This window comes from Eschscholzia californica, unplaced genomic scaffold, assembly GCF_041429995.1.
Source record: "Eschscholzia californica isolate CP2 unplaced genomic scaffold, dmEscCali1.0.p SCAF_1, whole genome shotgun sequence".
Classification (NCBI taxonomy): domain Eukaryota; kingdom Viridiplantae; phylum Streptophyta; class Magnoliopsida; order Ranunculales; family Papaveraceae; genus Eschscholzia; species Eschscholzia californica.
The window spans coordinates 41,492,913-41,565,001 of record NW_028238198.1 but is presented as its reverse complement, the minus strand read 5'-3'; the positions used below and the strand labels follow the sequence as shown (position 1 = coordinate 41,565,001).

General features: G+C 36.6%; 1 protein-coding gene and 3 long non-coding RNA genes across 4 annotated transcripts; all 4 read left to right on the top strand.

The window, feature by feature from the left end:
• Positions 1-23,216: 23,216 nt before the first annotated feature.
• On the top strand, positions 23,217-30,169 carry LOC147566903 (nonsense-mediated mRNA decay factor SMG7-like). Its single transcript, XM_086653475.1, has 8 exons — positions 23,217-23,632; positions 24,242-24,342; positions 25,508-26,113; positions 26,245-26,367; positions 26,831-27,063; positions 27,145-28,991; positions 29,231-29,365; positions 29,601-30,169. Exons 2-6 carry the CDS (start codon positions 24,271-24,273, stop codon positions 28,964-28,966), a joined length of 2,856 nt encoding a protein of 951 aa, XP_086509601.1. The 5' UTR covers positions 23,217-23,632; positions 24,242-24,270; the 3' UTR covers positions 28,967-28,991; positions 29,231-29,365; positions 29,601-30,169.
• Positions 30,170-35,189: 5,020 nt separating this feature from the next.
• On the top strand, positions 35,190-36,459 carry LOC147566902 (uncharacterized). The gene is made up of 2 exons (XR_015237513.1): positions 35,190-35,532; positions 36,154-36,459. It is a non-coding gene; the product is annotated as an uncharacterized LOC147566902 (long non-coding RNA).
• Positions 36,460-41,978: 5,519 nt separating this feature from the next.
• Positions 41,979-43,159, top strand: LOC147566901 (uncharacterized). The gene is made up of 2 exons (XR_015230588.1): positions 41,979-42,392; positions 43,013-43,159. It is a non-coding gene; the product is annotated as an uncharacterized LOC147566901 (long non-coding RNA).
• A 26,108-nt stretch (positions 43,160-69,267) lies between these two features.
• LOC147566900 (uncharacterized) lies at positions 69,268-71,139 on the top strand. Its single transcript, XR_015230587.1, has 2 exons — positions 69,268-69,436; positions 70,139-71,139. It is a non-coding gene; the product is annotated as an uncharacterized LOC147566900 (long non-coding RNA).
• The last annotated feature ends 950 nt before the right edge of the window (positions 71,140-72,089 follow it).

Here is a 72,089-nt window from a genome sequence, read left to right as displayed (position 1 = left end):
TGACAGAAGACTTTCCTTTTTGAATTCCGTTAAACTCGTGGATTGCTATAACTGAAGAGAGTTTGAGTCCCAATGGGACAAGCTGTCTGACTTGCCAATCGGAAAGCTGTCTGACTTGCCAATCGGAAGACCTTCTCTTTGCTGACGACTGTATTATTTTTGGCCAAAACTCTCTGGAGAACATTCACAATCTCAAGATGATTCTAAAAGAATTCAGTGAGGCTTCGGGCCAAATGATAAACTATTCGAAATCAAACATCTTCTTTTCCAAGAACTCTCATCTGAAATTCAAACGGATGATTATCCGTGAACTTAAGGTTCACCAATCCTCGAATGGTGATAAATATCTGGGCACCAATCTCTTCATCGGGAAAAACAAAAAATCTATCTTCCTTCCCCTCCTCAACCAAATCAAAAACAAACTTGCCAAATGGCAATCTAATCTGCTCTCGCAAGCTGGTCGCTCGGTTGTTATTTCAACAATCGCAGCGGCCGTTCCCCGATATCAGATGCAGTGCTTTGCGATCCCGAAAGGAATTAGCAACAGCATTGAGTCCATTCAAAGGACGTTCTGGTGGGGAAAATCCAAAACTTTCCATACTTGCAACTGGTCGACTATTTGTAAGCCAAAGAAGCTGGGCGGGCTTGGGTTACGTCTACCTCACCTTGATAATCAGGCCTTCCTTAATAAAATTATTTGGCGTATTATTCATAACCCAAATGCGGTGTGGGTGCGTGTGCTCAAAAATAAATACTTCCCGGACACCCATAGACCCACACCCTCGAAGACCACTCATTCTTGGCCCTGGAAATCTTTAACCAAACACTATAACACCATGGCAGGTCTTATCTTCTGGGAAGTTAATACCGGTACAACAGTAAACATTTGGAGTGATTATTGGATACCCAACCATCCACCTCCCATAACCAACCACACCGGGGCTAATATACAATGGGTGGCCCAACTTATTACTAACAATACTTGGAATCTTCAGATGTTGCAGCAAAATTTTAATGATGATATATGCAATGCGATCCTGAGCATCAACCTGCAAAGAAATCATGATGACATACCAAGATGGTCATTAACCAAATTAGGTAACTTCTCGATTAAATCGATGTATTACTATTTAAGAACGGAAAACATGAATCTTATGCAGGAACAAATTGAGTGGGGATTTATCTGGAATTTAAACACTATCCCAAGGGTAAAATTATTCCTATGGAAATGCTGTACTAATAGCCTACCGGTTAAAGAGAAAATTGGCAAATTCATTGGTGGTCAATTCCAATGTACTACCTGTGATGAATATGAAACATTAGACCATGTCATGCTTCACTGTACTTTCGCTAAAGCAATTTGGTTCAACTATGGTGTGAGAACTAACCACATTAGCTCGACTAATCAATGGATAAAACAATGGAAAAGCCTCGATGAGGATACTACTAATCAATACGCCAAGATACTATGGTTCATCTGGAAAGCAAGATGCGAAAATTGTTTTAACATAAACAAACAGAATCCGCAACAAATTATAGAACGAATCAATAACGTGTCTATTACTCCACTTAAGATTAAGATGGAAAATACTAACAAATGCAGGAAATCGACTGAGAAACAAAAATGGAGCCCTCCATCGACACCATATTTAAAGCTTAATGTTGACGCCTCGTTTAACAAGGCTACAGACCCAGCAGGAGTGGGATGTATAATCAGAGATGAGAAGTCAAAATTCATTATAGCGGCAGCATCGTCAGTGCGCTGCCAGAATGCGGAAGAATGTGAAGGACTGGCCATACTAACAGGGTTACAATGGGCTATACAACTCCATATTACCCATGCGCATATTGAAAGTGATAATCAGGCTTTGATAAATCACATCAATGGACACAGTAATTTTCTTCAATGGCAATCCTTAAAGATAATACGGCAGATCAAATCACTCATGAACAACTTTGACGAAATCACATTCACCTATATCTCCAGGGAAGGCAACGCTCCGGCCGATGCATTAGCGAAATGGGGAAGGAAGTATATAGTTAGGAAAGAATGGATTAATGTACCGTCTTTTATTTCGCATTTACTTTAGTTTGTTTTGGTTGTAAGACTCTTGTTGGTTTAATGCTATGCTACTTCATAAAAAAAAAAAAAGCTGTCTGACTTAACCCTATCTAAAAGAAGACTTTGACTACTTTGGACTTCTGGAGAGTTTCTGATATGTTCTCACAACCGAGTTTTACTCCAAAGGGACGTCTATAAATTCCTAAAGACCTTCTTGGGTTATTTCCTAAGTACTTGACTGAAACCCTGTTTGCTCTTCCAAATAAAAAAAAAAAAACACTACTTGCTCTTCCTTCCTTCCTTCCCTCCCTGTCTCTCCTTCTCTCAAGTTTTAAGAAGAAAAAGATGGAAAAGAAAGTGATGAAAGCATGTTTAAATAATGTTGGTTGTGTAGACATTATTAGTGGTGGTGGTGATGATGGAATATTATGTGAGATACTAAGCAGAGTTTCGCTAAAGTCACTTATGCGATTCAAGTCCGTATGTAAATTATGGCATTTTTTAATCCAAGAAGACCAGTACCTCACTAAATTGCATAGAATGAGAACACGTAGCCTCATGATCGTTCGAGGCAAATATAAAACAAGTAGCTCGATGTTCCTTAGAGACAAAGATAAATATAAACCTTCTAGTTATTCAGTCTTGACAGGTGATTTACTTTCACCTTCATTAATGAATTTTGACACTATAACCGAGAGACAGTGGGAGTCTCCTCCAATTTCCCCACCCGTAAACGGATTGCTATGTTTCTCTAGACAATTTGCAAGCGTCCAAGTTCGTATATATAATTTAGTTAGTGGAAAAGAAGAGATACCATGGACTAAAATTGGGGATACTCTTTGGTTATGGCCGCACTATAAATTTGTATTTGATTCTGCTACTAATGAACACAAATTGATTTGTCTATGGAGTGAGGAGAAGAGACTTGATGACGACAGAAACTATTACTATGATAATTTTTGTGGGGTTTTAACACTAGGCAAAGGCAAAATCCTGTCATGGAAGATGATCCAAGATCATCCACCGTACCTAGGATATGTATCCCTTTCTCTTTTCTTGAATGGTTCTTTATATTATATTGATATAGATTTTTGGAGACAACGTTGTTGGGAGGAAATTCCCAAATGCATAGTTGTGTTTGATATGTAAAGTGAGAAGTTCAAAGCGATCCCAATCCCAGATTTCATCATTGAGGACCTTATCGGATATGCCATGGACAGTTACGATACTTATCACCTCCGTGATGATAAATTACAAGAATCTGTCAAAATAAAAGTGGATTTATTACGGATGGACGGCCGTGTAGCTTTGGTATCTAGAGTCGGTATTAACATTGTCAAATTGTGGATATTTGACAACTGCTATTTCGATACCAAGAAGTCTCCTTCTACCACTACTGCTTCCAGTACTAACAGCATTGACAGTAGTAACTCCCAAAATTGGGTTGAAGAGACTCTCACATTACCTTTGTGTTGGGGGAAAAGTTTCAAAGTCTACTTTCATTCTATGGTTGGAAAAGATGACAGTATAATTTTACGTCTCTCTACGAAGAATCCGACAAGTGATACAAGGCGAGTCTCTTTTTATTGCTGCAATTTGAAGAAGAATAGCTTCACTGAGCTTGAAATCAATGGAATACCGCCTTCAACTTTGGATCTTTCTAATGCTAATAAGTTGGAATTTGCAACATTTTTCGAAGGCCTTCTGTCTATCCAAAAGTAGACTCTCTATATACGATATGCTTCAACAACAACAACAACAACAATAAAAAAGACGGCTAAGTAGTACATAGGTTTAAGTATACTTGGTATTTCTTAACTTGGTGATTTGTACATTACAATTAATTATTGATTAATTTGAATGTTTCTAATTGAACTAAAAGACTTATTATTTATTATTGTTTTAAATTTACCTTAGTTAATTCAAACAGGAAATTGGACTGAAGACCTAATTTTAAACTTTTTCTAGTTAAAAAGACATTATAATTTTTATGTTAAAAATCTAAATTTTGTACTTTTTTTTGTTAAAAACTCAATGTTTTTTATAAAGGTGTTGCAAGAGGTTGCAACGCATTGCAAGGTGTTGCAACGCGCTCCTAAATTGTTGCGAAGTTTTTTTTATAAATGACTTCTCACAACCGAATTTTACTCCAAAACGTCTATAAATTCCTAAAGACCTTGGGTCATTTCCCTAGTACTTGACTGAAACCCTGTTTGCTCTTCCAAATAAAAAAACACTACTTGCTCTTCCTTCCTTCCTTCCTTCCTTCCTTCCCTCCCTGTCTCTCCTTCTCTCAAGTTTTAGGAGGAAAAAGATGGAAAAGAAAGTGATGAAAGCATGTTTAAAATAATGCTGGTTCTGTACACATTATTAGTGGTTGTGATGATGGAATATTATGTCAGATACTAAGCAGAGTTTTACTAAAGTCACTTAGGGGATTCAAGTCCGTATGTAAATTATGGCATTTTTTTAATCCAAGAAGACCAGTACCTCACTAAATTGCATGGAATGAGAACACGTAGCCTCATGATCTTTTGAGGCGAATATAATACAAGTAGCTCGATGATCCTTTGAGACAAGATAAATATAAACCTTCTAGTTATTTAGTCTTGACAGGTAATTTACTTTCTAAAAGTTTTCACAAATCTCAGAGAGTTTTTATTCATTCACTAAGATCGCAATTTTTTATTACACTTCTCTTTAATCTCTACTCAATATATATAGAGTTGATTAACCAATTCTAGAGAGAGAGAGAGAAAATCTGTTAGTTGTTCTTAACAAACTTAACTAATCAACTAACCAGAATTAACAAACTAATTACAATACATGTGTGAGTCGCACGAGTGCTTGAGAGTGCCTATAAAGTATGACTCACACGAATGCCTGAGAGTGCCTATAAACTCCTCTAACTTTGAAAGGTAGGTAAATTGGTTAACTTCTTCTTCCTTGAATTGAGTCGAGTATATCTTACATCCCCCCTCAAACGAAGCAGCCGAAGGAAAATGCATGAGTTTGGAGTTGATGCTTTTAAATTGAGACACCATTAACCCCTTGGTGAAAATGTCAGCTAAGTTCTCGTCTGAAGCAACAAATTTGATGGTTACTGTTTCATTTTTCACCAAATCTCGAATAAAATGGAAATCTATTTCAATGTGTTTCGTTCTGGCATTAAACACTGGATTGTATGCCAAAAATTTAGCTCCCATATTATCACACAATAGATCCACTGGAAACGTAATAGGCTGATGTAACTCATCAATAAATAGGTTATCCACAACATTTCTGAGGTAGCTAGAGACAAAGCCCGATACTCAGCCTCAGTGGAAGACCTGCTGACTGTAGTTTGCTTTTTAGAAAACCAAGATACAAGTGTGGAACCAAGGAAAATGCAATACCTGTGGACGGTAGAAAATCACACAATTAGTAGATCGTCGATTGGAGGGCCACCGACAACTTGGGCTTTAGACCTCGAGATGGACGAAGTTCCGGTTGGACCTGTAGGCAGACAAAAACAAGTAAAACCGTGAAGTCTTGGGGACACCGGGATGGTGTCTTGCCAAGGGCACTCCGACGGTCAAGTCAGCAAACTATAAAAATAAGTATTTAAACGATTGAATGCCGAGGGTGTCACCGTGTTGTATCGTCGGAGGGTGGCTAGACTCGTAGAGTGGCCGGAGCTTCGACTCTACGGGATAGTTGGTCGGATTGATCTCCTGGAGCAGGTCGAGAGGTCGTCTCGATCGGAGATTCTGGATAAGGAAGAAGTGGGATGTAACAGGGACTTGAGAAGGACTTCGAGAGTGATGGAGCTTGAAGATGTAATATCGCCGTCTAGAGTGATCCCCTAGAAGATTATCCTTCAAGTCTTCTGGAATTCGAAGGTCGATTATCGTCGTCTAGAGCACTGAAGATACTAAAGATGAGAGAGAGAAGAGTGTTCAGTCGTTTTCTAGCTGGTATTCGATGCCTTTGGAGTCTGAGTCTCCTTCTATTTATAGGTGACTGATGGACTCGCGGAGTCTGTTAGATCCGAGATAATTGGGGTCGAGGGTGACCCCAAACCCTAAGGGAGACTCGTTCTCGGCCGTCGATCTGTCACCTGGAGTAACTCGATCGTACGATTACGCCGCCTCGACCTTAGGCTCTTCGTAGTCTGAGATCGCCTAACGGTACTTAAGGCGACGTGGGGCTTTAGAGCGACTTTGTCAGATGAGTACGTGGCGAGGTCTCCGGAGTTGAGGTTGACTCGGTGTCCGGCAGGCTCGGTTGAGGGCGACCAAGGGGTGCTTGGAGCATTATAACTTTTAATGGGTTATTGTTCGTCTAGATGGACGTTCACAAGGGCTTAGAGCCATTTGGACCTTTAGTTGGTCGAATTCCACGTTGGAGAGTGTCCAACTAGTAGGCAAGTGGGTCGGGCCCAAATGATATTTGTTCGAAGTAGGCTCGGTCTAGGCGACCTTTAGACGAAGTGGGCCCAACACGATTTTTGACCACTACAGTTTGTCCCCCACTCTCTAAGTTAGTGATTTGCTCACTTAGAGAGTAAGTTGGTAGCGTCGAGGGATCGTCCAAATCCAGTGTCGTACTGGAGTCATAGTTCAGTTAATTTCAACCGTTATTGTGTCGGCCTAAAGATCTTGGTAATTCGTCGGATAATTTGAGACCATTATTTGTATATACGAAATGTCAAAATATTGTCTGTGGGCCTAAAATTAATATACGAATTGAAGGATTTTATACGAATGTCGGACAGACCAAGACACCGCGGTTAAAGAAAAACTAGAGAATTGGGCGATGTCAGAGCGAAGGCCTCCAACCTGCCTATGGGCATTTTGGAGCAATCCCTCCAAAATGCCTATGGGCAGTTTGGAGGGAAAATTCTCCAAACCGCCCATGGGCAGTTTTGGAGGCAATTCCTCCAAACTGCCTGTGGGCGGTTTGGAGGAATTATCCCTCCAAACTGCCTTTGGGCGGTTTGGAGGACTTATTCCTCCAGACCGCCCAGAGGCGGTTTGGAGGACTTATTCCTCCAGACCGCCCAGAGGCTGGTTGGAGGAATTTTTTCCTCCAAACTGCCTTTGGGCGGGTTGGAGGAATTTTTTCCTCCAGACCGCCTATAGGCAGTTTGGAGGACTTTCTTCCAAACTGCCTCTTGGCGGCCTGGGAATTTTTTTTTTTTTTTTTTTTTTTTTTTTTATGCATGTGAGTGTATAGTATAGTATATATACATATACATAAAGATGCATGTATATATACAAATATAAATATGTGTGTACAAATACTTATATATATGTGGGTATATGTATGCGTATGTATAATATATAATATATAATATATATGTACATCTATCATGTGTAGTATACATATATGTGTGTAAATAAATGTGTTCAAGTGACATATAATTAAATAGACAACACATTTGAGACATACCTCGTACAGAACGGGATGTAGAAGGAGAGTTGACACTCTAAAGAGTGTGGCAAAGGGCCCATGGGGTTTTTACGTTGTTTCATTTTCTAGACATGTATTGAACGCTTTCGAGGATGGTAATCTCTTCGATGAAATTCATGCTTTAAGTTGCATAGCTTGAACATGTTGAGTAAGTAAATATTACAAGCAAGTAGTTTAGAGTTGAGGTTTGTCGTCTCAAGACCAGCCGTCTGAATTTTGAAGGTGCACTTTTTTGGGTTGACCTTTGAAGCTCCTCTGTCATCAACTAAGTTGGCCCTAGAGATAACATTCTTGAATACGACTATCAGGGATAGTAGACTTTTAAGGCATAATAGTGGAATTTCAGAGTCGAAGGCCTTATAGCATCATTTTTTCAGGTGAAGCTTGAGGTTGCATTCTTTCTAGAAGAGAGTGCGGTCTCAAAGTCGTTGTGTTGTTTTGATGACTTCGAGGTCTCGAGCTTTCCTTCTCTTTCGGTAACACCCGAGGTATTTATATTCCCCAGGATGTGTCTATCTCGAACCTTCCTTAGGCCGGGTGGAGTCTCGGAGACGTCTCGACCCGCTACAATGTGTAGAAAGATTATTAGAGGAAGGGAGATTAATGGCGCCTTGTGTGGATCATGTGGGGGGTACAAAAAGGTATGTAGTATTGTAGTGCTCCCTTTAAAGCCGGTTGAAGTTCGAGCGTAAACCTCGTTGCTTCGTTTGAAGCGACAGTAAGCTTCTTAGAATTTTTGTTTTTTCGTCGAAGTCTTATGTTCTTCATCTGAAGTATGAGGTCGATAGCTCTAGTCTTCTGTGTGGCTATGTTGGAAGTTTAAGCTTGCATTTCATGGTATTATTTGTCCCCTGTTAGGCCAGTTGGAGCTCGAGCGTGAACCTTGCTGCTTCGTCGAAGCGACAGTAAGCTTCTAGAAATTTTTTGTTTTTCGTTGAAGTCTTATGTTCTCCGTCTGAAGTTTTAAGGTTGATAGCTCTAGTCTCCATTTAGCTTTGAGGGAATTCGAGCTCGCATTTTAGGCACCATTTGCCCCCCCAGCCTAAGTGTAGAACATTATTTTTCTGGACTTAGGTTGATTATTTGCTGGCTAGCTTCGGTGGATGGGTGAAGGTAGTGCTTCTCCTGTTTGTCCACGAGCTTTGACCGAGCTGCACACACAAAAGCGAAGGTCGACAACAACACCATCAGCCCTCTGACGCACAAATCAATAATTTTCTATCAACAAAGAATGATAGAAATAATGGGTGAAGACATTCAATACTTCCTGTTATCAGTATGGGAGTCGAGATGAACATCGATTAACCTTGTGTGGAGTCCAGGATAGTGCAAGATTTAGGTCTGGTTCCAGCTAGGTCGTGCTCCCAAGGGGTTATTTGATGTTTTTTTTTTGCCCCAGATTGTAGGTGTAGAATGTTTCGTGCCCTTTAGCCTAGAAGTTGAATCAACTTTTCCAGACTCTCTAGAGTCGACTAAAGTTGGTGGATGATGGAGGTGTTGTTTTCCAGCCATGCTTGTCCCCCTGTCGTTTGTAGTCGCTCTGCGATTGGGTAAGAGGGGAGGTTGATGGTGGAACCATCGACCCTCCAGTATAAAAGTTACTCAGTAGAGTTTTTAAGACAGTGTAAACTTTTGAGGTAGAATTTTAGAAGGTTAGAAATACACCTCTGGCGAGACGTCTGTTTGTCTCAGTAAGATGCTCTAACCTGCAAAAAATCAAGCTAGAGGGTTAGTCGGTGGCGTAGCCACCGACTCTCCGATGCTTAAGTCAGTAAGTTTATTCAAGATGAAATGTAATTAAAAAAGTTCAGAGTTTAGAAATGGTACAACTTTAGATGTGCTGCATTCCAACTCTTATTAATATTGAGTTCATCTTCGACTTGTAGTTTGTCCACCTTGCCCTACTACTCAGATGGTTCGATGTTCATGTTGTAGTCTGGAACTCTGATGCGAACTGGTTCGTTCGGCAGTTAGACCTGTTGGATCAAGTGGTTTTCTATCGTCTCGGGTTTGAGGTCGCCTTGAGGTAGTGTAGGGCTCTAAGTGTCTGCCATCTAACCTATGATCTGTTCGTCTCAAACGACGTTCTCGAGACCGCTCGTCGCTAGGGTAGTGTCTATTTTGATGGTACTTGTCTTCTTCCCAACGGATTGCTATCCAAACTCGAGCTAGGACATCCTCCATGGTGGTGCAGTTGAACTTGGTGAGTTCTTTGTAGAGTTCACTGTCTGGAAGTAACCCTTTTCGAAATGCATCCACTGCCGTCTCTTGGTTGCAATAGGGGATCGAGACTTTCTCTCTGTTGAACCTCCCTACATAATCTCTAAGTGGTTCACCTCGCCTCTGGCTAAGTCGGTAAAGGTCTCCAGAGAGCTTCTCTAACTTCTTACTACTCGCGAACTGTTCAACGAACGTGTCTGTCAGCTGGGCAAATGAGGCGATGGAGTTGTTCGGCAGGTTGGTGTACCACTGGAGAGCTGGACCAATGAGGCTCGACCCGAAGCTTTTGCACATGCAAGCCTCTCTAAGGTCCCTGGGTATGGCTGCAGTGAACATCCTCTGCTTGTAGGATGCAATATGGTCGTCTGGATCTGAGGTGCCATCATACATTCTCATACTTGGGAATGAAAATTTCTTCGGCATCTCCACTAAGGCGATGGCGTCGACGAAAGGGGAGTCTGCATAACTCTGTGGTAGACTCTTTCTAAGGGGGGTTGGGACTCCTGGAATGCGAGTGATCAGAGCCTCCATCTCCGCCAATTTTTTAGCCATCGCCTGCTCCAAGGGGGTTCCTGCAAAGCCAGAGTTCAGACCGTTAGTCAACAGACTAAAGGGTACACTAGTAGGTAGTAAAGTAGGAAGAGTAAGGGAGGATGAGAAAAGAGGGGCGGTCATCGACTGCGATTGTTGATTGATTCGAGCTGAGCTTTGGAAAGATGGTAATAATGTCGTTGTCGGAGTCGTAGTATTAGTCACTGGATTCGAAATCGAGACGCCGATGGTGCCAGACTGGACAGTTGGTTGGCTAGAGGAGTTTCCTGCTTCAGGGGTCACCAAGGATTGCATCGGGTTGACTGGAGTTCGAAACCTAGGTCCTGTTGGATACACCATGGTGAGTTCAGTAACTTTTTCTTGAAGTAGTTGATTTTCCGCTCGAACCAGGGCATTCTCCTCCTCCAAGGCCTTAAATTTTTGGGCATTTTCTTTCATCTGAGCAGTGAGTTCGGCGATCTGGGTCGAGACATCATTTGGTGAGGCTACCATTCCTTCTTCCATTGATGAGGTCGTCTGAGATGTTAGTTGAAGGGGCCCCACGGTGGGCGCCAAACTGTGGACGGTAGAAAATCACACAATTAGTAGATCGTCGATTGGTGGGCCACCGACAACTTGGGCTTTAGACCTCGAGATGGACGAAGTTCCGGTTGGACCTGTAGGCAGACAAAAACAAGTAAAACCGTGAAGTCTTGGGGACACCGGGATGGTGTCTTGCGAAGGGCACTCCGACGGTCAAGTCAGCAAACTATAAAAATAAGTATTTAAACGATTGAATGCCGAGGGTGTCACCGTATTGTATCGTCGGAGGGTGGCTAGACTCGTAGAGTGGCCGGAGCTTCGACTCTACGGGATAGTTGGTCGGATTGATCTCCTGGAGCAGGTCGAGAGGTCGTCTCGATCGGAGATTCTGGATAAGGAAGAAGTGGGATGTAACAGGGACTTGAGAAGGACTTCGAGAGTGATGGAGCTTGAAGATGTAATATCGCCGTCTAGAGTGATCCCCTAGAAGATTATCCTTCAAGTCTTCTGGAATTCGAAGGTCGATTATCGTCGTCTAGAGCACTGAAGATACTAAAGATGAGAGAGAGAAGAGTGTTCAGTCGTTTTCTAGCTGGTATTCGATGCCTTTGGAGTCTGAGTCTCCTTCTATTTATAGGTGACTGATGGACTCGTGGAGTCTGTTAGATCCGAGATAATTGGGGTCGAGGGTGACCCCAAACCCTAAGGGAAACTCGTTCTCGGCCGTCGATCTGTCACCTGGAGTAACTCGATCGTACGATTACGCCGCCTCGACCTTAGGCTCTTCGTAGTCTGAGATCGCCTAACGGTACTTAAGGCGACGTGGGGCTTTAGAGCGACTTTGTCAGATGAGTACGTGGCGAGGTCTCCGGAGTTGAGGTTGACTCGGTGTCCGGCAGGCTCGGTTGAGGGCGACCAAGGGGTGCTTGGAGCATTATAACTTTTAATGGGTTATTGTTCGTCTAGATGGACGTTCACAAGGGCTTAGAGCCATTTGGACCTTTAGTTGGTCGAATTCCACGTTGGAGAGTGTCCAACTAGTAGGCAAGTGGGTCGGGCCCAAATGATATTTGTTCGAAGTAGGCTCGGTCTAGGCGACCTTTAGACGAAGTGGGCCCAACACGATTTTTGACCACTACAATACCCACTTGTGAATCTCCTAGTATATATCTGGACAACCTCCCCAATCAGAATCTGAAAATCCAGACAAACTAGAGAGATCACCTGCCTGAATGCCTGAATAAGAATGCCAACTCCAATAGTACCTTTAAGATATCTCAAAACCTTTTTGAATAAAGTTAAGTGACCGGTCCTTGGTTCTTGCATAAACTGAGACAAGTAATTGACATTTAATGTCAAGTCTGGTCGAGTCATGGTGGCATATTGCAATCCACCCACCATGCTTCTATAAAAGAGGGGATTATCTATCAGGTCGCCATCCAATTTGGACACCCTCTTACCACAAGATACTGGAATCAGACTTGGTTTACAATCCAGTAGATCTGATTTATGTAGAAGTTCAACTAGATATTTTGTCTGAGATAGGTGAAGATGAGAAGGAAACTTCTGAACTTCAATACCCAGAAAATAGTGAAGATTACCCAACTTTTTCATTGAAAATGCCTTGGTGAGATCAGCAACCAATTGATCCATCAAAGTTAGAGAAGTACCAGTGAGAATAATATCATCCACATAAAGAAGAAAGACCAACATCTGCTGACAAAAGGTGAATACAAACATGGAATGATTTGAATCACTCTTAACAAATCCCCAAGAAGAAATATAGATAGCTATCTTATTAAACCAAGCTCTAGGAGCCTGTTTCAGTCCATAGAGTGCTTTATGAAGATGACACACAAAGTCAGATTTCTAGTCATCTCCAAACCACCAGGTGGTTGTTTCATATACACATTTTCTGATTAATCACCATGAAGGAAAGCATTAGATACATCCAGCTGATGTATTGGCCATCTTTTGGAAGTTGCCAAAGTCAGTACTATCCTTACTGTCTACATTTAAAGCACTGGACTAAAAGTCTCCAAATAGTTTATTCCTTCTTGCTGGTTGTAGCCTTGAGCTACTAACCTAGCCTTGTATATCTCCAGACTTCCATCAGATTCATATTTGATTTTGTATATCCATCTACAGCAACTACATTTATATCTGATAGTCTTAGAGTAAGAGACCAAGTGTTATTTTTCATAAGAGCTTGGTATTCATCATTCATAGCTAATTGCCAATGTTCATGTTTACTACCCTCCTTATAGCTTTTAGGCTCTATTTCAGATTGTAATGACACAACATAAGCAGTGGACATGGCATGAGGAATAGTAAAATGGGCTACATGATCAGGGATAGCTTTGGGTTTACTTATACCACTCTTTAGTTGAGTTTGCATGGGATGAACATTTGAAACTGAAAGTGTATCTAGGGAGGTATTATATTCAGTTTGAGACTGTGGAGAAGTAGTCTGAGAGAATTCTAGCTGAGGTTCAGTTTGAAAAATACTTGATTCTGATGTAGACATAGCAGGAGCTGAGAAAATTTGGTCTGATAAGGAGTATGTGGTATGATAATTTGGTACTGAGGTTGCAGTGGTACTAAGAGGAAGTTGTGGTAATGGAAAAACTTCATAGGTGCTAGAAGTTGAACTTACCAATGAAGGAGAGTCGGTTGATGCAAAAGGAAACACTAATTCATCAAAAATCACATGTCTTGACACATACTCTTTATCTGAGACTAAGTCTAGACACTAATATCCCTTATGTTCAGAGCGGTATCCAATAAAGACACACCTTGCTGACTTTGGACTCCATTTGTCAGCCTTTGTGTTTCCTAAATATGGATAGCACAGTGATCCAAAGACTTTAATCATGTCATAATTTGGGCATTTTTGAAACAAAACCTCATATGGATTTAAAAGAGAAAGAACCTTACTAGGAGTCCTATTGATGATGTATGTTGCTTTTGCATAAGCATGAAACCAGAAATGTTTAGGCATAGATGCCTGAATCAATAGTGTATTATCCACAGAAGCAATCTGCCTATTCTTTCTCTCTGCTCTTCCATTTTGTTCTGGTGTGTATGGACAAGAGCACCTAAATAAATACCACGTTGATTTAGAAATTCTCTAAAGTCACCTTTACTTAATTCTGGTGCTCCATGAAGGAGATATATTCTGAGTCTGAAGGTATGATCTTGCCGATAGAAATATATCCTAAAGGTCTGAAGGTATAACCTTCCGAAAGAGTGTCCTGCGACAAAGATGGCAATGCGTACGATTTGGCTTATAGGATAATGATCACCTTATTTGGAAGATCAATCAATCCAGTTCAATAAGGAGTCATAATGCTTAACTAGAAGCCGCTTACGATTGTTGGATCACTTCGGTTATCCGCGGCTAACATAGACCGGATCCTACAACGGGTTACACATAAGAATTGGTAACTCGAACAGTGAGAAATAGACTGATAGGAAGTAGTATATAGATGGATATAATCCAGTCTAAGAGATAGAAAGAATCGGGCTCGAAAGAGAAAACCGAAAAGGGCAAAAACCCACTTTTTGGGCCAACAAGGGGCTTCTTTAAAGGGAGAGCCCTAGCCGGCCATAAGTGGGGTGTGGGCCGTCCAAAAGAAGACTTAAGGGGCGTTGTGGCCGACCAACTAAGGGAAAACCCTAATTAGGGTTTAGTCCTAATTAGGGAATCCTAGTTAGATTTAAACTCTGACTTGTGTTTATCTTTTCTGATGGGACTTTTGGGATTCCTTATTTGAGTAGAACTCTACTAAGGTAATGCCTATATTAGGCCCAGTTATGAGTTCAGAAAAAGTTCCCATTCTATCTATCAAATCTAGAAGAAGCAGTTCTTCATCTCAACATTCAAGAAGATCCTAGATGACTGAAAGAAGGCAGTTCGAGTTATACAATTCGGTTTCTCAAGTAGAGGAGCTACACTTGAAGCTCTTTATCTTCCGAATACTGGTCGGAATTTAGTTCGTGAGAAAGCGATTAAAGGTATTCTTCTTCCTTCTAGTTCACAGATAGTTCATGTATAGATCCTGGACAACTTAGTGTTAAACATTAGATGTTTGAGATTCCGCTACCAACACTAGTAACATGATTAGGGATGTATTAGATACATACAATCCCCAACAGTGGCATCACGAGCCGTTTGCATGAAACTATCTTTGGCTAAAACGAATTAGATTCGAACTTAAGATTGATAGATATAATTGTTCGAATAGAAATTTGGACAAAACCTTGATTAGTTTGAAAAGTTTTTAAACACAATCAAACATGTATTTGAAAGGGTTTTAATGCATAGACACGTTAAAATTATATGTTTTCGAAAAGGGTTTTCGAAACTTTTCGAAAACGGATCTAATGGATCAAATTTTTTGAAAAACGGGTTTAAAAATCATGGATTTTGGGTGGTGAATAGTGCAAAAACAATAGCTTAACACCATTAAAACTAGTAGGAAGAAGATGGTTGGACAATAGGTTTTTGGAAAATTCCAAAAACCTATGGCCGGTCCTGCCAGGACGCGTCCTAGACGCGTCCGGACGGTCCAGCAGGTCTCAGGACGCGTCTGGGATTCCCAGTTGGTCTCGATCTAGGACCAAGACCTAGGGTGCGACTGGAACGTCCAGACGCGTCTAGGACGCGTCTGGCACGTCCAGACACGTCTCGGACTTGGACTCCGAGACAACTTTCTGTCTAACTCGTTCCAACCGCGCATAGGGCCATTAGTCTGAATTTTGTGAAGATAGACTTAGAAAACCCATTAGACATAGATTTGTCACGATATCCCACAATTAGCTATACGGAACATAGCAAAACCTAGAAATGAATCTAGGTCACATACTTTATTTATGACTATCATATAATTTGTATGTATATGTGAAGGGTGCTTCTAAAGGCACCGGGGCAAAAGGCTGTTAGCATCCATCTCTATTAGCACCAAGCCCAACCACTCTTTTCTTTATTAACACCAACCAACTATGTAGGCACCGGTCTTTTCTCTGTTAACCTTAACCATATCCATTACCTTCTTCTGAAGTCAGAACAAACCCAATGTTATCATTAAGATAAAACAGAAACGAGATAAAAGCTAAGATCCCTACTCCATGGTATTGCACAAGATCTGAAAAGGGATTTCAAACTAAACTTACATATGTACTATGTAGTGTTTAACTCCTAAATACACATCTAGTGGCCCTATTTAGTTTTTGAAATTACGAATCTCAAATAACTCCATATTTGTTTCTCTTTTGCCTTTTGGATGTTCATCAGTGTTTTGCTTTTCTTACAAAAAGAACTCCCCAATCAGGGTTTAGAAAATTTTGACGCCATAGGTATTGCAAGATTTCACCATTAGTACGTGTTAATTGGATACATAGCTAAAAAACTAATCAAGGAGACAAGGACTAAGGGATTTTGTTCACAACCATTAAAGTATTAGATGAGTCAGGTTAAAATTTAGCTAAGAACTACAATTTAGTAAAAGAAAAGCCTCAAAATCAAATAGCAGATAATAAGAAAATCTATGATAAAACATGTTATAACTCAAATAACACAAATGCAAAAAAATACAGTTTGCATCAGAAGATTATAAGCTTATGGCATGAATTGAAGGAAATTAAAAGAATACCCAAAGTAGAACATACCTTTTGTTTTGGAAGAAAAATGGATTGAGATTCCTTTTATTTTGGTAGAAAAAGATGGGAGAAGTAAATGAAGGTGAACCTCACTCACATTAAAAACAGGTGCTTCTAGAGAACTCGGGTCAATGGCCATTGACCCAAGTCAATAAAATTTTCGGATGCTAACAGCCTTCTGGCCCGGTGCCTTTAGAAGCACCCATATGTGAATGTGTAGTATAGTATTGCTTTAGTTAAGTAAACGATTCTTGTTTCCAAGCACAAACGAGTATGTGCCCGAATAATACTTAGAGTATAGGGTCTAGAAAAGCCATTGATGAATCAGATGATGATATCATGATTCGAGTGGGAGTAATCAATGGTGGTTCTAGGATGAAATCCAAAAGAACCATTAGGCGAACAAGAATAAACTAAAAGATAAAGATCTTTTAGGAGGCCCTACTAATGTTTTAGATAAAACCTTACAAGAATTCACATAAAAACTTACGTATAAAAGTCACGAATGGTTACGATGGAGTTCACAGTAACGCAAACCTGATAAAATACGTATAATCCCTAAAAGAATTTTAAGTATAAACCTACCGAGAAATAAGACATCTGTTGATCCCTTGTTCAACGATGGTGGGTCTGCCTCCGCAGCGTGCCAACTTTTACCTCGGGACAATATGGGTAGATCTGTGAAGTGGTCTACGCGTCTAATCTGGTTTTACTCAACGAGACAGCAAAAGGGTTTCGGATTTCGAGGCAAAGGATTAAGTTTGACACTCTAGTGAACAAAAAGAATAAACTACTTTACGATTGAATCGACCATAGGCCTTGAGAGAAATACTGTGAATAATTTAAACTTGTATTAGTGATTCACATATTAATCAAATGAAAATAAAAGGTATATATGTGACATGCATATGAGAAAACACTAAACTAAATCAATGTAGGGAAGTTCTTGAGTCTGAGCTTCAGAAAGTAATATGGGTGGGCTTATGCTATGCAAGCCGAATTTATGGAATTTCTTCTTTGTAATAAAACTTCCTCAGCAATTTGATCCTCATCAAACAACTTAGATGCATCTAACTGTCTCTCGATTTCCCTTTTCTTATGACTCTCAATCTTCTTCAACTTAAAGAGTGTTTAAATCCACCAAATGCAAGAAAAATCAAGTTGTTTATCCCCAGAACCAACATTAGCCTAATGATGAGTACAAATTAACTCCCATAACTTTCATGTTAGGCTAATTTATTCAATTTATGATTCACACAAGCTGTGTAGAAAGAGATTTAGCACCAACAAATTTACTACTTCGAGTAGTAGATCGTCACTTACGTGTTGTTTGTATTATATCTTTTTAAGATCTGAAATTTGAATTGGATCCCAATTTCTACTAGGACTTGACGTTTCATTTTTCGGTCAACAATTTCTTTCACTCTCTAAGTCTCTTTCTAAATCCCTCTCTCTAGGAAATCAGATGAGATCAGTTAGGAGGGAAAATTTTTTAAGGAAGGAAAGAAGTTAGGGACAAAGATGAGTTTTTCATAATATATCCCATGCATTGTTTTGTTGAAACCAATTTTTTTCAAGATCTGACGAAAATGAACAATTAAAGCATCACTTTTCTTCTAAAGAACTGTGTGACCTCGAGTAGATCCAACCAAATGACCTTTGATTATTCCTATTGTTGTAACAGTTGGAACTACATTAAAGTGTTGAACTGCCATTATCAGATCTGACCAAAGATGAACGGAATAAGTTATCTAACCTAGAAGTCTGATTCTAGCGAGATCTAGAATTAGATTATAAAATAATAAAAATATTACAATCGAAAGTTAAAGAGAGAGAAAAAGAAAGAGTTACTTACAAATTTGATGGACGGATACTAGTTGAATCAGAAGAAGAATTTGTCAATCAAGAAAAAAATGAAGGAAGAAACCCTAAGGTTGTGTTTGATATCAGGGAAATAATTCCATGGAAATAAAAATTTCCAAGGAAAGTCTTCCACGGAATTTATTCCGTGGAATTAAAAGTTCTTTCGTTTGGTATTCATTTATTATTCCGTGGAATTACAAACTATGTTATTTGGTTGACAACTAACTTCTACAAATATAACATTCAATTAAGAGTTTTTATTTACTTTTAATGTAGTCAAAATGATATGTTTACCTTTATGTTGGCAAAATTACATTTTTATCCTTATGTTGTCCAAATTACAGTTTTACCTTTATGTTGTCAAATTTATATTTTTACCCCTATGATGTAAAGTTATTTAACCTTATGTCACGTTGCTAACTTAAGAATAAGAATGTCAAGTTGTTAATAAAACAAGATAAAAATGTAAATTTAACTACGTACGTATAAATTTTTTTTACTAATAAAAGGGTGAAATTATCATTTAATATAAAAGTGTAGACATACCATTTTTATAAGAAAAAGGTAAGAATGTCATTCGAACCACATAAGGGTAAAAATGTCATTTTGGTATTATACGAGGGTAAAAGTGTCATTTTGACAACATAAGGGTAACTGTCAATTTGATATTATAAAAGGGTAAAAATAAAATTTTAGTTATATAAAGACAAAATTCAATGTTGACAACTCGGTAAACATGTCATTTGGTAAAAAGGACAAAACTGTCATTTGCCCAATGTAGAAGTACAAGTTTAATTTGCTAATTTTACGGGTAAAAATGTCATTTTTGACATATATGGAGATACATATTAGGTTTCAAGTACCCGAATATATTTAAAATATTTTTGTTTGATTTTTGTCTTTCCACAGAAACTAATTCCTAGGGTGGAGCAAGGAATTAAAAGTGGACTATTTCATGGAAATAGATTCTCTAGGGAATTAAAACCATGGAATTATACTTCGTATCAAACGGTGAAAATACTTATTTTCATGGATATTCTTTTATTTCCATTAAACTAGGAGATATCAAACACACCCTATATTTTTTTAGAATTTGTAGAGAAAAGGTAAGTTTTAACGTTCAAGGCTCAAGGGGATTTTGGGAACCAAAACATTAGAAAACAACCTGATTGTTAATTACCAATATTATTTTAAAATTTACTTATCATTACCTATAATTTTTGACAACTTTACGTTAAAAGAAGAAGTTACTTTTTTGATGAGGAAACATTGCATTAATGAAAAACGAGCGTACAATATACAAACAAGACAACTAAAGTAGAACAAAAACAAAAGAAGGTACAGAATTCCACACTTTTCGATCCTCATTTCTTCTTCCCCATTTTGCAAGCGCATCTGCTGGAGCATTACAGTCTCTAGGTACAAAGGTGAACATGATGCCCTCGAATTTATCTATCATGGACCTAACTTGTTGCATAATCTTTAAGGATTTCCAATGTGGTCCTACACTTTGACCATTGATGAATTTGACAAGAGCTTGATTATCGCTTTCTATGTGAGCGTGAGTGATGTTCAATTGTAACGCCCATTGTATACATGAAAGGATGGCTAGTCCTTCAGGACCGAGTCTGCTGCTGCTATAATGAAATTCGACTCTTCATCTCTAATGATACATCCTATTCTGGCCGGATCTGTAGCGTTGGTAAAAGAGGCGTCGACGTTCAACTTTAAGTATGGTGTCGATGGAGGTCTCCATGTTTGTTGCTTAGTGTTTTTCCTGCATTTGTTAGTGAGAACAGTCTCAATCTTGAGAGGAGTGATAGACGCATTATTAATTCTGTCGATTATTTGTCGCGGGTTTTGTTTGTTCGTGTTAAAACAATTTTCACATCGGGCTTTCCATATGAACCAAAGGATCTTGGCATATTGATTGGTGATATCCTCATTTAGTTCTCTCCATTGTTTAATCCATTGATTAGTAGAGCTAATTTGATCCGTTCTCACCTGAAAAATGAAACCATATTGTTTTTGCAAACGTGCAATGAAGCATCACATGATCTAAAGTTTCGTTTTCATCACAGTTAATACAAGAGAATTGGTCTCCAATGAACTTGCCGATTTTAGCTTTTACAGGTAAGCTATTAGTGCAGCACTTCCAAAGAAATAGTTTCACTCGCGGGATAGTATTCATGTTCCAGATAAAGAGCCAGTCGTTTTGATCCTGCATGTTGTCCGTGCTTACTGTTCCTAAATAGTTATACATAGATTTTATGGAAAAAGTACCTGATTTAGTTAACATCCACATCGGTTTATCCTCTTGATTATTTTGGATGTTGATGCTCAGGATAGATCTGCATATCTCATTATTAAAGCACTGCTGTAAAATCTGCAAATTCCAACTGTTATTAGTAATAAGTTGTGATACCCATTTAAGGTTAGACCCTGTTTGGTTAGTTATGGGCGGGGGGTGGTTCGGGATCCAAAAATCCTGCCAAATGTTTATGTTAACTCCTGTATTGATGTCCCAGAAAATAAGACCTTCCATCTGAGGATATTGCTTAGATTTCCAGGGCCAAGAATGAGTAGCTTTGGGGGGAGTGGGCATATGGGACTTGGGAAAATACTTACTTTTGAGCACGCGAACCCATATGGCCTTAGGATTATTGATAATGCGCTAGATTATCTTGTTGAGAAAGGCCTGATTATCAAGAAGAGGGAGGCGTAACCCAAGACCACCCAGTTTCTTGGGTTTGCAAATAGTCGACCAATTGATAGTGTGGAAAGTTTCGGATTTTCCCCACCAGAAAGTCCTTTGGATGGACTCAATGCTGGTACATATTCCTTTAGGGATGGCAAAGCACTGCATTTGGTATCGGGGAACAACCGCTGCGATAGTTGAAATGACTACCGAGCGACCAGCTTGGGAAAGAAGGTTGGATTGCCATTTGGCTAGTTTGTTTTTAATTTGGGTGAGAAGGGGTTGAAAGATATATTTTTTTGTTTTTGCCAATGAACAAATTAGTTCCGAGATACTTATCGCCAGCCGAGAATTGATGAACTTTAAGTTCTCGAATAATCATACGCTTGAATTTTGGGTGCGAGTTTTTAGAGAAAAAGATGTTGGATTTTGAGTAGTTTATCATCTGACCCGACGCATCACTGAATTCTTTAAGAATATTCTTGAGATTGTGGATGTTTTCAAGAGAAATTTGACCAAAGATAATGCAGTCATCAGCAAAGAGCAGATGTTTGATCATAAGATCCGAATTAGAGATCGGGAAGCCGAGGAAGGGGGTGTGGCTGTTCTGCTTATCAAGGAGACGGCTAAGACCTTCCATGGCAATAGCGAAGAGGAAAGGCGAAAGCGGGTCACCCTGACGAATCCCCCTGCTAACATCAAAGGTGCGCCCGGGGCGCCCATTGATCAGGACAGCCATAGAGCTGGAGTTGAGACAAGTATTGACAAGCTTAATCCAACTAGGAGAGAATCCCATCAGGAGCATAATTTGCTCCAGATAATGCCATTCAATGCGATCAAAAGCTTTGAACATATCGAGTTTAAGACCGAAATAGCTTTTCGCTCCTTTGATTTTCTTGAAGCAGTGAATTAATTCTTGGCTAATGATGATATTATCCGTGATTTGCCTGCCCAGAACGTAAGCTGCTTGGAAAGGGGATATTATATCAGCCAGAGTTGGCTTGAGCCTATTGGCAAGAATTTTTGTGATGATTTTATAGGTTGTGTTAAGGAGGCTAATTGGTCTATAGTCAGCCGGGGTTTGGGGAGTTTTAGTTTTGGGGATTAGGCAGATGTGGGTATGGTTAGACATCGTAGGGAGAGTGGTCTCTCGAAAGAAGAGAGAAACCATATGGAGGAGATCATCCTTGACTGTGTTCTAGTTGGCTTGATAGAAGAGAGGAGGATACCCATCCGGCCCAGGAGCAGCACCAGGTTTCAGAGAGAAAGTGGCCTTACGGATTTCATTTAATTCTGGAATGGCAGTAAGAGCATCATTCTAGAATTGAGATATCTACGGGTTAAAACACTCAATGAGATTGCTAGAAAGAGTGGAGCCAACTGAAGACGAAATATTCTGAAGGTGAGTAACAAAGACATTGGATATCTCAGCTTCATCATTGGTCCACGACTTGTCGGCCAACTTTATGGAATGGATTTGATTTTTACGATTTCTCGTGGTGGCTTTCGCATGAAAGTATTGAGTGTTGCGATCACCTAAGTTGATGTTGGCTATTCTCGATTTTTCCTTCCAAAGGCTTTCTTGTTGAAGGAGAAGAGTTTCAATCTGTGTGAAGGTATCTTTGAACCTGTCAGCATGTTTAATGGATTGAAGCTGTTGGGTGAGGCTTTTAATGCTATTGTCAATGTGGCCAAAGACATCTTTATTCCACTTAGAGAGTTTAATATTTTGACCCAAACAAACATTTTCTCTTATAAGAACTAACAGGTTCAACAAGTGACTAAAGATCTGTTCCTGGGTTTGTATGTGTGCTCCAATATGTCTAAAAAAAACTAAATAAAATTAGGTTTAAAGTTCACATCTGAATTTCATAATGGACTAATTTTTATCTTTTACTCTAGTTATAAATTTTCCTGTAGCGTGTATCAAATAGAGGGAGAGATTTATGGGAGGAAAAAACTACTCCCTCCGTCTCATACTCTCATATTAAGGGTCCACTTTGGAAGTCCAATTTTTTTTCATATATTTTGTTCTTCCGTTTGTACCCCTATTTATTATAGAAAAAAAGTCTTAAATTTAAGAGGGTCTCATTTCCCACCTCACTAAACATTAAAGTGCCTTTATTGCAAATACTAATTCCAACAAATAAAAAGGAAATGAGACTCTTAATATGAGACATCTCTAAATTGAGACTCTTAACATGAGACTGAGGGAGTAGTACTCTTGCAGAGTGTTGAGCAAACTTATAAAACGACACGTAGACAACCATAATTGAGAGAGAAACTTTACTTGTTTCTCACTCTACATAGGTCATCCAGACATCCATGCTCGACTGTCGGCCGAGAAAACCCAGGAGCCCAAAACCAATCACGTTAAAACCTAGCCCGTATGACAATCACAAGGCCGAGAGCGGAGGTGGGTTTGACTCTGAGTAAGCGGTTACACGGCAGCCAGCCCAGGCCCTTGAACAAACCGAACAACAAAATCCCAATTCTGCTCGTTATTTAGAGGGAGAAACAAACAAAATCAAAATCAAAAGGAGGGTTTCGTTCTAAGACTGAGAAAGAGAAACATACGATCTACAAAGACCTAATGCAAGGCTAGTTTCTCTTTATTCTTTGCTTAACTATTTCTTTGTTTATCTGTTCAATCTTTTTCTTTTTTCGTTTTCTTCATAATTTGTGTAGGTTTTATTTGTTTCCCCTGAAGTCCTTAATGCGATTAAGATAAAAAAAATACGCGAATTTATTGAAGTTTCAATTTAGACTTTAGGGTTTTGATTGAATTTGATTCGATTATCTCAAGTGAGATTTTTTTTTTGCCATCCTGCTTGATTATGGATTCTTCTTGAGTTATTTTTGTTGTCTCCTATTATTAATTGGAATTAATATTAGATCCAAGATTAAACTCTTAGATTAGGCTAGAACTTGGGTATATGTTGGCTTTATTTAAGGGTGAAATATCAAATTGATATGTTTATTTGTTAAATTCTTATCAGCATGTCTTTATATATTTTGTTCCTCATAATCTCTTGAGCAAGCTGTGAGAAGCATGATACATTTTTCAAGAATCTCAATTTGTGGTTATATATCATTATTCAAGCATTATCTGTTTTTATGTCATTTTCATCCTTTTGTTTCTTTCCCTCAAGTTTCATATCATTTGATCCTCTGCTTATGCCTTGAGACTGTTTTCCTTGCACTTGCAGTTATAGTGATTGTTACACATATTTGATGGATGATGACGATTCTAACTGATAATCTGTCGGAGCCTTTATCAAAGGAGCTAGTTCAAAAACTTTTCAACAAGGTATATCTTCCTTTGTTTTCTTGCTTTATCAATTGGCTCATTAAGAAGTGTAGACTCATATTATCCTCTTCATGATCCTTCCTTTTTGTTGTCTCGTGCTCTATTGCTAGAAAAACTTTTTAGTCATAAAACACAACTTTAGTAGGTTTTTTTGAAATTTAAGAAACGACTTCTTTGTTAGGTAGCTTCTGTATGTGGTATTACACCTCTTGCTTGTTTTTGGTTAAAAGATGAGAGATTCTAAAAGCTAGCTGGTTATATTCACCTGTTTTCGCGATAATAGCTAGTGTCACAGCAGGATGTCTTAATGTTCTGTTTGTGTCTAATATTCCATAGTTAATTTCATAATAAATTCATAAAATTCACAGCTGGTTATATGCACATTGTTTGTGTCGAAATGACCGAAATATTTCCACTTTCGTGCTACCGGAATTTCCATCGAGACCGAAACTTAATTAAGTTTCTCTTAGCAATGCCTTGTCAAGGAAATAAATTTCGAAACGACCGAAATATTTTCATTACCATGTGTACCAAAATTTCCACCGAAACCAAAATTTCATTCCTTGGTTATATTGTTGAAATTGTTCCGTTTTAACTCCAAATCAGTGCACTAGTAAGATTACATCTGCCCAAAAAATGGCATAAGTTACACTGTTAAATGGGCTTTCTTTCGGTAGTGTCATATCGTAAGATACACGTTGCACCTTGCCTTTCTCCTCAGGGAAGTGTCTAAGCTACCGGTTCTGACTGGACCAGCATATTATAATTATATTTTATTTTCTTCAGGAGTATTTCAACTTCTACTTTTGTTCTTAGCCATAGTAAGTACTATGTACTGTTGCCATTGACATGATGGGTTGGAAGATGGTCAAGCAGGAGTCTTACCATGCACATATCTATATGTCACGTCTTCGTATTAGGTCCTTCATTTTATTTTCTTACTTGATGTTGCTACTTTGTAGACAAAAGACAAACCTATAGTTACATTTCGTTAGACAATCGTAGACACAACATGAAGATAACTCACGTGAGTATGTAAAATACCCATTGAAGTGCCCGTGACCTGACAGCTCTTGTAATTAGTAATAAATTGAGAAGTTTCAGAATCCATCTGTTTTAATTGTATCTCTCATATCTTAGCTATACAATGATTCTTCTTAAACAGAACATTGAGTTGGAGAATAAGCGGCGTAACTCGGCCCAAGTAAGATTCCCTTCTGATCCTAATACATGGCAGCAGATGCGCGAGAACTATGAAACTATAGTACTTGAGGATCATGCATTTTCTGAACAACGTGAAGTAGAGTATCTCCTATGGCAGTTGCACTATAAAAGGATTGAGGAGTTGAGGGCGCATTTAAATGCTGCTATAGCATCTACGGGATCAACACCGTCCGAAGAAGATAAAAGTCCTGCTCACATAGACCGAATTAAAAAAATACGTTCTCATTTAAAAACGTTTCTTTCAGAAGCAACTGGATTTTATCATGATTTAATTTTGAAAATCCGAGGAAAATATGGGCTACCTCTGGGACATTTCTCTGAGGACTCAGAGGATCCTATTGTTGTGGGAAAGGAGGAGAAGCAATCTACGGAGATGAAAAAGGGAATGCTTTCTTGCCATCGTTGTCTGATTTACTTGGGTGACCTTGCACGTTACAAGGGACTTTATGGAGTGGGTGACTCCAAGACCCGTGATTATGCAGCTGCTTCAAGTTACTACTTGCAAGCTGCTTCGCTTTGGCCTTTAAGTGGCAAGCCACACCATCAGGTTTCACTTATATTTCTGTTGTACCTATTTTCATTTACTTTTTGTTCTCACTTCTAAACTTTTCTTTACCCTATAGTAAGATTCTTTTGCTTTAATCGTATCCTGGTTTTGATTTTTTTCTCCTCCAACAGCTTGCAATATTGGCTTCATATGTCGGAAATGATTTGTTGGCAGTTTATTGGTATTTCAGGAGTTTGGCAGTAAACAACCCATTTTCTACTGCCAGGGATAACCTAATTATTGCATTTGAGAAGGTACCTTTGATACATATTCTGCTACTTGAGATATTTCAGTCAAGAATTAAACATGTTAACATGCTGAGCCTCTGATGTGCACCTTTTAAATGATTCTATCTTATTTTGCAAGAAGTAGGATTCAGGGAAACATTTATAGCAGTAGCATTCATTTTCTTAGATGTGTGCTATTACTAAAATATTTTGCAGGGCATTGAGCGCCAACAATTTCAATTTGTTTTGTACTTTCTTAAAAGGAAATTAATTTAAATGAGGCATCAAAAATTTCCAATATGGCTTCTGTAGAAATAATTGTGCTAGGTGTTATGCCTGTTGTATTTCGTGGTTCAATTCTTTCGGGTGAAGAACAATATTATTTCCATTACATATCATTATATATGTGAGCCCAACTTTGTATAATGTACCCAATTTTTTTTGGTGCTTTATCTTGATAATTGTTTCTCTTGTTTCGTCATTTTTGCAGAATCGTCAGACTTACATGCAGCTACCTGGGTATACTAAAGTTTCTTCACTGAAGGCAACACCTTTAAAGAAGACCAGAAAAGGAAGAGGGAGAGGGGAAATACTGAAGCAGCTGGGCGATGGTAAAGTTGGAATCGCTCCCACTAAGGAAAAAGCGTGTAGTATCACCGAGACATTGAAAACCTTTTGTGTTAGATTTGTCCGCCTAAATGGCATTCTTTTCACACGCACAAGGTATTTCATTATCTAGTCTGTTGTGGTTCTACTTCTACCTAGGTTTTTATGTATTAATAACTTTTTATTGTTGCTGTCCAGCTTGGAGACATTCGATGGTGTGTTCTCTATGGTAGGCAATGATCTCCGTAGTCTTCTTTCATCAGGGCCAGAGGAGGAACTAAATTTTGGTTCTGATGCTGCTAACAATTGCCTTTTCATTGTTAGACTCGTCACAGTAATCATGTTCACAGTTCATAATGTGAAGGAAAGTGAGGGACAGACACACTCCGAGATTTTGCAGCGATCAGTTCTCCTCCATAATGCGTTTACTGCTGCCTTTGAAATAGTGGCCCGCATAGTTGGGCGATGTGAACAGTTGAGTGATCCTTCATCAAGCTTTCTCTTACCTGGTATTCTGGTTTTTGTTGAATGGTTAGCTTGTCATCTGGAAATTGCTGTTGGCCGTGATGAGGAGGATAGAGAAGCTGCGGCTAGATCATTGTTTTGGAAGCAGTGTATAACCTTAATCAATAAACTAATGTCCAGTGAGCTTGTGTCCACGGCTGTTGATGAGGATGAAAACTGTTTCTTCAATATGCGCAAGTATGATGAAGGAGAAACTGAGGACTGTCTTGCCCTATGGGAGGATTTTGAGTTGAGAGGATTCATACCTCTTGTCCCAGCTCAACTCATTCTGGAGTTTTCAAGGAAGCAATCTACTGTTTGTGGTGGTAGGAAGGAAAAGAGAGCTCGGGTCCAGAGAATTCTTGCTGCAGGAAGGGCTCTTCTGAATGTAGTCCAGGTTGATAAGCAAGGAGTGTATTTTGATCAGAAATCGAAGAAATTTGTTATTGGAGGTGATCCTCAAATGTCTCAAGATTTTGTGCTGAAAAGTTCTGACATGACCATGATATATGTTACTACACAAGAAAAGCAGGTGGAGAAGATCAGGAATGTAGGAGTAGAGCAAAAAATTGAACAAATACATCCAGAAGTAGAAGAGGAAGATGAAGAGATAGTTTTCAAGCCTACCATGGTTAAAAAACTCGTTGATGTGATCCCTCCAAAGTTAACCACCTATAATGTCTTTGAACCCAGTGAGAATGCCCCTAAGGCTGAAGAACCAGTTTGTTCCGGATCTCTTTTTGCCCCTGTCACTAGTGTTTGCCTGCAGGATTCCTTGGATGCTCCTCAACCACTCCCGCAGAGCAGTTCAGGTGCTCTGAATTGGCACGTAGATGATTATGCTTATCTTGCTCGAATGAAAAATTTGAGTGTTGCTGACAATGGGCAAGGATTTGTTCCTTTTTATCCACCAGTATCATATACCTGTGCCCAATCTACTAATAATATAGCTGGAAGCCTTTTGAATGGTTATTCTGGAGGCCCGGCGGCTATAGTTCCCTCGGACTTAGATTTGAATGTGCCTTCAGGAGCCATTGCTGATGATATGGTTACATCAAGTTCTCCAGCCAGTTCGAAAAGGAATCCTGTAAGCCGACCTATTAGACACGTTGGCCCACCACCAGGGTTCAGTCCTGTACGAACTAAACCAATTGAGACTGTATCTGAGTTGAAGAATGAGATCCTACCACTTGATGATTACAGCTGGCTTGATGGGTATCAATTGTCTTCATCCACCAAAGGGACAATCCCTAGTTCAACCAATACCATATCTCATGCCTACCCTCATGTTACTACTAATAGTAATGGTTTTACTGATGCAAAGAGCTTTCCTTTTCCTGGGAAATTAGATCGAGTAATGCAGGTCTCAACTGAAAATTGGAAAAGTGGGAAGCTTTTCGGACAACTTAAAAGATACCAAGAACAACAGCAGCAGCTCCAGCAAGCGAATCAAGAGTATACCCTACAGCAAGGGAATCGGGAAGAGTTAATGTGGTCAGGCAGTTTCTTCGTGTGAGATTCATCAGATGAGATAATAGATGGTAAGTTTTATTCCTTTAGTTTCCTTGCATTTGTATCTATCTTTATCGGACGTGTAAGGATTTCTAGAAAAATGCATAGTTTCATTTCTTTAGAACATTGATCTGCAAATCAATCTATCACAGGTTGTTCTAAGTAGTAGTTTGACCTAGTTACACAGTACCATCGTTTTATGCTTCTCTTCTTTGAGTTGGTATATTCTTAATGAGTGATGCTGATTAGATTTTCTCTTCCATTGAAGAAATGAAGAACCTTTTTGGAGTCCATCCTGGTACCTACGAAGTTCACCCTCTGTTATTGCAGAATTTTTAGTGCGTTTAAATTTCTGATCAAGAATGGGTGATCATGAATTGGTGATGCACCTTCCCGGGAAGAGGTAACACTTCCTTTCCTTTTTCCATGATGTTAACTGTCAGTGCATTACTGAATATTGATGTTTGATTCTCCTGTAACTTGATATTAATCGAGGAATATAGTCTAGGAAGAAATATACAGAATTTAGTTTTCACTCTAGCCCAAATTTTCTTTTGTCAAAAGGCACCCACAACTTCTTAAGGCTTTAGCTCCCATTTTCATGTATAGCTCATGTGATTATTGTTCGTTTATTTCAGAACTATTCAGATTGGTGGAGTTGGAACTTGGAAGTAATGCACATGAGTGGGAAGTTCTATATAAGTCATACCGTGTGTCTAGTTAATATGATTGTTGGAGGTCTAAGAGTGACTATGGTGTTAAAGTTGTGGTTGTAGCTCCTAATCTCCAAGATCCTTGAGTTTAACAACAATACTACTATACCCTTCTATTACTTGTTAAAGTTCTTTAGTCGTCGTCATCTCTCAGTCTCTAATCAGTGAGCAGAAAGATATGCGTGAAGTTCTCGGACGTAGTTGAGATGGTAGAAAATGGCTGGACCACCAATTGAGCTTCCACTTTCAGATGGTAAGACACTTATATAAGATATTATGCTTTAGCTTTTTGTTTTGGTGATTGAGAAACCTAACCATCGGTATGATGGATGTGCCGTTTAGATCTGTTTTGTTTGAAGTTTTTAACCTGGTGATTGAACATCCTATTATCAGATGAACCATGAGATATTAGTACATGATATTGGTATTATTAATGACATTGTCAACAATTTGTACCTACTACCATTTGATTAACTAATGATTTTATCTTGATGTCTTTCTTGTGGTTTGAATTGATACAATCCTGTATACTGTTATAGTTGTGCAATTGTAGTGGATATGTTGATGCCATAGGGGAAGTGTATGCTCTTTCTCTGACTGTCATCGGATCGTTCCACCTATGTTGGGAACTTCCATCTGAGAAGAGAAAGTTCATAGTTCATACCTCAACCACTCAAACAGGCTTACCGTATTACAGTGAATTCTTGATTGTGATGCATAAAAACGTTGCACCTTGAGTCGTGGCTAGTGTTTCTTCTCTTGGATATGGATCCTTTTGGTCTAAAGGATAACAAAAGTTAAGAAGAAAAGTTTCTAATAGGTCGCTGTTTCGGGAAATAAAAAAAAATCCGGAGAAAAAGGCGCGAACTAAAAACAAGTCACCAAACGGACCTTAACTCCCTCTTCATTGTCTCTCACTTCTCCGACCGGATCTCTATCTCCGGCGGCGATTGGTAAGGGGAGCGGAAGATTGTTGTTGGGGAGCTGTAGTACAAAATCAATTTTTTGTACTACAACTCTCTGTACCAATTCGGTATTAGGAACTATTTTTTTGGATCTGAAACTAAATAATAAAATATAGATGGATTAGAAAAAACAATTATATAATTTAAAATTTAAAAAAAACAATTATATAATTTAAAATTTTAAAACTTTTGATAGTAATTTTTCTTTACTATTCTCCCTTAAGCCTTAAATATTTCAATAATAATATCTCTCTTTCTTCTCCACAATCAAGTTACACAAGAACCATTACTAATAAGCAACTAATTTATTGATTCTCACTATCTTCTATTGGATACTAACGTTTATTATGTCCCACGATATTTATGATGTTGCTTCTTTAATGGAGGAAGAACATATTTTTCAATTGAACCAACAGCCACCAACTCAATCAAACACTGTTATTATAGATGAAGATTTATCTCAAGATGTAAGAAATTTCCCAGACAAATATTTTCGGTTAAATTTTATTTTTCTTTTAGCTTTAAAAATTCGCCCAAAAAGAGGCAGAACCGTTCGGTTCATATTTCCCTGGGGAAATTTTTGAAACATTTCCCCCCAGCTAAGGAAAATTGGGCACACAAAGCTGAAAACAGTAAGTTTTCCCTAGGGAATCACATATTCAATGATATTTTCTTTAACAAATTTCCCCCCAGTTGAGGGCAATTAGACATAAAAAAAAAGGTGAAAACAGCCTAGGCAACCACATATTTATTATTTCGTCATTGTAATAACAGAACCTCAAAAAATGAAAAAACTAGTACATTGCTAAAGTTTCTTCCCATTTCTGAAATTTGGTGAATAGTATGATTACATTAGAGATATAACATATCAATTCTCTTGCAAAATAGTCACAAAAAGATTCATCAAATTATAACTATTGCCAATTTTACTCATACTCTTCAACCCCATCGCTTGAATCGCCGCCATCGATTGAATCGCCCTCATCTTCTTTGTCTGAGACTTGATTTCCCTTTTCAGCAGAATCTTGACATATGCTTTTGAGGGTGTCTTGCATTTTCTTCCTCGATTTTGGACTTATCGGTTTGTTTGTGTCTCCAGCACCACAAGCTTTCATGTTATCTAAAAGTTTACCAAGTCACTTGTTCTGCAAAAACAAACATAAAATTTCTAAGTGCATAACATGTTGCAGTACTCTACATTTGTTTACAGTAGTTGATAAACGATTTAGCTTATCAAACGCCTAAGTACCAGAGCCAAACCAAAGAACATATTGCAATAACAAGTGATAAAGGTGAAGATAATCAAAGAACCTAAAAATTATACAAAAATTGCATGGTAGAAGTTGTGATAAATTCCCACCAAAATCCTAGATATAGTTTTGAAGCTAACACAACAATCTTAAGTATAACGAAGGGGGGGAAAACAAATAAACAACTAATATCATCTTATGACAAATTCTGAGCAAAACGCTAGATTTAAAACTCACTAAAACCCTATATATAGAACTTAGAAAACCCCTAGAAATCATAAAGGGAAGAAAACTCACAAGATTTTGGTTGATGTCTTCTTCATTAGAGAAAATACTTGGGTAGATTAGCTGGAATTTTGTAGTTGATGACCGGAAAAGATTGAAGAGAAGTCGGACAGAGATTAGGAGAGACTATTTGAAGAGAGATCGAGTGAATAAAGAAAGCATAGTTTTTTTCTTTTCTTTAATTCTGGTATATTTCCATATATTACACTTTAGTCCCTTAAATTGTGAATCTTAGAAGGTCTTTAAAATAATAACTCAAAACTTACATCTCCCTTTACTAATCTTGGCAGCTCCCCAACCATAATAGTTCCCCAACAACAATCCTTAGCTCCCCTTACCATTCGCCATCTCCGGCCATCTCCGGTTGGCTCTCTCTCCTCTCTCTCTTCTCTCTCCCTTCTCTCTCTTCCTCTTCCCACTCTTTCTCTTCTCTCTCTAAGTTTCGGCGAAGAGAATGGTCCCTTCGTTCGTCAGGAAAACTAGACGAAGGAAAGATCCTTAGTCTAGATTTGGACTCTAGTTCCGGATGAGTTTCGCTTGAATCTGGAGTCCAGATGCAAATGAGGGTTCCGGTGACGGGGAGGCTTTAGGTCCAGGCGAGGAAAGAGAGAAGATAACAAAAAGGGGTCCACGCGAGGAAAGAGAGGAAAGAGAGAAGATAACAAAAAGGGATGAAAAGAGAGAGAGAGAGGAAGATTAATCACCAGAGTGGATGATGTCGCAGTGGTCGTCGAAGTTGATGGTGGTTAGAAGGAAGATGGAGGAAGAAACAAAAAAATTTGGTTCCACCTAAACTTTCTTTCCCGGAAATATCCTTATTTCCTCGAAACATCGACCTTCTAATATTCAATTCTTAATTGCGATATGGTTTATCAACTGGAAAATTTGTTCCCATATATGTAGTAATGCTCCAGTATGGCTTGAAAGATCATGATTGTATCAGTCAAAATTAGCAGTTAATATTGTCTTTTTTTTTTTTTAATATGTTTTCCCCACTGACGAGCTCTGTTTCCTCTCGCCCGGAACAGTTATCTGTCATCTGTTGTTGACTTCCAACAAAAAATATCATCCGATCTAATATCTTTCTCTACCCCTGCACAAGCTCTCCTCTGACATTTTTTCTAAATTATATAACATTTAATAAAACAAAAATAACCTTGAGAATAAATCTCCCTCTCTCTTTCCGAACAAGAACTCCCTCTCCCCCTCTCTCTAAAACTAAACGAACCTAAGGAGATTGACACTTTTTAAAATTATCTAACATAGTGAAAAGACAAAAATAAACTTCAACGCAAATTTCCCCCTCTCTCTCTCTCGTTACTGAACAAAAAAATCTCCCTCTCTCTATAAAACTGAACGAACCTAAGGAGATAAATTCTCTGTCGATTTTGATTTTCTAATATAGGTCAGATTTGGATCTTCGAATATTAAAAATCCCTTTTAGGTTGTTGTTCTTTGTTTAAGAGTTTGAAATTGTTTTAGACTCCTAAAATAAACTTGTTCATCCACTAACGTGGAAGATACAAGACAACCTAACCCTAAATCAGTTACAAACCCTTCGCAATGCTTTACAGTAAGTTTTGTGAAGCTTTGCAATGCTTTGCGATGGTTGCGAACCATTGCAATGCTTTGCGATGGTTGCGAACCATTGCAATGCTTTGCGATGGTTGCGAACCATTGCAATACTTTGCACCAACAGTTGTATTTGTTTGCAATGCTCTGCAGTAGGTTTTGTGATGGTTGAACCTCTGCAATATTCTGCAACAACAGTTGCAATTTCTTGCAATATTTGACAACAACAGTTGCAATTGTTTACAGTATTTTGCACCAACAGTTGCAATTGTTTGCAATGCTTTGCACTAAGTATTTCGATGGTTGCGAACCTTTGCAATACTTTGTAGCAGCAATTGCAATTGCTTCTAATGTTTTTCATATTATTTGTTATCCTTTGCGACAGAGTTACAATGGTTTGTCATGCCTTGTAAACAAGGTTATATTATAAGATATCTCACTGTTATTTTCTGTTAAAAAGTTGATCTAGACATAATATGGAACGAAAATATAAGATTCTTCAAAGTTTAATACAAACTCTTTAGTTCAAATGCTTGAAAACAGTTTGCAAGCTCTTGCAAACAGTTAGCGAAGTTCTTATAAACAGTTAGCAAAGATCTCGACAGTTTGCAAAACTCTTGCAAGGCTCTCGCAAGTTTTGCAAAGACTTGCAAACAGTTTGCAAGCTAATGCAAAGGCATGTAAACTGTTTGCATGGACTCGTGAAGTTTTCCAGTTTCTCTTTATAGATATTGTTTAACAAAAAAAAAAATTTTAATCCAAAAAAGTCAATTCCAAACAGAAACATGAAATTGTTTAACAAACAAAAAATAAGCTGAAACCCCTAGCAAATTCGTTTAACAAAAATATGAATTTTGAACTTCTTTCTTTAAAATCCGTAAACAATAACAACTTGAAAACCCTAATAGGTTCAGTTAACTCGAAACTAAGGAGATTCAACCATCCTAAACCTCAAACTTCTTGAGGATTTGATGAAAATATCTTAAAAAATTTAGCTCGAATTTGCTCCAACATCTTTCCAAGCTCTGCCATTGACATTTGTTTAAATTGACTTAAGAGGAATTTCCTTGTTAAAATAAGGATATTTTTCGTCATGAAAAAGGGGATGAGTTTACAATTGGACTGGAAGAGTATTTGAAAATTTTTGTGGTGCCTACAAAGACAAAAAAATTTATTTGTCTTTAACAAAATATTCAGGTAATTAGGTCGTCGGTCAAATTTCTTGTTAGATCTATATAACTTAATTTAATTATTTTAATTTCAAATTTTGAATTAATTGACAAGAGGAATATTGAGATAGTCCAAAAAAAGGAGACAATTCCAAAGAAAATCGACAATGTGGCAATTTGAAAACTGAAACCAATAGAAACTATGGGCTGTCTAGTACGGAAACCAATCCCCATATTTGTATATATATAGTTAAGGGAACAAAATAGCCAAACACCATTGAAAAGGAAAACCCTAGAGAGGGAGAGATGGCAAGGTTGGGATTGGTATTGGTAGTAGTTGTTGGAGTCTTGTTGGTAACATGGAGTGATAATGTTGTAATGGGACAGTGTGAAGGTGACTTTGCAAGTTTAACAACTGAATGTGCTGAATTTGTGTTGAAGGAAGGGCCAAAGCTTCCACCCAGCCAGGGGTGTTGTGACGCTGTAAAGAAAGTTGATGTGCCTTGTGTTTGTAAACACATCACTAAAGAGATGGAACAAATTGTTAGTGTAGAAAAAATGGTTTATGTTGCTGATTTTTGTGGTAAACCACTCCCTCATGGAAGCAAGTGTGGAAGTATGTTCTTTTAACTTCATTTTCCTCTCAATATTCCCCCACTCTTAATTTGTCTCTATACACTTGTGGGTTATATCACATATGCATGATTCATTAGCTAAAACTTGGACATGATTCTTGGTTTTAGCTGATATTTTAATGAGAAGGATAAAGTATTCTCTAGTAATTCAAGCAATCCAACCTACTCGTTAGACAAGTCCACAGATTAACTATTCGTTTTGTTTTACTGCATGTAGAAAATGAATTTCTCTGATCTTAATTCTCCCTCCGTCCCATTTCGTTTGGGTCTTATTCCTTTAAAGGAAGATCCAAAATGTTTGTCCACTTACTTTAAATAAGATTCATTTATTACTAATTTTATTTTCATTTCCAAATCTACCTTTACTTTTAATAAGGTTTCAAACTACTTCCAATATAGTATTTATTGTAATGCTAGAAAGTAACTATGGGTAAATTAGGAAAATACATTTAGTTAGCAATCAATAAATGAGAACCCTTAATAAGTTGGATTTTCTAAAAGGTGAAACAAATTGGGACGAAGGGAGTATTTTTTTTAAGTAATGAATTGCCTAGTTGACGGAGTGAATTTACCTTTAAAACATGTCTTTATATTTGTTTCAGGTGTTACTATTCCATAAAAGCTTAGCTATTTGGAGCAACAGAAGTGGGAGAAAAAGGCATGAATAAAAACAATGAGTGGAGAATTGTTCTGTTTTAATGAAGATTATGTCGTTATAAAAGATCAATGGAAACTATTGTTTAACTTTATCCATTTTGCAAAAAAAAAAAAGAAGTTTATCAGTTATTATAATATCATTGTAAGGATCCGACAGAAAAACCCAAAATTTTACATCCCATCTCTACTAAGTGATGGTTTAAGGCCTCGTTTGGTTTCACTTAACATAAATAATATCCATAAAACAATAACCGATTGCGGTTAAAACATCAAATACTAATAATCAAGTAAAATTCTAAGAGAAAAATTAAAGCTCAGTTAAATTAGATTTACATAAATTTTGTTAAATCTCCCTAAAGGAACTTCTCTTTGTTAAGAAAGATATATTTTTGTTTTCTAATCTTCAGCTCCCTTTGACACTTTTTAAAATTATCTAACATAGTGAATAGACAAAAATAAACTTGTACGCAAATTTTCCTCTCTCTCTCTCTCTCTTTACTGAACAAAAAATCCCCCCCTCTCCCTCTAAAAAACTGAACGAATCTAAGCAGATTAATTCTCATTTCGATTTTGATTTTCTAATATAGGTCAGATTTTGATCTTCAAATATTCAAAATCCCTTTTAGATTGTTATTCTTTGTTTAAGAGTTTGAAAGTGTTTTAGACTCCTAAAATAAGCTTGTTCATCCACTAACGTGGAAGATAGAAGACAACCTAACCCTAAATTCAGTTACAAATCCTTCGCAATGCTTTACAGTAAGTTTTGTGAAGCTTTGCCATGCTTTGCGATGGTTGCGAACCATTGCAATACTTTGCAGCAACAGTTGTAATTGTTTGCAATGCTCTGTAGTAGGTTTTGTGATGGTTGAAACTTTGCAATATTTTGCAACAACAGTTGCAATTGTTTGCAATGCTTTGCACTAGGTATTTCGATGGTTGCGAGCCATTGGAATACTTTGTAGCAGCAATTGCAATTGCTTCCAATGGTTTGTCATGCCTTGTAAACAAGGTTATATTATAAGATTTCTCACTGTTATTTTCTGTTAAAAAGTTGATCTAGACACAGTATGGAACGAAAATATAAGATTCTTCAATGTTTAATCCAAACTCTTTAGTTCAAATGCTTGGAAACAGTTTGCAAATTATTTGTTATCCTTTGCGACAGAGTTACAATGATTTGTCATGCCATGTAAACAAGGTTATATTATAAGATTTCTCACTATTATTTTCTGTTAAAAAGTTGATCTACACACAATAGGGAATGAAAATATAAGATTCTTCAATGTTTAATACAAACTCATTGGTTCAAATGCTTGGAAACAGTTTGCAAGCTAATGCAAAGGCATGTAAACTGTTTGTATGGACTCGTGAAGTTTTTCAGTTTCTTTTTATAGAATTTGTTAAACAAAAAAAAAATTGAAAATCGAAAAAAGTCAATTCCAAACAGAAACATGAAATTGTTTAACAAAAACAAAAAATAAGCTGAAACCCCTAGCAAATTCGTGTAACAAAAATATAAATTTTGAACTTCTTTCTTTAGAATTCGTAAACAATAACAACCTGAAAACCTAATAGATTCAGTTAAATCGAAACTAAGGAGATTCAACCATCCTAAACCTCAAACTTCTTAAGGATTTGATGAAAATATCTTCAAAAATTTAGCTCGAATTTGCTCCAACATCTTTCCAAGCTCTACCATTGACATTTGTTGAATTTGACTTAGGAGGAATTTCATTGTTAAAATAAGGACATTTTTCTTCATGAAAAGGGGGATGAGTTTAAAATTGGAATGAAAGAGTATTTGAAAATTTTGTGGTGCTTACAAAGACAAAAAAATTAATTGTCTTTAAGAAAAATATTATGGAAATTAGGTCGTCGGTCAAATTTCTTGTTAGATCTATAACTTAATTTAATTACTTTAATTTCAAAATTTGAATTAAGACAAAAGGAATATTGAGATAGTCCAAAAAAAGGAGCCAATTCCAAAGAAAATCGACAATGTGGCAATTTGAAAACTGAAACCGATAGAAACTATGGGCTGTCTAGTACGGAAACCAATCCCCATATTTGTGTATATATAGTGAAGGGAACAAAATAGCCAAACACCATTGAAAAGGAAAACCCTAGAGAGAGAGATGGCTAGGTTGGGATTGGTATTGGTAGTAGTGGTTGGATTATTGTTGGTAACATGGAGTGATAATATTGTAATGGGATAGTGTGAAGGTGACTTTGCAAGTTTAACAACTGAATGTGCTCAATTTGTGTTGAAGGAAGGGCCAAAGATTCCACCCAGCCAGGGGTGTTGTGACGCTGTAAAGAAAGTTGATGTGCCTTGTGTTTGTAAACACATCACTAAAGAGATGGAACAAATTGTTAGTGTAGAAAAAATGGTTTATGTTGCTGATTTTTGTGGTAAACCACTCCCTCATGGAAGCAAGTGTGGAAGTATGTTCTTTTAACTTCATTTTCCTCTCAATATTCCCCCACTCTTAATTTGTCTCTATACACTTGTGGGTTATATCACATATGCATGATTCATTAGCTAAAACTTGGACATGATTCTTGGTTTTAGCTGATATTTTAATGAGAAGGATAAAGTATTCTCTAGTAATTCAAGCAATCCAACCTACTCGTTAGACAAGTCCACAGATTAACTATTCGTTTTGTTTTACTGCATGTAGAAAATGAATTTCTCTGATCTTAATTCTCCCTCCGTCCCATTTCGTTTGGGTCTTATTCCTTTAAAGGAAGATCCAAAATGTTTGTCCACTTACTTTAAATAAGATTCATTTATTACTAATTTTATTTTCATTTCCAAATCTACCTTTACTTTTAATAAGGTTTCAAACTACTTCCAATATAGTATTTATTGTAATGCTAGAAAGTAACTATGGGTAAATTAGGAAAATACATTTAGTTAGCAATCAATAAATGAGAACCCTTAATAAGTTGGATTTTCTAAAAGGTGAAACAAATTGGGACGAAGGGAGTATTTTTTTTAAGTAATGAATTGCCTAGTTGACGGAGTGAATTTACCTTTACAACATGTCTTTATATTTGTTTCAGGTGTTACTATTCCATAAAAGCTTAGCTATTTGGAGCAACAGAAGTGGGAGAAAAAGGCATGAATAAAAACAATGAGTGGAGAATTGTTCTGTTTTAATGAAGATTATGTCGTTATAAAAGATCAATGGAAACTATTGTTTAACTTTATCCATTTTGCAAAAAAAAAAGAAGTTTATCAGTTATTATAATATCATTGTAAGGATCCGACAGAAAAATCCAAAATTTTACATCCCATCTCTACTAGGTGATGGTATAAGGCCTCGTTTGGTTTCACTTAACATAAATAATATCCATAAAACAATAACAGAGTGTGGTTAAAACATCAAATACTAATAATCAAGTAAAATTTTAAGAGAAAAATTAAAGCTCAATTAAATTAGATTTACAGAAATTTAGTTAAATCTCCCTAAAGGAACTTCTCTTTGTTAAGAAAGGTATATTTATGTTTTCTAGTCTTCAACTCCATTTGACACTTTTTTAAATTATCTAACATAGTGAAAAGACAAAAATAAACTTGAACGCAAATTTCCCTCTCTCCCTTTACAGAACAAAAAAATCCCCCACTCTCTCTCTATAAAACTGAGCGAATCTAAGGGGATTAATTCTCATTTCGATTTTCTAATATAGGTTAGATTTTGATCTTCAAATATTCAAAATCCCTTTTAGGCAGGGTCGTGCGGTGCCCAGTGCGGGCAGGGCCCCCGCACTGGGCCCCCACTCACGTGGGCCCACTTTGGTGCTCAGGTTTGAATGTCAAAGGTAAACCTAGGGACCTGGGGTAAAGCAATGAGGTAAACTCAAGTGGCCCCCTATTTTTACTATAAAGTAACTATCTGTTCCTTTTCAATTCACGTGAACTTATTACAAAATTTTCTCTTTCTACTTTCTTTGGTTACACATTTTCTTTCAAATTTTCTTTTCCTAATTTATTTGGTGGTCATATTTTACTCTCTATCTATCTTTTTATTTTAACACATTACAACATTACTTTTTCATATCTAATTTTCTTACTACAAATCATATCTTTACCTGGAGATTAAATTTTATCAAATTAATTAGTCCCGTTAGAATTTGTATTGATTAATTTTTCTTTATAAATTGTGAGTGTAATAATTTTTTTAATAGCTTTGCTCAGTATTGAAAATGAACTCTTAGACAAGATTGATTACGAACCGTTAATTGATGATTACGCTTCAAAAAATGCTAGGAGAAAAAGTTTCAAGCAATTTTTTTTATTTGAATGTCTTTTAAATACATTTTGAGTTGATAAATAAACAATCAATTATGTCTTTATGGTCAATTTATTTTGAACATGTTAATTATTTTGTGTATATATTTTTTATATAACACAAAGGGCCCAAACCGAATTTTGCCACTGGGCCCTCAATTTCTCAGGCACGGCCCTGCTTTTAGGTTGTTGTTCTTCGTTTAAGAGTTTGAAATTTTTTAGACTCCTAAAATAAACTTGTTCATCCACTCACGTGGAAGATAGAAGACAACCTAACCCTAAATTCAGTTACAAACCCTTTGCAATGCTTTACAGTAAGTTTTGTGATGCTTTGCAATGCTTTGTGATAGTTGCCACCCATAGCAATACTTTGCAGCAACAATTGTAATTGTTTGCAATGCTCTGCAGTAGGTTTTTCGATGGTTGAACCTTTGCAATATTTTGCAACAACAGTTGCAATTGTTTGCAATGCTTTGCACTAGGTATTTCGATGGTTGCGAACCTTTAGCAGTAATTGCAATTGCTTCCAATGTTTTGCAAATTATTTGTTATCCTTTGTGACATAGTTACAATGGTTTATCATGCCTTGTAAACAAAGTTATATTTCAAGATTTCTCACTGTTATTTTTTATTAAAAAGTTTATCTAGACACAATAGGGAACGAAAATATAAGATTCTTCAATGTTTAATACAAACTCATTGGTTCAAATGCTTGGAAATAGTTTGCAAGATCTTGCAAAGCTCATGCAAACCATTTGCAACAAGCTAATGCAAAGGCATGTAAACCGTTTGTATGTACTCTTGAAATTTTCCAGTTTCTCTTTATAGAATTTGTTTAACAAAAAATAAATTGAAAATCCAAAAAAGTTAAATCCAAACAGAAACATGAAATTGTTTAACAAAAACAAAAAATAAGCTTAAACCCCTAGCAAATTCGTTTACCAAAAATATGAATTTAAAACTTCTTTCTTTAGAAATCCGTAAACAATAACAACCTGAAAACCCTAATAGGTTCATTTAAACCGAAACTAAGGAGATTCTACCATCCGAAAACCTCAAACTTCTTGAGGATTTGATGAAAATGTCTTCAAAAGTTTAGCTCGAATTACCTCCAACATCTTTCCAAGCTCTGCCATTGACATATGTTTAAATTGACTTAGGAGGAATTTCTTTGTTAAAATCAGGACATTTTTCGTCATGAAAAGGTGGATGAGTTTAAAATTGGACTGGAAGAGTATTTGAAAATTTTTGTGGTGCCTACAAAGACAAAAAAAATTTATTTGTCTTTAACAAAATATTCAGGAAATTAGGTCCTCGGTCAAATTTCTTGTTAGATCTATAACTTAATTTAATTACTTTAATTTCAAACTTTGAATTAATTGACAAAAGGAATATTGAGATAGTCCAAAAAAAGGAGCCAATTCCAAAGAAAATCGACAATGTGGCAATTTGAAAACTGAAACCGATAGAAACTATGGGTTGTCTAGTACGGAACCCAGTCCCCATATCTGTGTATATATAGTGAAGGGAACAAAATAACCAAACACCATTGAAAAGGAAAACCCTAGAGAGAGAGAGAGATGGCTAGGTTGGGATTGGTATTGGTAGTAGTGGTTGGAGTATTGTTGGTAACATGGAGTGATAATGTTGTAATGGGACAGTGTGAAGGTGACTTTGCAAGTTTAACAACTGAATGTGCTCAATTTGTGTTGAAGGAAGGGCCAAAGATTCCACCCAGCCAGGGGTGTTGTGACGCTGTAAAGAAAGTTGATGTGCCTTGTGTTTGTAAACACATCACTAAAGAGATGGAACAAATTGTTAGTGTAGAAAAAATGGTTTATGTTGCTGATTTTTGTGGTAAACCACTCCCTCATGGAAGCAAGTGTGGAAGTATGTTCTTTTAACTTCGTTTTCCTCTCAAAATCTCCCCCTCTTAATTTCTCTCTATATACTTGTGGATTAAATCACACATGCATGATTCATTAGCTAAAATTTGGAAATGATTCTTGGTTTTAGCTGATCTTTTAATGAGAAGGATAAACTATTCCATAGTAATTCAAGCAATCCAACCTACTCGTTAGACAAGTCCATAGATTAACTATTCGTTTTGTTTTACTTCATGTAGAAAATGAATTTCTCAAATCTTAATTCTCCCTCCGTCCCTTTTTTTTTTGGGTCTTATTCCTTTAAAGGAAGACCCAAAATGTTTGTCTACTTATTTTATATAAGATTCATTTATTACTAATTTTATTTTCATTTCCAAATCCACCCTTACTTTTAATAAGGTTTCAAACTACTTCCAATATTGTATTTATTGTAATGCTATAAAGTAATTGTGGGTAAATTAGGAAAATACAATTAGTTAGCAATCAATAAATGAAAACCCTTAATAAGTTGGATTTTCTAAAAGGTGAAACAAACTGGGACGAAGGGATGTTTTTATTAAGTAATGAATTGTCTAGTTGACGGAGTGAATTTACCTTTAAAACATGTCTTTATATTTGTTTCAGGTGTTACTATTCCATAAAAGCTTAGCTATTTTGAGCAACAGAAGGGGGAGAAGAAGGCATGAATAAAAAGAACGAGTGGAGAAGTGTTCAATTTTAATGAAAATTATGTCGTTATAAAAGATCAATGGAAATTATTGTTTAACTTTATCCATTTTTCAACAAAAAAGAAGTTTATCAGTTATTATGATATCATTGTAAGGATCCGACAGAAAAATCCAAAATTTTACATCCCATCTCTACTAGGTGATGGTGTAAGGCCTCGTTTGGTTTCACTTAACATAAATAATATCCATAAAACAATAACAGAGTGTGGTTAAAACATCAAATACTAATAATCAAGTAAAATTTTAAGAGAAAAATTAAAGCTCAATTAAATTAGATTTACAGAAATTTAGTTAAATCTCCCTAAAGGAACTTCTCTTTGTTAAGAAAGGTATATTTATGTTTTCTAGTCTTCAACTCCATTTGACACTTTTTTAAATTATCTAACATAGTGAAAAGACAAAAATAAACTTGAACGCAAATTTCCCTCTCTCCCTTTACAGAACAAAAAAATCCCCCACTCTCTCTCTATAAAACTGAGCGAATCTAAGGGGATTAATTCTCATTTCGATTTTCTAATGTAGGTTAGATTTTGATCTTCAAATATTCAAAATCCCTTTTAGGCAGGGCCGTGCGGTGCCCAGTGCGGGCAGGGCCCCCGCACTGGGCCCCCACTCACGTGGGCCCACTTTGGTGCTCAGGTTTGAATGTCAAAGGTAAACCTAGGGACCTGGGGTAAAGCAATGAGGTAAACTCAAGTGGCCCCCTATTTTTACTATAAAGTAACTATCTGTTCCTTTTCAATTTACGTGAACTTATTACAAAATTTTCTCTTTCTAATTTCTTTGGTTACACTTTTTCTTTCAAATTTTCTTTTCCTAATTTATTTGGTGGTCATATTTTACTCTCTATCTATCTTTTTATTTTAACACATTACAACATTACTTTTTCATCTCTAATTTTCTTACTACAAATCATATCTTTACCTGGAGATTAAATTTTATCAAATTAATTAGTCCCGTTACAATTTGTATTAATTAATTTTTCTTTATAAATTGTGAGTGTAATAATTTTTTTAATAGGTTTACTCAGTATTGAAAATGAACTCTTAGACAAGATTGATTACGAACCGTTAATTGATGATTACGCTTCAAAAAATGCTAGGAGAAAAAGTTTCAAGCAATTTTTTTTTATTCGAATGTCTTTTAAATACATTTTGAGTTGATAAATAAACAATCAATTATGTCTTTATGGTCAAATTATTTTGAACATGTTTATTATTTTGTGTATAATTTTTTTATATACTACAAAGGGCCCAAACCGAATTTTGGCACTGGGCCCTCAATTTCTCAGGCACGGCCCTGCTTTTAGGTTATTGTTCTTCGTTTAAGAGTTTGAAATTTTTTTAGACTCCTAAAATAAACTTGTTCATCCACTCACGTGGAAGATAGAAGACAACCTAACCCTAAATTCAGTTACAAACCCTTTGCAATGCTTTACAGTAAGTTTTGTGATGCTTTGCAATGCTTTGTGATGGTTGCCACCCATAGCAATACTTTGCAGCAACAATTGTAATTGTTTGCAATGCTCTGCAGTAGGTTTTTCGATGCTTGAACCTTTGCAATATTTTGCAACAACAGTTGCAATTGTTTGCAATGCTTTGCACTAGGTATTTCGATGGTTGTGAACCTTTAGCAGTAATTGCAATTGCTTCCAATGTTTTGCAAATTATTTGTTATCCTTTGTGACATAGTTACAATGGTTTATCATGCCTTGTAAACAAAGTTATATTTCAAGATTTCTCACTGTTATTTTTTGTTAAAAAGTTGATCTAGACACAATAGGGAACGAAAATATAAGATTCTTCAATGTTTAATACAAACTCATTGGTTCAAATGCTTGGAAATAGTTTGCAAGATCTTGCAAAGCTCTTACAAACCATTTGCAAGCTAATGCAAAGGCATGTAAACCGTTTGTACGTACTCTTGAAATTTTCCAGTTTCTCTTTATAGAATTTGTTTAACAAAAAACAAATTGAAAATCCAAAAAAGTTAAATCCAAACAGAAACATGAAATTGTTTAACAAAAACAAAAAATAAGCTTAAACCCCTAGCAAATTCGTTTAACAAAAATATGAATTTAGAACTTCTTTCTTTAGAATCCGTAAACAATAACAACCTGAAAACCCTAATAGGTTCATTTAAACCGAAACTAAGGAGATTCAACCATCCTAAACCTCAAACTTCTTGAGGATTTGATGAAAATGTCTTCGAAAGTTTAGCTCGAATTACCTCCAACATCTTTCCAAGCTCTGCCATTGACATATGTTTAAATTGACTTAGGAGGAATTTCTTTGTTAAAATAACGACATTTTTCGTCATGAAAAGGTGGATGAGTTTAAAATTGGACTGGAAGAGTATTTGAAATTTTTTGTGGTGCCTACAAAGACAAAAAAAATTTATTTGTCTTTAACAAAATATTCAGGAAATTAGGTCGTCGGTCAAATTTCTTGTTAGATCTATAACTTAATTTAATTACTTTAATTTCAAACTTTGAACTAATTGACAAAAGGAATATTGAGATAGTCCAAAAAAAGGAGCCAATTCCAAAGAAAATCGACAATGTGGCAATTTGAAAACTGAAACCGATAGAAACTATGGGCTGTCTAGTACGGAACCCAGTCCCCATATCTGTGTATATATAATGAAGGGAACAAAATAACCAAACACCATTGAAAAGGAAAACCCTAGAGAGAGAGAGAGAGAGAGAGATGGCTAGGTTGGGATTGGTATTGGTAGTAGTGGTTGGAGTATTGTTGGTAACATGGAGTGATAATGTTGTAATGGGACAGTGTGAAGGTGACTTTGCAAGTTTAACAACTGAATGTGCTCAATTTGTGTTGAAGGAAGGGCCAAAGATTCCACCCAGCCAGGGGTGTTGTGACGCTGTAAAGAAAGTTGATGTGCCTTGTGTTTGTAAACACATCACTAAAGAGATGGAACAAATTGTTAGTGTAGAAAAAATGGTTTATGTTGCTGATTTTTGTGGTAAACCACTCCCTCATGGAAGCAAGTGTGGAAGTATGTTCTTTTAACTTCATTTTCCTCTCAATATCTCCCCCTCTTAATTTCTCTCTATATACTTGTGGATTAAATCACACATCCATGATTCATTAGCTAAAATTTGGAAATGATTCTTGGTTTTAGCTGATCTTTTAATGAGAAGGATAAACTATTCTCTAGTAATTCAAGCAATCCAACCTACTCGTTAGACAAGTCCATAGATTAACTATTCGTTTTGTTTTACTTCATGTGGAAAATGAATTTCTCAAATCATAATTCTCCCTCCGTCCCTTTTTTTTTGGGTCTTATTCCTTTAAAGGAAGACCCAAAATGTTTGTCTACTTATTTTAAATAAGATTCATTTATTACTAATTTTATTTTCATTTCCAAATCCACCCTTACTTTTAATAAGGTTTCAAACTACTTCCAATATTGTATTTATTGTAATGCTATAAAGTAATTGTGGGTAAATTAGGAAAATACAACTAGTTAGCAATCAATAAATGAAAACCCTTAATAAGTTGGATTTTCTAAAAGGTGAAACAAATTGGGACGAAGGGATGTTTTTATTAAGTAATGAATTGTCTAGTTGACGGAGTGAATTTACCTTTAAAACATGTCTTTAAATTTGTTTCAGGTGTTACTATTCCATAAAAGCTTAGCTATTTTGAGCAACAGAAGGGAGAGAAGAAGGCATGAATAAAAAGAACGAGTGGAGAAGTGTTCAATTTGAATGAAAATTATGTCGTTATAAAAGATCAATGGAAATTATTGTTTAACTTTATCCATTTTGCAACAAAAAAGAAGTTTATCAGTTATTATGATATCATTGTAAGGATCCGACAGAAAAATCCAAAATTTTACATCCCATCTCTACTAGGTGATGGTGTAAGGCCTCGTTTGGTTTCACTTAACATAAATAATATCCATAAAACAATAACAGAGTGTGGTTAAAACATCGAATACTAATAATCAAGTAAAATTTTAAGAGAAAATTAAAGCTCAATTAAATTAGATTTACAGAAATTTAGTTAAATCTCCCTAAAGGAACTTCTCTTTGTTAAGAAAGGTATATTTATGTTTTCTAGTCTTCAACTCCATTTGAAACTTTTTTAAATTATCTAACATAGTGAAAAGACAAAAATAAACTTGAACGCAAATTTCCCTCTCTCTCTCTCTATAAAACTGAGCGAATCTAAGGGGATTAATTCTTATTTCGATTTTCTAATATAGGTTAGATTTTGATCTTCAAATATTCAAAATCACTTTTAGGCAGGGCCGTGTGGTGCCCAGTGCGGGCAGGGCCCCCGCACTGGGCCCCCACTCACTTGGGCCCACTTTGGTGCTCAGGTTTGAATGTCAAAGGTAAACCTAGGGACCTGGGGTAAAGCAATGAGGTAAACTCAAGTGGCCCCCTATTTTTACTATAAAGTAACTATTTGTTCCTTTTCAATTTACGTGAACTTATTACAAAATTTTCTCTTTCTAATTTCTTTGGTTACACTTTTTCTTTCAAATTTTCTTTTCCTAATTTATTTGGTGGTTATATTTTACTCTCTATCTATCTTTTTATTTTAACACATTACAACATTACTTTTTCATCTCTAATTTTCTTACTACAAATCATATCTTTACCTGGAGATTAAATTTTATCAAATTAATTAGTCCCGTTAGAGTTTGTATTAATTAAGTTTTCTTTATAAATTGTGAGTGTAATAATTTTTTTAATAGCTTTGCTCAGTATTGAAAATGAACTCTTAGACAAGATTGATTACGAACCGTTAATTGATGATTACGCTTCAAAAAATGCTAGGAGAAAAAGTTTCAAGCAATTTTTTTTATTCGAATGTCTTTTAAATACATTTTGAGTTGATGAATAAACAATCAATTATGTCTTTATGGTCAAATTATTTTGAACATGTTTATTATTTTGTGTATAATTTTTTTATATAATACAAAGGGCCCAAACCGAATTTTGGCACTGGGCCCTCAATTTCTCAGGCACGGCCCTGCTTTTAGGTTGTTGTTCTTCGTTTAAGAGTTTGAAATTTTTTTAGACTCCTAAAATAAACTTGTTCATCCACTCACGTGGAAGATAGAAGAAAACCTAACCCTAAATTCAGTTACAAACCCTTTGCAATGCTTTACAGTAAGTTTTGTGATGCTTTGCAATGCTTTGTGATGGTTGCCACCCATAGCAATACTTTGCAGCAACAATTGTAATTGTTTGCAATGCTCTGCAGTAGGTTTTTCGATGGTTGAACCTTTGCAATATTTTGCAACAACAGTTGCAATTGTTTGCAATGGTTTGCACTAGGTATTTCGATGGTTGCGAACCTTTAGCAGTAATTGCAATTGCTTCCAATCTTTTGCAAATTATTTGTTATCCTTTGTGACATAGTTACAATGGTTTATCATGCCTTGTAAACAAAGTTATATTTAAAGATTTCTCACTGTTATTTTATGTTAAAAAGTTGATCTAGACACAATAGGGAACGAAAATATAAGATTCTTCAATGTTTAATACAAACTCATTGGTTCAAATGCTTGGAAATAGTTTGCAAGATCTTGCAAAGCTCTTGCAAACCATTTGCAAGCTAATGCAAAGGCATGTAAACCGTTTGTATGTACTCTTGGAATTTTCCAGTTTCTCTTTATAGAATTTGTTTAACAAAACACAAATTGAAAATCCAAAAAAGTTAAATCCAAACAGAAACATGAAATTGTTTAACAAAAACAAAAAATAAGCTTAAACCCCTAGCAAATTCGTTTAACAAAAATATGAATTTGGAACTTCTTTCTTTAGAATCCGTAATTCAACCATCCTAAACCTCAAACTTCTTGAGGATTTGATGAAAATATGTTCGAAAGTTTAGCTCGAATTTGCTCCAACATCTTTCCAAGCTTTGCCATTGACATTTGTTTAAATTGACTTAGGAGGAATTTCCTTGTTAAAATAAGGACATTTTTCGTCATGAAAAGGGGGATGAGTTTAAAATTGGACTAGAAGAGTATTTGAAAATTTTTGTGGTGCCTACAAAGACAAAAAAATTTATTTGTCTTTAACAAAATATTCAGGAAATTAGGTCGTCGGTCAAATTTCTTGTTAGATCTATAACTTAATTTAATTACTTTAATTTCAAAATTTGAATTAATTGACAAAAGGAATATTGAGATAGTCCAAAAAAAGGAGCCAATTCCAAAGAAAATCGAAAATGTGGCAATTTGAAAACTGAAACCGATAGAAACTATGGGTTGTCTAGTACGGAAACCAGTCCCCATATCTGTGTATATATAGTGAAGGGAACAAAATAACCAAACACCATTGAAAAGGAAAACCCTAGAGAGAGAGATGGCTAGGTTGGGATTGGTATTGGTAGTAGTGGTTGGAGTAATGTTGGTAACATGGAGTGATAATGTTGTAATGGGACAGTGTGAAGGTGACTTTGCAAGTTTAACAACTGAATGTGCTCAATTTGTGTTGAAGGAAGGGCCAAAGATTCCACCCAACCTAGGGTGTTGTGGCGCTGTAAAGAAAGTTGATGTGCCTTGTGTTTGTAAACACATCACTAAAGAGATGGAACAAATTGTTAGTGTAGAAAAAATGGTTTATGTTGCTGATTTTTGTGGTAAACCACTCCCTCATGGAAGCAGGTGTGGAAGTATGTTTTTTTAACTTCATTTTCCTCTCAATATCTCCCCCTCTTAATTTCTCTCTATATACTTGTGGATTAAATCACACATGCATGATTCATTAGCTAAAACTTGGACATGATTCTTGGTTTTAGATGATCATTTAATGAGAAGGATAAACTATTCTCTAGTAATTCAAGCAATCCAACCTACTCGTTAGACAATTCCATAGATTAACTATTCGTTTTGTTTTAATTACTTCATGTAGAAAATGAATTTCTCAGATCTTAATTCTCCCTCCGTCCCATTTTGTTTTGGTCTTATTCCTTTAAAGGTAGACCCAAAATGTTTGTGCACTTACTTTAAATAAGATTCATTTATTACTAATTTTATTGTCATTTCCAAATCTATCCTTACTTTTAATAAGGTTTCAAACTACTTCCAATATAGTATTTATTGTAATGCTATAAAGTAACTATGGGTAAATTAGGAAAATTCCTTTAGTTAGCAATCATTAAATGAAAACCCTTAATAAGTTGGATTTTCTACAAGGTTAATCAAATTGGGGCAGAAGGAATATTTTGTTTAAGTAATGAATTGCCTAGTTTCTGGAGTGAATTTACCTTTAAAACGTGTCTTTATATTTGTTTCAGGTGTTACTATTCCTTAAAAGCTTAGCTATTTGGAGCAAAAGAAGGGGAGAAAAAGGCAAGAATAAAAAGAATGAGATGAGAAGTGTTCAATTTTAATGAAAATTATGTCGTTATAAAAGATCAATGGAAATTATTGTTTAACTTTATCCATTTTGCAACAAAAAAGAAGTTTATCAGTTATTATAATATCATTGTAAGGATCCGATAGAAAAACCCAATATTTTACATCCCATCTCTACTAGGTGTTGGTTTAAGGCCTCGTTTGGTTTCACTTAACATAAATAATATCCATAAAACAATAACCGAGTGTGTTTAAAAGATCCAATACAAATAATCAAGTAAAATTTTTCAACAAAATAAAATAAAATAACCATCTTCATCACTTTATTTTAGTTGGTTATTTATAGAAATTATTTATAGTTCGGGAAGTTCTAGAATCACAAAAGATTTTGACAAAGAAAAGTTATCCAGCTGATGTGGCGGTTGTGATATTCATCTCTCAGCGGTCTAGATTTAGTCAAACTTTCAAACCACAACCGCCACATCTGCTATGTAACTTCTTTTGTCAAAATCCTTTGTGATTTTAGCATTTGCCCTTATAGTTCAACCATCTTCATCGCTAATAATTTTATTACCTAATGAGCTCTGTAGCGGAGCCACCAGCCTAATCATATTCCACCACCACTCCTGGCGGTTACGGAACCCTCATAGTTTTAATATCATTCATCATCTTCGTTGGTCTTTCAAGACATTCTGATTTGGTCTTTAGGACATTAAACAATCTAATGGTGGCAACAACAACTAGGGATTCAACCCAAGATGAACAATCTTTCTTGGCGCAATTGGCGGCTCTGTCTACTAATGAACCAGAGGTGCCGGTCATCCAAAGCCAACAGGAAAGTGTGGGAAGCTTTGATCACAAACAGCATTGTGTTATTCAGGTTCTATGATACAAAAGCTTTTCTCTTGATCTACTTACAAGGAAACTACAAGGGGTGTGGAACCAACCGCTTCCATATGAATTAAGTGACATCTGGACGAACCCATTCCTGGTCCAAATTCACAACCACCAGCGAAATCCAATTAATTGTAGCCCGATCCCCGTGGATTATAAAGGATGATATTCTCTTGGTGGAGCAATGTATCAAGGGCAAACCTCCTACGGAGCATAAATTTCAGACTGCTTGGTTTAATATCCAATTTCATGATCTTCCTAAGTAGTTACTCACCCCAAATATTATCAACCTTTTGACGAAGGGCATTGAGAAGTATAAGCCGACTTCACAGGAGGACGCCATGAAATGGACTACTTTTGGATCGACAAAGATTGAGATTTCACTACTCGAACTGTTGCCGAAAACTATCAAACTCCAAATACAAGGATATCCGAGTTTACAAGTAACACTAAGATTTGAGAGATTGGGAAGATTTTGCTACTATTGTGGTCTTTTAGGCCAGTCAATGGATTTCTGTGCCAAAAGACTCAAACTGCCCGATCTCCTGGACGATACTCTAACTGAGTGACAACAGGCTATGGTAAGAAGACATGCGGGACCAAAATACCTAGAGGTGTTTAAAGTGCAGACCCCCTGGGAGAAGAAGTCAACAAGAAACAAGGGGCTGAGGAAATTAAATCACCCAATGGAGAAACAATCATCTGATGCACCCGAAAGGTTGCACACCCAAGCGGAGGTATGAAGTAGTAATCGGTAAAACCGGAGTTGATCCAAGGATAGGTTGGTAGTCCGGTTATCGGGAGAGTCTAGCCCACCGGTCTAAGAGTCACTCACTATCTTAGACTAAAAGGAAAGGGTGTCAATTTGGATTTCGAGAGGAGAGTCAGAGGAACAAGATTCGGGAAGCAACAAATAGGTGAGAGAGGTGCCGAGGTCCGGATCCATAATGATTAATCTACAACTATGTATCGTCTGATTTAATTTTCAAAAGTATAATCGATGTTTGACTCCTAAAGTAGATGTCTCTAAGTACTACGTATATCCGGAGATCATACTTAGTCAGACAAACATAACAATCGGTCAAACCCGAGTCATCGAGGGTGTTGTCTAGTCGCCTAACTATGTGAAGTGCATGACGAGACACATGAAATTATGACTTAGACTACGATCGAAATCGAATACTTCGTTTCTTTTATTAACTATGCGAAGTGTTTGACAAGTCACATGAAAATACGATCAAAGCGATAATCGAAATAAATGAACATCAATTTATAATCAAAACATCAAATCATATTAAACACAATCACAAATTTATCACATTTCATCTCATATAATCGACACACTAAAGTTGGCTAAACATGGTGATTGAATAAGAAATGGAAAGGAAATGATGAGAGAATCCCCCTTTTTCGATGTGGTGCGAGGCTAAGATCGTCGGAAAATATGAGTAGTTAAGGTGCATCCGATCTCCCTTAACAAATTTCTGGGTTCCCCCTAGCGACCATCATCATCTTCTCCATTTAGAACTCAACATCCATTAGAGCTAAACCCTAGCTTTCTCTCTCTTGCAATTTCTAGTCCAAAACCAAATCAAACCACATGGGTAGCTAGCCAAGATGATGGGGAGTAAAATCCCTAAGGTTTCGGCCAAGAAAGTGGCCGGAAACCATAGAAAAATCCGGCAAAACAAGTTCCGACCAAGAACCAAGATCCGGCTAAATAGCCACTGTCCGGGCTGCGGGTGCTCTGGTCTGTGCTGCAGGTCGCGTCTTCAGCCGCGTGAAACTTCCCGTGGACGCGTCCTTGTTGTGCGTGCTCCGATAGCTGCTACACCTGGTCCGTCCGAGCTGCAGGAGCTTTGTGCATAGCACGTCCTGTGGTCCTGCTTGTGGTTGCTCCCGTTCCGGCCTTAGCAACTGCTGTTGCTGGAAGCTTCCGTCGGAGCTTGGGAAGCTTCCCGAGCAGCAGCTCGGCTTCTCCCGCGACCTTGTGTGTCGGCCAAAGCTAGGCTGGCCTAACTTGGCCGACCTCCGCCTTCTTCTTTCTTTTTCCCTCTCTTTCAACAGCAAACCCTAGAAACCTTCCTTGATCAAGAACACCAAACCCTAGCCTCTAGCTTCTTTCTCTCTCTAACTTGTTGTGTAGCTTGGTGAAGAAGATGAATAGTAGAACAGGATCTCTTTAGACTACTTCAAACCCTTGACTTTGTCCATCATTAAAGACTCTTGACTTGGACCAAAAAGGTGAAGGAGTTGAAGGAGATGTCCTTCGACCAAGATAGCAATGCGAGCAATATTTCGGCTACAAAAATTGATGAAGAAGATCATCAAGTCCGATTGATTTAGGGGTCGTAGTGTTTAGCTAGAACCCAACTACGATCGTCGAATTACGAAGTAATTTGCGGCTAACTTTGATCGGATCTTACATTCGGGTTACACATAAGAATGGGTATTTAATCAGATGATATCACTAGTGGGAGTGTGATATAACATTGGAAATGTCCCATAAACATATCTCATAGGCCTAAATAGAATTTGGGCAAAAGATAGCAAAAAGGCCCGAAATAAGGGTTTTGAGCCTAGACCGATTCGGGTACTTCTAGGACTCGGATTGGGCTGAATTTTGGAGGGTTAGTTTCTGATATAATAAGAATTATATGTGCCAATTTTAGTGGTGTTAGGACACTTATTCCTTAAGGAATTGAGAAAATATCAATAGTTGCTATTTTCGACAATTTCCCTAAATCTTATTTTAAAGGTGTTTTAGGAAACTTAAAAGGAAGTGGATTCTTATTAGGGTTCTATATAAACACTCTTAGGGCAGAGAATAAGGGGTGGAATTTCTCTCTAAGCTTTCTTACTCTACCTCATCAAGTAGAGAGGAGAAAGTGAGCTAATTCCCAAGCTATCTTCTAGTCAAGCAAGAAGAAGGTCTTCTTATTATCAAACCACCATTGGAGTGCTAGCGAGCTTTCGAGGAGGGAGATTAAATACACTATTCGGTGTCCCAAGTAGAGGAGCTACGTTTGAAGCTTTTGTTCTTCTTTAATCTATTCAACTAGCTCGAAGGAAATAACGATTAAGGTAATCTACTGTCTTCTTATTAGTTAATTACTAGTTTTGCATGATGATCTTGGGGATATTAGTGTTAGACATTAGATGTCGTTATCCGCTATAAACACTAGTATTAGGGTATAAATCCCTTCTACTATCTTCCAGGAAGCTTCCTGGCCAGACAGAAGCTGCTGGTCGCGTCCACTGGACGCGTCCAGAACAGCTGCTGAGACGCGTCCAGGAGACGCGTCTAAGACGCGTCCAGAGCAGCTAGAGCACGTCTTGGAGACGCGTCCAGGTCGAGTCTAGGACCCGACCATCAACTGCAATGGAGGCATCTGGACGCGTCTTAGAGACGCGTCCAGAGTAGCTGGGACGCGTCTTAAGACGCGACCAGAAGCTGCACTGGTAGCTTCCTGGACGCGTCCAGAGCTCTCGACCAGACGCGTCTTGGAGACGCGTCTGAGAGGTTCTGGGTGTTTCAGACTAGTCCGAGGCACCTAGTGCTGGTTCGGTCCAGCACCAAACGCGTCTGGTACATGGACTAGCGCCCTAGCTCCGGCTAGGACGAGACCAGCCCTTGATAGGCCTCGGCCAGGACATGCCGGCCCTATGGGTCGTGCTATGTCCAGACCTTGTCCGAGCCCTTTTGTGGGCTTGGGCCGGGACTTGTCTAGGACTTGTCTTGGGCTTTTTCGAGGCTTTTCGGACCACGAAAAGGGACCATCATTCGAGTGGGAGTTTTTGCCAAAATTTCTTCCGATTCCAACCAAATAGTTCCAAAATTAATCCGGGCATCCAGAAGGCCAAAAACGGATTTCTCTTTAAATTGATTTATGAAATCATTAAGAATCGAACCAATATTTTTTCGAAATTGAACCGGGCTTTCAAAACCCGAAACGGAGCTTTTCTTGAAGTTGATTTTAGAAATCATAAAAGATAAAAGCGGAACGCACCATTAGTTGAATTCTTCGAATTTAGCCTTAAGGTCCGTAATGTGACATGTGATTTCGACAAAAGTGTCTCCCAAGATAATCATGCATATATAATTCTTAGCCTTAATATATTATATGAATGCATGTGATGTGAATGCGGGAAACTAGTATGGCCATAGATTTATTTCTTATTCTTGTTTTAAGCACGGATGGGTGCATGCTTTATAATTAATTTTAATTTCAAGTTTATACGATCTGCGAATTGTTAGAGTCATGTAATTAGAGTTTAGGGTCTATGAGTCCATTGAAGAAACTAGAGGATGAAATCCAAAGGCGAGTGGGAGAAATCAATGGAGGTTCAAAGATGGCGATCTAAGACGAACCAAAAGGCGAAACAAAAAGAAAACCAAGGAGATTAGATCTTTTAGGTTAGGGGCCATACTAGGATCCATGTCTGCTTGATTTACTTTCTCGCGCGCATTTACTTACTTATTTACGCTTTATGTCATGGATGTTAGTTAGGCTAAATAGTTCACTATAACAAACGCTAGACTAGCGTAAAAGTCCCCAAAACGTAATCTTAAGTAATCGCCTATCCAGATTAAGACACTCGTTGCGCCCTTGTTCGAGGAAGGTGGGTCGGCCTTCGCAGAGTACCTCCTCTACCTTGGGACAATGCGGATAGGTCTATAGAAGAGGCCTACACGTCTAAATGGTTCTACTCAACGAGATCAGCAAGAGAGTCTTGGATACTCGAGGCAAAAGGATAGATTAGTCATTCATTAATGAAATCTATCAACCAAGAGTCATAAGGTATGATCAGTGAAGTAGTTCACTCACCCGGAACGACGGAGTCAAAGGGTAGGGCCTTCGTCCGCTTTACTTCGAAGAACTGGGATCTTGGAACCACTTATTCAATCGGGGACGGGTTCTTATTGAATAATGTGGGAAAACTAAGTTTTTCAAAAACGATAACGAGTTTTAAAACTTTGTCATTTCTTTTATGTAGTTTTATGATGACACAAAGAAACGAGTTTAACTTTAAATCACACCTAAGGGAGGTGTTGATCCACTTCCTAGAATGGAAGAATGAATCCGAGAATAGTTCTTAGATTCAAAAGGAAGGTCACTAGAATACCTAATCCCAATGTTGACTCATACAAGAGAAGGTCAAAAGCCATTTGCAAGCAATCGTATAACATTCTCTTTGGAAGAGTAATGGATGCTAGCATAACCATTAAGACAAACTAAGGAAGAAATTCCTACAGAAGTCATAAATGGAGAGGTACGAGACCTCCAAGGCAATCTGGAAGTCATCCTAAGGGAAGACAACATAATACATCTATCACCCAATTCAATATCGATTGAACAAAGATAGATAAAGACCTTAGATGAGTCACTCAGGTTGTTACGAACAAACTGAGCAGAACATACGGGAATATCCAGTCTAAGAAAGGTTCTTGAGATTTGGTACAAAGAATCTAAGAAAGAGCTCTTGAGATTCAAAAGGGCAAAGGATTAGTCAAGTGAGACAAACATTTGATCAAAGAAAAGCAGTTGTCGAGTACATGATCAAGAGTACTCCTCATTTCTGTGAATGTTTCCAAACAATGGCTAGACCATTTAAAAGGAAACAAGGAAACTACCTTTAGTACCTGGAGGACAAAAGGAATTATAAATTCCGGTTCCGTATCCTTGTTAACAAAGTTAAAAACAAGTATCGTAAAATTCCTTCATCAGGTATTTTAAACCGGATGTGCGGCTCGGTAAAGCTCAAGGAAATCACATACTTGATTAAAAGAAGTAAAGATCTAAGAGGGAGCAGAAGCAGTAATGCTAAGGATGCTGAAAGGGATCGAAGTCTTCTCTTAGACACTGATCTAGCTTAGAACATTCTGTTCTTCTAGAAACATCTGATGTTTTAAACCAGTGATAAATTAACTGAAGGTTAACATCGATAATGGCTAAAATCAAGAGATTCAAACTCATCAACTTCAACATTGTCGATTTGGTCTTAAGGACTAATTGACGAAGTCACCCTTTCAAAAGGGCATAAGACTGGTAACCTATTAGGACTCATACAGTATTATGCAGACCTATAAGTTTACTTGCAGAAGCTAACGAGAGCTACTTCAATATGTACTCTGACAACTTCAAAACGTTTGAGAGGCTCAAACAAAGTACACACCGAAGCAATGAATCACTTTGACAAGAAAGATTAAGCCATCCAATTAGATTGAAATGGTGAAAACTTGAGTCAAACACTTGATAACCATCAAAGGAGTTAAGAAACAGCTTCTAACTCTGCTCCATGGAACACATCCGACGGATGGTGGTTTCAGTGGGAGTAATCGAACATTTCTATGCATGACTCGATCAAAGATGGGTTAAAGCCAGTCTTCTGAATACTTTGGGATATATTCTAGAAACGATTGTTTCCACAAATTTACCAAAAATCCGTCTAAAGCTAAAACTTGTAAAAAGCGTTACAAAACTAGCTAATATCTGACGCAATTTCTTTTTGAAAGAAATTTGGGCTTCTTCCACAACCAATCAAGAGAACAAAGTGTTTGTTGCTCATGATAGTATTCTTCTAGTAATTAGCACACCTAGTAGTCTGGGAGAAAAGCACTAATTATTACAAGTATAAGTGGGAGAAAAGTACAAGTCGATCATGGGAAAAATCATGAAAAGTCATGAAGAACAATCATGGAACTTGTACAAGACGATTAAATTCGACCAAGAGCAACAAACTACGGCTCCTCCGATATAGAAAGGTTAAAGATATGATCTTATAAACCCACCGCACAAAAGCGAATGTCATTCGCAGGAGAACTCTCAAAGCAAGTGAAAGTGTCTCTAAAGGAATATCTCAAAGTAGTTGAGAAAATTCCAAATTGTTGTTGAAAAGCCTTAAAAGGTCAAAAGTAAAATCTCAAAGACTCAGAAAATAAAGGTTATTTCTGAAGAGATAAAAGACCTGCGCAGAAACGGAAACTGACTCTAGATTTTGGCTAGAAGCCAAAATCATCATGGAATCCATATCTCGTCAAGACATGAAGCTTGATAATTTAAGTCAACGGAAGACCTAAATTGATTTTCCAAAGTAGAAAATTGAGAGGGATGGAAACATTCATGTTTTCCGAAACTAGACAAGAAGAATAAGATTTTTCCAATCAAGTTATGTCCATAGGCATGCTTCAGAAATCCATCGACGGAATAAAAGCACGCAAGAGTTAGAATCTTCGATTCAAAGAGGCAATCAAAGAAATTTGATTCCTGAGGAATGAAGAAAATCTTGAATCACGAGTTTCAAGAAGGTAAGTGGGAGAAACAAACCTTCCGGGTCTGTATGCCGAGTACATACAAAAGATTGAGTACGACATAAGATGTTGTGTAATACTGAACACACTGACTCAATAAAAGGACCACACACAAGGATGAAATGCCATTTTGGGCATCTGAAGATCTATAAGCATAGATCAAAAAGATGATAGGATTAGAGAGACTCAATACGCTGAGATGCTTGAGATCCGAAACAGAAAATCTAAGACTCGGAAAAGTCTAAAAGAATTTCGACCCAAAACTCATGACGAAGAGCGTTGCCAAATCGGAGTTTGAAAAGACACCGATGAGCAAGCACGCATGAGAGAGACGTTTATGTTTGAAAACATAAAGTCAAGTCATGTTGAACATGATGAGCATTTAGACATCCAATTCGGATTGGAAACCCGAATCACTACTGAAACATCCCAGAAGGCTAAAGGATGAAAGTAGTACAAATTGTCATCGTAGCACTTCCAGACATGGAAGGAAAGTAGGCTTAAAAGTGTTTAAGCCGTAACCGTTGCAAATTCTACATAAGAAATTAATAGCCTTAACTCTAGTAAAGATTACTAGATATTATCAAGGTTGAAGATAGCAATCTTCAAATTAATTGATAATAAGCAAAGTTTAAAACCGACTACCATGGTAGTCAAACTAAACTGTCACCTAAGACATAGTATGAGATTCATACACAGTCTAAGGTATGAGGTAAACTTGGAATAAACCTCGACAAGTAAAACTGAGTGGGTAAAAAGAGTTTTACGGAAGAGGCTATCAACTAACGACAGAAAATGTACAAGCCATTTCGATGGTCCTTTCAGAAGAGGAAATCAGAAAGGTATTTTCAATATGGGTGCTCTAAAGAGTCCGGGCCCAGATGGTTTACCATGTATGTTTTATGAGAAGGGCTGGAATGTCATTAGACCAGAAATTATTTCCTTTATACAAGGGACTTTTATTCGAGGGGACTTCCCACGTACTCTAAATGCAACCAACCTAGTCCTCATCCCCAAAATCGAAAGCCCATCGAAGGCTGGGACTTTTATTCGAGGGGACTTCCCGGACTTTTATTACCGCCCAATTGCTCTCTGCAACACCTTGTATAAGTTCATCACCAAGATCATCATCGCCAACAGATTGAGGCCGTATTTAGAAAACTGTATAAACTGGAACCAAATGCAAATTGTGGATAACATATCAATCGAACCCTACCTGTTCGCACCAACTCAGGATATGATTAGGATCAATTTCGGTGGGGCTTTTGGACCGGATGGGGCGGCGGTGGGAGTGGTGTTTACAAACCCTCATGGGGTAATCTTCTTCCAAGAGGGGAAGAGATTGGAACCGAGTTCAGCCTTGATGAGTGACGCGGAAGCTTTACTGTTCGCATGTGAGAAGGCCTTAAATGTAGGGTTGCAACGAGTTTTTACAGAGGGTGACTGCTCGGTGTTGATCCAAGCTGTGGTGGACGATCAAGATTCAATCCTGTGGAGGATACAATTGACGGTCATGGAGATTAAGAACCTTTTGACTCAATTCCAATCTGTCTCCATCCGTTCAATCCCACGAGCAGAAAATAACCACGCACACTCGACAGCTCAATCGGTGCTACGTCCTCCTTCACACTTGTCGTAGTAGTTACACTGCGTGTGGGTACTTGATTGGATTTTCCTTAGCTTCATATGTATTACTCATTAAGCCTTTGGCAATTAATATGAAGTTTAATTTCAAAAAAAAAAAAAGAAACTAATAATTTTATTAGTTATTTTCTTCATTTATTTTCTCTTTCATATGCCATTGTCATTTGTTTATCTCTCTAGATCGAAAAAAGTTAAGTATTTTATTCCTTTACAAACACCTTATCTACTTTATTTTAGGTTAAATTTGTATTATAATTGTGCTCTTGTTGCTTTTGATTTTGTGGTCTTCATTTTTAAAATTTACTTTTAGTTTACTCCATTAAGGGGATTTTCATCTACAAACCCTTAATGATTCAATGTTTCATGATTTATCTTGAAGATTTAAATTTGTATTTCAGTTTCATATTTCATTTTAGTGAGAGAAACATGAGATTTTTTCACAAAAACATTATGTACAAGTTTTGATCGTTTTTATTAGTTTATCTCTCTTCAACTTGTGTGTACTTCGCATATTTCTAAATACAGAAACCATCATCTCAAAGATTGATGCATTTCTGCATTGGCCTTCTCAGGAAAACAAACTGCATATGATAAAACCTAGCAAATGCGTTTCTTTTTAAAATATGCAATGTTAAATTTTGATTCGAAATATTTTTCCCATGACTATTTAGTATGAGGGATTCCCGATAACATTTAAGAAAATGCAATTAGTATTTTAAGTTATGCACTACGCATATTCACGATGAAAATTCCATTCCAGAACACGCAATGTGTATTTTCACATACGGACTACGGATATTCCCGATGCAAATAGCATTTCAGAAAATGCAATATTAAAATTTTGGTTCGAAATATTTTCACAATGTCTGTTTTATAAGAATGGTTCACACTAACATTTAAGGAAATGTAATGTGTATTTTCAAAAATGCACTTTGTATATTCGGGATGCAAATAATATTTTAGAAAATTCAATGTTAAATGTTGATTCGAAACATTTTTACCATAACTATTTAGTATGAGGGATTCACGATAACATATAAAAAACTGCAATAAGTATTTTCAGACATGCACTACGTATGTTCTTGATGCAATTAATATTCCAAAAAATGTCAAGATGCAAATAGCATTTCAGAAAATCCAATACAAAATTTTGATTCGAAATCTTTTCATCATGACTGTTTAGTCTGTAGGATTCACGATAACAATTTAAGAAAATGTAATGTGTAGCTCTAAAAATGATTACCATATCCAGGACATATAAAATTTTTGAAAATGAAATGGTAAATTTTGATACGAAACATTTTTACCATGACTATTTAATATGAGGGGTTCTTAATAACATTTAAGAAAATGCAGTAAGTATTTTCAAATATACATTCCGTATTTTCAAATATGCATTACGTATATTCACGATGCAAATAACATTCTAGAACATGCATTGTGTATTTTGAGATATGCACTACACGTATATTCACGATGCAAATAGCTTTTCAGAAAATGCAATGTTAAATTTTTGGTTCGAAGTATTTTCACAATAACTGTTAGCTAAAGCATTCACAGTAACATTTAAGAAAATGTAATGTGTATTTTCAAAAAAGCACTATGTATATTAAGGATGCAAATAACATTTTAGAAAAGGCAATGTTAAATTTTGTTCGAAACATTTTTACGATGACTATTTCGAATGAGGGGTTCACTATCCAAAATGAATTTTAGAGAATGCAATGTACATTTTTTTAAATGTCCCATATGTATATTGCGACTGAAATAACATTTACGGAAGCGCAATGTTAAAAATTTTATTTCGAAACATGTTTTACAATGACTATTTAGTATTATGGATTCACGATGTAAATAACATTTCAGTAATGTAAAGTAAATTTTCAGATGTGTCATATATATAAGCATAATGAATGCGACATTTAAAAAAAATGCAATGAGTATTTTCATATCCGTTCTACGTATATTTAAGATGCGAATAACATTTCCAACAATGTGATGTGAAATTTTGATTCTTAACCTTTTTATCTGAGTATTTAATGTGAGGGATTCACGATAACATTTAAGGAACTGGAATGCTTATTTTGAAATCTCCACTATGTATATTTACGATGCAAATAACATTTCCGAAAATGTTCTCGGCAAATCACATTATGCTTAGCAAACACATTTTTTAGAGAGCGAAATATAATAAAAATGACCAAAACTTGTATTTTTTTTATTTTCTCATCTTTTGTATCCCGCCAAGAACTTTATACCAGAAATCACCCACTAATCTCCTTCCTAACAAAAGCTTTCAAACCGAGAATGAACATTCGATTGACTTTCAAACTTCCTTCAACTCACCTCATAACCAACTAATAACCACCTTTTTCTTATCTCTTTTGTCATTTTTCTTACAAAGCGTATGACAGAATAGAGTGGCATTTCCTTATTGATATCATGAAAAAACTCGGTTTTTCTGAACACTGGATTAGCATGATATCAACCTGTATCTCTACCACCTCCATGGTTGTTCTCATTAACGGTCGTTTGGGTCCTAAGTTCTTCCCTACAAGAGGGATTAGGCTGGGAGATCCCCTCTCGCCTTTCCTTTTCACTCTCGCAATGGAAGGACTAAGTAGACTCCTCATTGCTAACCCTGATAATGGCATATTCATAGGTTTCCCCACCAACAATCCCAATATTACCATCTCTCATTTGCTTTTTGTGGATGACTGCATTATTTTCGGTAAAAACTCTCTGGATAACATTCATAATCTTAAGAATATTTTAAACCTCTTTTCCTCTACTTCTGGTCAAACTATCAATTACGCCAAATCCAACATTTTCTTTTCGGAAAACTCTCATCCGAAGTTTAAACGTATCATTATGAGGACTCTCAAAGTTAAATATGCTTCCACTTCATAGAAATACTTAGGGGCGCAACTTTTTATAGGAGCGCAAAAAACTAAGGTTTTCAATAACATCCTGGATCAATTTAAGTCTAAACTGTCCCCGATATCAGATGCAATGCTTTGCCATTCCTAAGAGCACAAGCAAATACATAGCGACTTTGCAAAGTCCTTCTGGTGGGGAAAGTCTAAAGGTATATGCACCAAAGCTTGGTCATATATCTGTCTTCCCAAAAAGTTTAGAGGGTTAGGTATTCATCACCCTCATCTAGATAATACAACCGTCCTTAGCAAATTGACGTGGAGACTCAAGTCAGATCCAAATGCTAGCTGGGTGAAATTCCTCAAAGCCAAATATTTTCACCATTCTGATTTTCCGGACCCAGCTAAATCTCACCATTTTTGGAACTGGAAAGTTCTTAAGAAGCATTATGAGCTTATTGAAAACCTGATTACTTGGAAAGTTCATACAGGGGAACATATCAATATCTGGAAAGACAATTGGATCCCAGACACTAGTAGCCCACTATAGAATAATAATAACTCCACTCTCGTCACGGTATATCAGCTTATAAATAACAATTATTGGAATGAATCGATTCTCAGTGAGAACTTCGATGAGCATACTTGCAACCTTATCAAATGATTCCCCTTTGAAGTGAAGGCTCTGATCAAATAAAATGGACTCTCACTCAATCTGGAAACTTCTTGATAGAATCTATGTATCAGCACCTAAGCATTAATCGTAATCCGCAACCTCCCCCGCCGATCAACTGAAACTACATTAGTCAATCCCTACGATCCCTCGTATTAAACTTTTCATCTGGAAGATTTGCTCGGGAGCTCTCCTAGTCCATACGCGCATAGGTAAATTCATAGGGAACATTTATACTTACCCGAATTGTATAGAAATTGAATCTATTCAGCATGCCTTATTACATGGTCCCCTTGCAAAAAATATATGGTTTCATTTTAATATTTTATCTTCTAATATATAGTCTGTATCGGAATGGATTTTCTCCTGGCAAGATCCGGTTCAAACCAGCTATACATCTAATGACATTCATTTTGTTACAATCTTGTGGCATATATGGAAAGCCATATGTGATCACTGCTTCCAACACACGATCAATACCACCAACACAGTTATAAAACTTAAAATGGCATTCCTAAAGATGAACATGGTCCAAATGAAAACTTCGACTGCTAGCATGACAAATTGGCAACCCCCTAATCTACCTTTTGTAAAAATAAATGTTGATGCATCTTTTACTGATATTAATACGATTATTCGAACCAGTCTGATAGTGCATAACTTTCAATATACATTTGTGGAAGCCAAAGTAAATACGACACGTGCCACAAACAGCAAAGAAAGCGAGGCTATTGCAATTCTTCAAAGCTTAATATGGGTAGAGGAACATAGTCATAAAGAAGTCATAGTCGAAAGTGATAATATAAACCTGATTCAGCATCTGAAAAACCCAAGACATAAGATTCAGTGGCAATCAATGGTACATATCCGGAAAATTAAGGTAATAAAAAATAAGCTTAACAGCGTCAAATTCAATCACATCAATCTCAAGCTAAATACTCAAGCGGACAAGCTGGCGAAATGGACAAGAAGGGAGAACAGATCGAAACTTTGGAAAAATGTTCTTTACTTTTTGTCTAATATGTTTTGTAATGCTACTCTTGTGACTTAATGTTATATATCTTTCACCAAAAATATATATATATATATATATATATATATTATATAAAGAGAGAGAGGGAAAGAAAGAAAAATAGTGTTCTTCAGGGAGAAGGAATTTCAGTCGGACTCATGTTTGGTAAAATGAAGCGAGAGGAAACTATTTTAAGTTGGTCAGAGTTTTGTTCAACTGGGAAAAATGAGAGTGGCTAGACTTATTTCAACCTGAAATTTCAAAATGGAGAGTATAATGGGGTAAAAGGGTAAATGACTAAATACTTGTTGATCTTTATAGGTGGACCTTGGACCGAATTTTCCCCCAGTTTTAGACCTTCAACCGATGGCATAAAGTAGTATATTACGCGAGTTAGTAAGGTGTCAATAGGATAACTACTTGGTTTTATAAGAAAAGTTTGTGTAAATTAAATAGGAAGGGTGTAGCTAAAGGTCCCCGGCGAAAATGTTGTATGCCCCGTCTTAAGCACGAATTTTGAGAGGTCTCATGTGCAAATCGGGAGCCTACAACATTTTCGCCGGGGCCTTTAGCGGCTCCCAAATGGGAAGTGGACAAATCATGTCAAATGATCTTTGACTAAGATGATTTTGGCTAGACCCTGTTTGGTTTAGCTTATAATCCACTAAAATCTAGCTTTTGACTAATTTTAAAGTGCTTCATTGTTTTATTACGTTTGGACAAAAGAGTTGCAGTTTTTAAAAAGCTGTAGAAGTTTTTTTTTCACCCAAAAAGCCGAAGTCACAAATTGTGGCTTTAGCTTGTAGCTTTTTTCGAGAATCTAGAAACTATCCACGCCTTGAAACCATGGGCGTGGATAAAGTGGGGGTCCAGTGCAACCGCACCGGGCCCTCACTTTATCCAGGGCCCCCATTTATTATCCACCAGTCTATTAAAGTGCCCAAAAAATTTTAGTTACCAATAGAAAACATAATAGATGGATTTGAACCGTTGTAGACTTGGTGTTTCCCACTTTCTCTCCAACTTTTCCTCTCTCTCCAACTTTTCCTCTCTCTACCATTAAATGCAGGCGAATGGTAACGGGAGCTAAGGATTGTTGTTGGGGAACTATATGGTTGGGGAGCTGCCAAGATTAGTAAAGGGAGATGCAAGTATTGAGTTATTATTTTGAAGACCTTCTGAGATTCACAATTTAAGGGACTCAAGTGTAATACATGGAAATATACCAGAATTAAAGAAAAGAAAAAAACGATGCCTTCTACTTCCACTCGATCTCTCTTCAAATCGTCTATCTTAATCTCTGTCCGACTTCTCTTCAATCTTTTCCGGTCATCAACTACAAAATTCCGTCCAACTCTACCCTAGGATTTTCTCTTATTAAGAAGACATCAACTAAAATCTTGTGAGTTTTTCTTCCCCTTTTAATTTCTAGGGTTTTTCTAAGTTTTATATCTAGGGTTTTAGTAAGTTTTACATCTAGGGTTTTGCTGAGAATTTTTCATAAGTTGTTTATTTGTTTTCCCCCTTTCATTATACTTAAGATTGTTGTGTTAGCGTCAAAACTTGTTATTGCAATATGTTCTTTGATTTGGCTCTGGTACTTAGACGTTTGGTAAGCTAAATCTTTTATCAACTACTGTAAACAAATGTAGACTACTACAACATATTATGCACTTAGAATTATTATGTTTGTTTTTGCAGAACAAGCGAATTGGTAAACTTTTAGATAATAGGAAAGCTTGTGGTGGCGAAGACACAAACAAATCGATAAGTCCGAAATCGAGGAAGAAAATGCAAGACACCCTCGAAAGCATATATTAAGATTCTGCTGAAAAGGGAAATCAAGTCCCAGACGAAAAAGATGGCGGCGATTCAATCGATGGCGGCGATTCAAGCAATGGGGATAAAGATTATGAGTAAAATTGGCAATAGTATAATTTGATGAATCTCTTTGTGACTATTTTGTAAAGAGAATTGATATGTTATATCTCTAATATAATCATACTATTCACCAAATTTCAGAAATGGGAAGAAACTTTAGTAATGTTCCTAGTTTTTTTTTCATTTGTTGAGGTTCTGTTATTACAATGACGAAATCATGGATATGTGGTTCCCTGGGCTGTTTTCACCTTTTTTGTCTAATTTCCCTCAACTGGGGGGAAATTTGTTAAAGAAAATATCATGAATATGTGGTTCCTTAGGGAAAACTTACTGTTTTCATCTTTGTTTGCGTAATTTCCCTTAGCTGGGGGGGGAAATGTTTCAAAAAATTCCCCAAGAAAATATCTGAACGAACCGAACGGTTCTGCCTCTTTTTGGGCAATTTTTTAAAATTGAAGGAAGAAAGAAAAATAAAATTTAATCGAAAATATTTGTCTTCAAAGTTTCTTACATCTTGAGATAGATCTTCATCTATAATAACATTGTTTGATTGAGTTGGTGGTTGTTGGTTCAAGCGAAAATATGTTCTTCCTCCATTAAAGAAGCAACAACATAGATATTGTGAGACATAATAAACGTTCGTATCCAATAGAGAAGAGAGTGGACTAGTTGCTTATTAGTAATGGTTCTTGTATAACTTAATTGTGGAGAAAAAAGAGAGCTATATTGTTATTGAAATATTTAGGGTTCAAGGAAGAATAGAAAAGAAAATTTACTATCAAAATTTTTAAAATTTTGAATTATAGTTTTTTCTAATCCATCTATATTCCATTATTTAGTTTCAGATCCATAAAAATAGCTCCTAATACCAAATTGGTATAGGGAGTTGTAGTACAAGAAATTGATTTTGGTACTACAGCTCCCCAACAACAATCTCCAGCTCCCCTTATCAATCGCCAATGCAGTACAACAGTACCTTCATTCTCTCCCTTCATTCTCCCTCTCTAACTTTTCTCTGTTTTTTTTTTGTTAAATATACAAAGAAAGAAAAAGAAAACAAAAAGGAAACTAAACATCATCCTTAATAAAAGCCGGGAGAGTGTTCCAAATATTCTTTGGTGCTTCCTTCCCCATTTAGCCAACGCATCCGCTTTGACGTTGATAGATCTCGAAATATAGAGAACTTTATGCTATTATATTTGCTTTTCAAGTGGAGGATTTCCGCTAAGTGCTTCCTGGATTTCCATTGAGTGGAGTAGCTTTGATCTTCCAAATAAGAAATAACGTTGAGGTTGTCACTCTCTATATAGACGTGATGCAGTTGAAGATCTTCCAAATAAGAAATAACTTTTCTCTGTTCGTGTAAGTTCTTTGACTTGTCTCCATTCCCCCAAGGCATTTACAATATTTAGTTTTTTTTTTTTGTTGAGGTACAATATTTAGTTTGATAGCATTAATTGTAATGTACTATTATTTTAATAATGTACTCTGTGCAGAGTTTATTCTATAATTCACCTTATAATTCTACTCTTGTCTCTTGAATAGGAGTATAATATTGGTACGTATGTAGTATTTTCTATATCTCCAACATTATCTCATCTCAAACTCATCTAGAGTTGCTTCTTTTTCAACAAAAAAAATAATCTAGAGTTGCTTCTTTTATCTTCTCTAAATTTCTACTTTTGCTCATCTCACTTAAAATTGGATTTACAACTTTCTTAATTCTTTACAAATTTTTTCCTTTGTACATCGTTTTTTTTTAATTAATTCAATTTTTTAATATTTATTTATAAGTTCTTCACCACAAAAGATGTTCCTCTCTCAAGTCTCAACCATCTCCAAATCTAAAAGTATTTTTAATTGTCAATTTTTCATAATAGGTGTTAGAACTTAGAAGCTAGTACACATAGTAAAAATATTGCATAAAACTTGTATTTTCATCTGTGTTAATTTTGTTCTTTTAATTTTTTGCAACAGTCGCTTTGTGATTTGAATTCTTATGCAATGTGATATCTTGTTTAAAATTTTATTTGCAATTTCGCGTGTAGACTTCTTTTTCATTTCTTGGTTATGATATGGAGGGCTCCCAATTAAAATTTCGCACCGGGTCCCCGAATTCTCAGCCACGCCATTGCTTGAAACACAGAACAAATTCTCTCTTTCCTTCTCTCCTCTCACTTGCCTTCATTCTCTCTCTACACCAAGTGCACTTACTTGAAATGATTTCTCTACATGTCTACTTAATTCTTCCCTCCCCCAAAGTATCTCATTCCTTCTCCGTAAGACCATACATATATATTTATTTAACCCTACTCTATCATAACCTCTTCTTATTTAATTATGGGAAATTTGGTCAAAACTCCCTAAAAAATTGGGGCTTTGGTTAAAAAAGATCTATCGACTTTTTGTAGGCTTCAGCTCCCTATGGCATTTTTGTAAATTACCTAATATAGGGATAGACTAAACTAACCTTATTGAGAAAATTAGAAACTCCCTCTTTCCATATCCCGTTTTTCTCTCTCTCACCAGAAAAATTAGAAACTCCCTCTAACTGAGAATTAGGGTTTTGATCTTACCCCTCTTTCTCTACTATGATGATACGAACCCTAATAATTCTTAAACGATCTCTCGTTTCTTCAGCTCGCTAGGGTTTCTCTGAGGCGTTCTCTCTTCTCTCCAAGGTGAAATATTCTTTAGGGTTTTGTTCCCTTTTTGTCTCAATGTTGCTCTATTTCTCTGATGATACGAACCCTAATCTGCGAACTCAATTTTGTTCTCTTTTTGTCTCTGGTCTGTGATTCTTTAGGGGTTTGGGTTTAATTGATTAGTATTTCTTTGGTAGAGGAATTTGTTTAGTAGTGATTGTAGTATTTAAATTTATTCAAAAGGACATAATGAATAGAGCTTCATGAGGAAAAATTAGGGCTACTGTGATGTATATACAGAACCTATTGATTAGGGTTTTATTATTGAAATTGTTAGTGTTTAACCTGGGGATCATACAATTATGCATCAGCAATAATCAATACACAATTCTTTGTATAGGTTAAATTCTAGGACAATGGAGATGTCTGAAACATTTACTAACATTATAATCAGGTCATAAGGAACACATCTAAGTTTCCCTGCCCTAGTTTCAGATTTGAGTGTTTTTCAAATTAGACCAAAATCGAGTTGAGAAACTCTCAACCCATTTATCTGTATGTAAATTGCGAGTAACTCGAACTAGTTGTGATTTTGTTAGATCGGGTAAAAGATATTGTCCTTGACAAACTTACTATAGTGTTCATTTGCCTTTTGCTTAGTGACTTGCTTCATTGATCTTGGGAAATCATATGAATCATTTTGAGAATGAAGTACGAACTTTCGATTTTAATTTGTAGTGAGCTATTTGCAAGAACTGTTTTCAGAGGTTGGTGACCTGAAACGATATTCTATCCACTAAGATAGGAGCGGAAGATCTAAGGTCTCGCACTAAATTTTGCTATGGTTATTCCTGCACAACATATTTTCCTTATGTAACTATATTAACAAAGGCATTCATTGTATAGGGTACGGCGAAAGTGGTATTTTCTGATTAGTTACATGCTCTTGGTTTTATTAGTTTAGTTTCGCTACAAATTGGTCTTTATCGTTCACGGTTGTAAGCGTTCGTATTGGTTTTATTAGCTTTTATATTTCAGTTTCAGAGTTAAGGAAGGATTATTATCTTAACTTGCAATATGGGTTGCAATGTCCCAAACGGATAAACAGGTTTTTGATTTGCAATATGGTTTGCAATGTCCCAAACGCATAAACTTTCTTGGGTTGTCGATACTTTACTGCAATGTCCCATTCTTTACTATTTAGGAGATTGAGTTAGTTGTGGATTTTACTGTTTGATTGAGGAGGAATTGTGGATTTTACTGTTTGACTATATGAATATGCATGAAGTGGAATTTGGAACTTATGATATATGGTACTGTTCTAAAGTTTATTATCAACTAAAAAACAATTACCTGATGTATTAGCTTCATTAGTGTGTATATTTCATCACTGTTAATGCTTCATTGGTATGTATGCTTCACTAGGAATTGAAAATTGGCAGTGGCTAGCTAATGACTTGTCTTTTTCTTTACATAGTTGATTGTGGTTCATACGTATGTCAATTCATTTCGAATGCTACAGGAGGATAGAATTTTGAAGAAATGGAGGTTGAACCTAATGAGATTAAGAACCTTAGAGGGAGTTGCTTAAATTGTTTCAGATGAAAAATATTGTTGGACTCAATAAACAAAAAAAGCGTTTAAATATAGTTTCTGCTCTGAATATTTTAATGAATGTGTTTCCGAATATTTTGGTCTTGATCGTTTTTTAATCTAATTATGTTGAGTATATTCGATTACTTATTTGTCTTATAAATTTAAGTTGGAGTGGTTTGCAAACTAATTTGCACAGTGGTTTGCAAACTGATTTGCAATATGGTTTGCAAACTGATTTGCAACATGATTTGCATTGGTTTGCAAATTTATTTGCATTGGTTTGCATGTCTTTGCAAATCGGTCTTAGTTTATTTATTTTCAAAATATTCACAACATACTCACATGTTTCTTTAAATCTCTTTAAATAGATGCATGATGAACGAAAGATTAGTTCTTCATATTTTTTATTCTATTAATCATGTTTAAAATTGAGTTATTTCCTTTTTTGGCCCCCTACTTTGTGACCAGCTAACTTCTTGGCCCTCTATTTTTCATAAATTCAAATTTGGCCCCCTATTTTCAAGTAAATGCCATAACTACTGTAACGCCCCAAATCTAGATTTCCACGTCGGCCGCCATGAAAACCTAAACTCAAAGCATTTCTCCGCAGAACAGTAAACATAGTCGATATATCCATCAAAAGAGACAAATAATATCAAATGTGAAGCTCATAAGAATCAATAAATCATCTAAAAGAAATCCATTAAACTTTCTTAACTCAAACAATGGTTCTGAATCATCGACACGTAGGTCGGACAATAACGAATGAAACAAATAACTATCTAGAAAGTGAAACTCCAAATAACTACCTAATCTCGAAAGTGAAAACTAAGAAAGAAGCTCTGAGCTGACGAACTGGGATCAAGCTGGTGGCGCTCCCCGATCTCTATCACCTGAAAAATAGTAGGCTGGGTCAGAACCCAGCTAGTAGATTTCTAATTACCTAAGGTCTAAATAGACCAATTCAACACAAAACCAAGTATCGAACAACAGAACAATAATAACAGTCTATTATGTTACACCTTTCGTGCTAACACAATTGAAGTCAACCTGTTACACGGTTGAAGAGATTCATACAGTACAACTTCCCTTT

Coding starts and splice junctions, on each gene's coding strand:
- LOC147566903 (XM_086653475.1), top strand. CDS start 24,271: ATGATGACGATTCTAACTGATAATCTGTCGGAGCCTTTATCAAAGGAG. Junction 26,114..26,244: donor GTGGCAAGCCACACCATCAG/GTTTCACTTATA, acceptor CTCCTCCAACAG/CTTGCAATATTGGCTTCATA. Junction 26,368..26,830: donor TAATTATTGCATTTGAGAAG/GTACCTTTGATA, acceptor TCATTTTTGCAG/AATCGTCAGACTTACATGCA.